This window comes from Phoenix dactylifera, unplaced genomic scaffold, assembly GCF_009389715.1.
Source record: "Phoenix dactylifera cultivar Barhee BC4 unplaced genomic scaffold, palm_55x_up_171113_PBpolish2nd_filt_p 000051F, whole genome shotgun sequence".
Classification (NCBI taxonomy): Eukaryota; Viridiplantae; Streptophyta; class Magnoliopsida; order Arecales; family Arecaceae; genus Phoenix; species Phoenix dactylifera.
Window position 1 is genome coordinate 2,042,954 of NW_024067670.1, and position 72,089 is coordinate 2,115,042.

The 72,089-nt window shown below is 39.9% G+C and overlaps 1 protein-coding gene across 1 annotated transcript; it reads left to right on the forward strand.

The window, feature by feature from the left end:
- The first annotated feature begins 26,443 nt into the window (after positions 1–26,443).
- LOC103723972 (aspartyl protease APCB1) lies at positions 26,444–54,859 on the forward strand. The gene is made up of 9 exons (XM_008815076.4): positions 26,444–27,145; positions 27,714–27,831; positions 28,040–28,269; positions 28,367–28,603; positions 53,463–53,616; positions 53,703–53,785; positions 54,078–54,192; positions 54,317–54,389; positions 54,523–54,859. The coding sequence occupies exons 1-9, from the start codon at positions 26,604–26,606 to the stop codon at positions 54,636–54,638; spliced, it is 1,668 nt and encodes a 555-aa protein (XP_008813298.2). The 5' UTR covers positions 26,444–26,603; the 3' UTR covers positions 54,639–54,859.
- Positions 54,860–72,089: the final 17,230 nt, after the last annotated feature.

Sequence of the window (72,089 nt, forward strand, 5' to 3'; positions counted from 1 at the left end):
TTTTCGGAAAAGAAGAGACGCCGCCTATTAAAGGCACCTCGAAGCGTTCGGAACCCGTAATGCCCCAACTAAAACTACTTCCCGCGCTCCAGCTGGAAGCCAACTGGAACTCGGAAGTCGGGGGGTAGTGTTGGGGGAAAAACCCCAAGTCATGCCACAACGGAGGCGCTCGGCCAAAGAGTGCCGACCGGAAAGGCGCCTGGCCAAAGAGCGCCGACCAGAGAGCTGCTCGGCCAAAGGATGCCGACCAGGAAGGCGCTCGACTAGAGGGCGCCGACCAGAGTGCGCGCCAAGAGGTGCCCAACCAAAATAAGCTGCTCGGTTAGTGCCGACCAAAGACAGCGCCGAGGCGCTCTGCTAGAAGGTGCTCGCCTAAAGGGCGCCGACAAGGAGTACTCAAAGCAGCCCCGCCACAGGGCGCCCCATTGGGCGACCAGCTCGGCTCGGCACCCTTGCCGAGCCGATGCCTTAACCAAATGTTCAACCTCCGCCTAAAGTCCAAGGGACTTGGCAACTCCTACGGCTTGCGACCTGCCACTATCCCCAAGCCATCAAGGCATAAGATCTCCGCAGGCATTCGGCACGACCTGCATTTAATGCACGAGACTCCCTCAAGTCTCCGATGCACTCAGGCATTTAATGAACACGGCCCAAGACGATCTCCGGATCACTGAACCATCAGAGCGTATGGCTCTACCTGACCGCCGGTTCATTCGGTAATAAATGCGCTTACCATCCACAGACCCCAGGCCCGCCACGGCCGGCGGTTCAACCACTCCAACAGGTTCGATCGACCGTGACAACTCCCTGGTTCTGGTCTGATTCGGTCCCGTTCTTCACTACGCCATAAATGGGCCAAACCGTGCCCAATTATTACGGACAGAGACAAATCCCCCGATCACCTCCCAGGTAACGTAATCCCCCCCTATAAGAGGGAACCTGGGAGAACCAAGGGGAGAGAGACAACAAAAAATGGAAACAGACCCCCGGGACTGAACCCTCCGGGAAGCACAGACATAATTGATGACGTCATTCCCTTCGTCTTCTTGATCTGATAAAAATACTGTGTCTTCTTCATACACTTCCTCTCCCCCGCTCTCTCCACATACTTGCCCCCTCTGACTTAGGCATCGGAGGGCCGGCGCCGGGGAGCCCGGCCACCGGTTTTCCTTGCAGGACTCGCACACCCCCCGCGGCGGAGGACGCAGCCAGCCGGCGCACCGCCGTCCGCCTCCTGTAGCAGCGGAGCTCCTCCTTCCCCGGCTTCACGGCGGCCCCCGGGTCCAATTTCCAGCAACACATACCAAGCTCTAGGTGCTTGTTTTAAACCATACAGTACCTTATGTAATTTAAACACATGATCTGAAAATTCATAGTTTTCAAAACTAGGAGGTTGCTCTACATACACCTCCTCTGCTATATAGCTATTTAGAAAGGCACTCTTTATATCCATTTGATACAATTTAGAATTCATATAGCATGCAAATGCAAGTAATAATCTAATAGCCTCAAGCCTAGCAACAAGAGCAAAAGTTTCCTCAAAATCAATCCCTTCTTTCTGATTGTAGCCTTTAGCTACTAGCCTAGCTTTATTCCTTGTTACTATTTTATTTTCATCTAGTTTGTTTCTAAAGACCCATTTAGTTCCAATAACTGAATTATTTTCAGGTCGTTTAGTTAATGTCCATACTTTATTTCTTTCAAATTGATTTAATTCTTCTTGCATAGCATTAATCCAATTTTCATCATGTTCTGGTTCTTCATAAGTTTTAGGTTCTATTTGAGATACAAAAGTAAGATAATTATTAATGTTTCTTAAGGAGGACTGAGTTCTTACCCCTTGCGACGGATCACCTATAATTAAATCTTTTAGGTGTCCATGCGTATACCTCCATTCTTTAGATAAGTCATGAAGTTGTGGTAGACTTTGATCATCTTTTTTTTCTTTCTCTTCTTCCTTCGATGTATGTTCTTGTTCTTGAGTTGGTGTATCTTGAATAGTCAGTTTTTCAAGCTCGAATGTGCCTACATCATCATCAAAAACATTCTCTTTTGCTAGAAGATTTACTGTCAGACTCATCAAAAAGAACATACACTGATTCTTCAACAACAAGAGATCTCCTGTTGAAGACTCTGTATGTCCTACTAGAAGTAGAGTATCCTAAAAAGATATCCTCATCTGACTTGGCATCAAATTTACTTAATTTCTTCTTGCCATTATTTAGAATAAAACAGTGACAACCAAAAACTCGAAAATATTTAACAATTGGTTGCTTATCTTTCCAAAGTTCATAGGAAGTTTTTTTTGTAATTGGGCGGATCAAGATACTGTTTTGTTGCCCAGAGGTGCAGCCCAAGAGGGGGGGTGAATTGGGTCTCTTTAAAAAATAATTAAAGTTAAAACGTATGAAAAGTATGAGTTACTGTTATCTTATAGATTCAGCAGCGAAAATAAGATTGCACAAAATCAGTGAATAAAGCTAGAAAAGCAGTCAGGAATATGCAGAGGAAAGGAAGAGAAGAACCACAATCACAAATACCAAGGTTTATAGTGGTTCGGTGCACTCCCAGCACCTACGTCCACTCCTCAAGCCTAGCTTGAGATTTCACTATAACCCAGCATATTACAGCCTGATTGTTTTCCGGGCTCACAATCAAAACCCAATTGGTTTTCTCAGGCAACCAACCGAAAATCTTTTGTTTTCGGGGATCACAAACAACCCAGTTGGTTTTCAGATAAACCAACCAAAAATTTTACACCGTTTGTTTTTCCGGGCTCACAAACAATCTAGTTGGTTTTCAGATGAACCAACCAAAAACTATCACCCTTGCTGAATACATCCGATTCAGCAACTTCCAATCAAGGCTTGGAAGAGCCTTTATAAGTTTCAAATCAATGAAACTGTTACAGCAGTAATTAATCCAACTAAAAGAATGCTGTAACTAGAAAACTTAAAACTTCAGAGCATATAAAAATAAATCAATGAAAGCAAAAGCTGAAGTCGATGAAGAAGTTGGCTATGGAAGGATGTTCCAATGTCCGAACAGTAGCTCTTCACATTGTAGTGAGAAACTTCGACTGATCTCCTCACAAGAGAAAGTTTCAGATTACAATGTTGGTGAGGAAGATGAATTGTTAAACTTTTCTTCTCTTTTTCTCAGTAGAAACTTTTCGTTTTCAATAGAACCTTTTTCCTTTCCTTGTTGTTTCCATTCTGAGGTTCCTTCGTATTTATAGACAAATTCTTCGATGGGATTTGAATTCCTTTCTTTTTGTTCTGATGAGAATCTTTTTCTGTTACATAAGAAGACAAAAGTTGTTCACAGCTTTCCGTTGTGGTCCCAGCAGTACAAAGGTCGACTCATGTATCTCAGAGGTCGACTCATGTTCATTCTGGATCGGCACTTCAAAATGTGGAGAGAGCTTTTGCTGTGTCATCTTCAAAGGGTCGACTCTTAATTCTTAAGGATCGGCTCATCTTCATCAGAAGTCGCCTCTTTAAACACAAGGGTCGACTCATCGTCTTCAGGAGTCGCCACTTTAAATGCAAGAGTTGACTCATACCATAATTTTCCGGTTGTCGCTTAAACTGAGCTAGGGTCGACTCTTCAAATGCAAGGGTCGACTCTTCATTTTCGGGGGTTGACTCATTTTAAACAAGGGTCGACTCTTCAAGCTTTTCTCAGGCGATAAAAACTTTTCGTTTACTTTAAACTGCACAAGGGTCGACTCATTGACTGTGTTCCTTAAATAAAACTTATCAGAATCAACTTAAACTTGTCCTTTTTGCTTAGGAGTTGACTCAAGTCTTTCAAACAGAAAACTTTAGACTTCTTCTCTGATCTCTATGGACTAGATCATTTCCTTTTAGAACATGTCCAATGAGATATTTGCGAAGAACTTAAAATTTTGCAGTGCTTCAATTTTTTTTATTTTTCTTGACTTATAAAACTTCACAATTAAGCCAATGTCATTAGTACACAACATCATCTCAAGTGTTTTGTAATCATCAAAATTCATCCTTTAGGGTTGACAATCTTCTCCTTTTTGATGATGACAAAACCATTGAGTTAAAAAGAATTTTGCAATAAATTTTACAGCAATTATCAGAATTTTATAATAAAGTTTCGAGCAAATATGATATTCAGAGATATAAGCATAATTTCACCAAATTAAGAAGAAAAGTCTCCTCCTATCAATTATAAACATTTAGTTTATGTAGAGTTCTTGTTCTTCATCTTTTCTTAAGTTTTGTTTACCATCATAATTTAAATATCCCCCTATATATTATCTTTAATGTAGAGATTGCTCAGATTAGAATTCTTTTTCATATATTTCTCCCGATTGGTATTCTGAATTCTTTTCACATTTCTTATCTCTCAGTTTAGAATTTTTTTCATATATTTCTTCCCCTTTTTGTCATCAAGAAAAGGAAGGAAATTAAAAATAATTTCTGATACCAACATTCATGATTAAGGATTGATTCAATATGTATCAGAGCAGCATACAAACCAATAAAGACATTCACTGCATTTCAAGAAGGGTAAACATTCATTACATTTGATAAATGAAGTACACTTGATAAATCAAAAAGAGTTTATAATAGAGAACAGTTTGTATCAGACAACATACAAGTGTGCCAAAAAATCATGAAACTCAGCTTAGTACAAGGTTATGTTTTAAAAACATGGGTTTCCGTCTAAGCTAAGGATAGTTTCAGTCTAAGTTCAAGATTTTGAAGATGAAGGTCCAGACTGATCTTCCTTTGGCTCTTCCATCAGCTTTTCAATTTTACTGTTCAGTGCAGTGATGGAGCTAGTGAACTGAGTGTGTTCTTCTTTTAATTATTGGATGGAGCCTTGAATAGAATTTTCTTGTGCTTGCAGCTATTTTTCAATCTCAGTAATTTTTCTCTGCTGGTTAGCTGCTAATTGTCTTAAACCTTGCAGTTCAGATTTGACTTCTTTAACCAAGTTAATGAGGTCAACAACTGAATTCCAGCAGACCCCAGAATTGAACAGTGCTGTAATAATGTGGTCCCCAATAAATTTTAATTGCCATTTCTCAAGTCTAAGTGGAGGATCTGATGGCCTTTGGATTGGAGGAGGCTGACTGATTGAAGGCTCTGTTGGAGGTGCTTGTGTAGGGATTCTTTTGCCTTTGTGTGGTGTAAGAGTGTCTTAACCACTTTCATCTTGAGATCCTTTCCCTTTATGAGTCCATTTTCCCTCAGATTTGACAAATCCCATCCTCTTCAGTGATTTGTCATTGTAAACATCAGAAGACGATAATTCTTTCTTGGTTTCTCCTTCTAGATTTACATTGAAATTATAGAGGACTTGTGTTAAGACCATACCATAAGGAAGTGAAGCTCCTTTTCTCTGTCCTGAGCTTCCATGTATCTAAGCATCAGGCAGGGTAGGTTCAGTGGGAGTCCTTGTATGATATGGTGCATTACTAGTATATCCCTTTCTGAAACATGATCAAATTTTTCTGTCTTCGGAAAGAACATCTTGTTGATCATGTGATGCAACAAACGCATCTCAGCATTCAGTTGATTGGCACTGATCTCAGTCCAATCTCCTGTTATTTCCTTATTTAGAATGGTACTAATCCCTTCGTTCCTATTTTCTAGATGATCTCTATTTTCTCCATCATTAGGAATCCGATGAGCATCTCTAAGAATTTCTTCTGTAACTAAAATAGGTACATCTTTTACCTTGGACGAGATCTATCCTTCCCATATCTGGCATTATTGTAGAATTCTCGTACCAGGTCTGGGTAGGTTGGCACATTCAGAAAGCATAGGTATTCCCAACCCATATCCTTTAGATTTTGCCCTAAGGAAAAATTTTCTTTCTCCAGAAATTCAAAATCCACTCTCCTTCCTGTCGATACATTTCTTATGGAGAGAGGTCCTTGTCTCGACACTGAGGACGGAGGTGATAGAGGAGCCATAACGGGTTGAGGTAGTGGTGTTACTTGCCTCTGCGGATTCTCTGCCCGAGCCTTTGTTCTCCTCTCAGTTTGTGGAGTGGCATTCTTCCTCTTTGGTCCGAATGTAACTTGCTTTATCCTCACCATTGGAAGATCAATCAGAACCTCAGAAAGATTTTCTAGGGTTTTTGAAGGTTTTTGTTTGAAGAAGAGTTTGAAGACAAAAAGACGCTCTAAGGGGTATGAAACATTTCAGGTTTAACGTTTCAGAGAGAGAGAGAGAGAGAGAGAAAGCCTTTTAGAATCCGTTTCGAATAGTTTCCTCTTTAGTCGACTCATCCAACTCATGAGTCATCTCCTATGAACTAAGAGTCGACTCTTGTGAGTTAGGGGTCAACTCTTTTAACTTAAGAGTCGTTCCTTACTACATGAGTCGACTCCTCATTTACATGAGTTGTCTTCTCAGACTGTTCAAGAGACAAAATCTTTTTGAATAAGATTTAAAACTTAATTGCAAACCACGGATCAAATCAACTAAAATTCAACCAATAATAGTCAATCAAAATATAAAATTTATCATTCATAATTAATCATCAAAATGGACCACAAATGCATAATTCACCTCTAAATTTACAAAATACTTCTTCATTAAGAGATTTAGTGAAAATATCTGTCATTTGTTTATCAGTATTTATAAATTTTATTTTTATATTCCCATTTTGAGCATGATCTCTTATGAAATAATGTCTGATTTCTATATGTTTAGATCTTGAGTGTTGTATGGGATTTTTAGTCAGATTTATGGCACTAGAGTTGTCACACCTTATAGGAATTTTATTTTGTTTTATGCCATAGTCCTCAAGCTGTTGCTTAATCCATAGGATTTGAACACAGCAACTTCCTACGGCAATATATTCAGCCTCAGCTGTAGATAGTGCTACGAAATTTTGTTTCTTGCTAAACCAAGAAATTAAGTTTGTTCCAAAAAATTGACAAGTTCCACTTGTACTTTTTCTGTCTAATTTACAACCAGTAAAATTAGCATCTGAATATCTAATCAAGTCAATTGTAGATGCCTTAGAATACCATAAACCTAGGTGTTGTGTTCCTTTTAAGTATCTTAATATCCTTTTAACAGCAATTAAGTATGATTCTTTAGGATTTACTTGATATCTTGCACACATACAAACACTATGCATTATATCAGGTCTACTTGCTGTAAGATAACGTAAAGATCCAATCATTTCTCTATAGAGCTTCGAATCAAAGAATTTACCATGCTCATCTTTTCTAATTTACAAGAGAAGCTCATAGGAGTACCTATTGATTTTGAATCTTCCATACCAAACTTCTTTAAGATTTTCTTTGTATACTTGCTTTGGCAGATGAAGATTCCATCTCTTGTTTGCTTGATTTGGAGTCTAAGGAAGAAGTTAAGTTCTCCCATCAAGCTCATCTCGAACTCACTTTGCATGAGCTTAGCAAATTCTTCACATAAACTTTCATTAGTAGCATCAAATATAATATCATCAACATATATTTGAACAATCAGAATATCAGAATCTTTTTTTCTAATAAACAGAGTTTTATCAACATTTTCTCTTGAGAAATTGCTCTTCATTAAAAAGTTGCTTAGTCTATCATACCAAGCTCTAGAAGCTTGCTTCAAGCCATAAAGTGCTTTGTTCAATTTAAAAACATGATTTGGAAGTTTATGATTTTCAAATCCAGGTGGTTGTTCTACATAAACTTCTTCAGTTATGAAACCATTTAGAAATACATTTTTGACATCCATTTGAAATAATTTAAAATCCATGAAGCATGCAAATGCAAGTAATAATCTGATAGCTTCAAGTCTAGCCACGGGTGCAAAAGTTTCATCAAAATCAATTTCTTTTTCTTGATTATATCCTTTAACAACTAATCTAGCCTTTTTTTCTAATTACAATTCCATCCTCATTTAATTTATTTCTGAAAACCCATTTTGTTCCAATTACAGAAATATTTTCAGGCCTTCTAACTAAATTCCAAACATTGTTTCTTTGAAATTGATTCAGTTCTTCTTGCATTGCCATTAACCAATTGTTATCTTTTTCAGCTTCTTCAAAAGATTTTGATTCTATTTGAGAAACAAATGCAAGATGATTACAAACATCTCTAATGGAGGATCTAGTCCTAATTCCTTGTGAAGGATCACCTATTATTAGTTCTCTAGGATGACTATGTGCATACCTCCATTCTTTTGGTAGATTAGTTTTATCATTAAGCATTTGATCTTCTTCTTTCTGATTTTCATTATGCTCTGAATTTTCAGATGCAGACACATCCTTTAGGGTCAATTCTTTGGCTTGCTTATTTAGTTCTTCTGCATCATCATCGAGATCTAAATTCTTTCTTAATGAAGGGTCATTAGATTCATCAAAGATAACATGTATTGACTCTTCTACAACTAGAGTTCTCTTGTTAAATATTCTATATGCTTTGCTTGATGAAGAATATCCAAGGAAAATAGCTTCATCTGATTTTGAATCAAATTTTTCCAAGTTGTCCTTACCATTATTTAGAACAAAACAGATGCAACCAAAAACATGAAAGTATGAAAGATTTGATTTCTTATTTTTCAAGAGTTCATATGGAGTTTTCTTTAGTATTGACCTAATAGTGACTCTATTAAGAACATGACAAGCTGTATTTATTGCTTCAGCCCAAAATACTTTGGTAAGTCACTCTCACATAACATTGTCCTAGCCATTTCAGTAAGTGTTCTATTCTTTCTCTCTACAACACCATTTTGTTGCGGTGTTCTTGGTGTAGAAAAATTATGATCAATACCATTTTCAGTGCAGAAATTTTCAAAATCATAATTTTCAAAATCTATTCCATGATCACTTCTAATCTTGATAGTTTTCAGTCCATATTCATTTGAAATTTTTTTATACAGTTTAGTGAAAGCTGAAAATGTTTCACTTTTGTGTGCCAAGAATAAAACCCATGTATACCTAGAAAAATTATCCACAATAACAAAGCCATAAAGTTTTTCTCCTAGACTTGCAGTTCTAGTTGGTCCAAATAAGTCGATATGCAGAAGCTCTAAAGGCCTATTAGTGGAAACAACATTTTTAGATTTGAAGGAGGTTCTGGTCTGTTTTTCTAATTGGCATGCAGAGCAGATTTTATCTTTTTCAAATGATAATTTAGACAAGCCGAAAACAAGTTCTTTTCGGATAAGTTTTGAAATTAAGTCCATGCTTGCATGAGCTAATTTTTGATGCCATAACCAGCTGGCTTCACTATTTTTGGTCTTCAATGCTAGTAGACAATCCATGTTTTTCATGAGTATTTGATCTAAATCAACTAAATATACATTACCATGTCTATGTCCAGTAAATATTATCCCACTGTCATTTCTACTAGAAACTAAGCATAATGATGATTCAATAGTCACAAGATATCCTTTATCACAAAATTGACTAATGCTTAGTAAATTATGTTTCAATCCATCTACCAATAAAACATTTTCAATAAAAGTAGTTGGAGTAATCCGAATGTTACCAATACCAATGATTTTGCCTTTTTCATTATCACCAAAGGTAACCATTCCTCCATCTTTCTTTTTGAGGGACATGAATTGAGATTCATCCCCTGTCATGTGTCTAGAGCACCCACTATCTAAGTACCATTTTCTGTTTGATGCTTAGGATGCTAGACACACCTGCAAAACAAAAATTCAATTCTTTATCTTCGGTACCCAAGCTTTCTTGGATCCTTGAATGTTAGCAATGATGGTTCCCTTCGGAACCCATATCTTTTTAATTGAAACATTGTTCATAAGATTCTGACTTATAGGATTATAAGTGGCACATTTCTATTTCAGTTTGTCTAATTTGAATGGGACAGATTTCGGTTGAACATAAACGGATTTCACAAAAATGTTTTTCAATGATTTCTGTTTCTTCCAAGGATTATATCCTAAATCAGCTTTATCATAAACAGCTTTCTAACTTTCTAGAATTAAATTTAATTTCTCAGAACTTAGGGTAAATTTATCAACTATGGGTTTCAGTTTTTCAACTTCATTAGCTAACTTCTGATTTTCTTCATGCAGTTTCTTCTTGTTATCCAGAAGCAAAGTATTTTCTTTTTCTAATGATTGGTTCTTAATCTTCAGTTCCTTGTTCTTTAAGCTAAGCTTTTTATATTCAATTATAAGCTCGGAAAAAGCATCTTGAAGCTCATCGAAAGTGAAATCATATTCAGTATTTAGATATACCTCATTTTCGTGTCCCATTAGACACAGATTTGCAGCTTCTTGTGCTGTTCTTCTTCTCCAGAGCCGGATTCATCACTGTCACTCCAAGTTGCCATCATAGCTTTCTTCCTTAACCTCTTCGGAGCTTTTTTTAACAGAGGACAGTCTGTTCTGAAGTGTCCAGGCTTTTTGCACTCATAACAAACATATTGCTCCTTATTTTCTTTGCTTTGCTCCTCCTTGATTACAGGCCTTTTCCTGAAATTTTCTCTGGTTCTACTGAAAAATTTTCTGAACTTTCTTGTAATCAGGGCCATTTCCTCACTGTTATTAGGTTCAGAATCCTCACTTTCATCCTCATGCAGAGTGGATTTAAGAGTGATGGTTCCACGCTTCTTGGGTTCATCCTCCTCAAGATTCTGTTTCATTGAGAGCTCATGAGTCATTAAGGAACCCAGCAATTCTTCCAGTGGGAGAGAGTTGAGATCTTTGGCTTCTTGAATGGCAGTGACCTTTGCTTCCCATGCTCTAGGAAGAGACCTAAGAATTTTCCAAACAAGATCACTGTTAGAGTAAGATCTACCAAGGCTTTTCAGGCTGTTTATAATATCAGTGAATTTAGTAAACATTTCGGTTATAGATTCACTGTTTTCCATTCTAAATAATTCATACTTATGCACTAGCATACTGATTTTAGATTCTTTAACCTGGTTAGTGCCTTCATGTGTAACTTCCAGCCTATTCCAGATTTCTTTAGCAGTCATGCAAATAGATATACGATTAAACTCATTTGCATCTAAAGAACAGTAAAGAATATTCATTGCTTTTGCATTCAGCTGAGCCATTCTTTTATCATGGTCATCCCATTCAATCTCAGGTTTGAATAAGGAGATGCCATCAACAATTTTAGTTGGTGTGTGAGGTCCATTAATAATAACAGTCCATAAATCATAGTCAAGTGCTTGAATAAAAATTCTCATACGAGCTTTTCAATAAGTAAAATTTGTGCTATTGAAAAGAGGTGGTCTATTGGTAGATTGTCCTTCGGCTATAGAGGATCCCATAGTGGCTGCCATGACCTTTAACTCTCGATTGTTAGATCAAAAAGTTTCTGGAAGTACCAGGCTCTGATACCACTTGTTGCCCAGAGGTGCAGCCCAAGAGGGGGGAGTGAATTGGGTCTCTTTAAAAAATAATTAAAGTTAAAATGTATGGAAAGTATGAGTTACTGTTATCTTATAGATTCAGCAGTGAAAATAAAATTGCACAAAATCAGTGAATAAAGTTAGGAAAGCAGTCAGAAATATGCAGAGAAAAGGAAGAGAAGAACCACAATCACAAACACCAAGGTTATAGTGGTTCAGTGCACTTCCAGCACCTACGTCCACTCCTCAAGTCTAGCTTGAGATTTCACTATAACTCAGCAGATTACAGCCTGATTGTTTTCCAGGCTCACAATCAAAACCCAGTTGGTTTTTTCAGGCAACTAACCGAAAATCTTTTGTTTTTCAAGATCACAAACAACCCAGTTGGTTTTCAGATAAACTAACCAAAAACTTTACACCGTTTGTTTTTCCGGGCTCACAAACAACCCAGTTGGTTTTCAGATAAACCAACCAAAAACTTTACACCGTTTGTTTTCCCGGGCTCACAAACAATCCAGTTGGTTTTCAGATGACCAACCAAAAACTATCATCCTTGCTGAATACACCCGATTCAGCAACTTCCAATCAAGGCTTGGAAGAGCCTTTACAAGTTTCAAATCAATGAAACTGTTATAGCAGTAATTAATCCAACTAAAAGAATGTTGTAACTAGAAAACTTAAAGCTTCAGAGCATATAAAAATAAATCAATGAAAGCAAAAGCTGAAGCCGATGTAGAAGTTGGCTATGGAAGGATGTTCCAATGTCCAAACAGCGGCTCTTCACAATGCAGTGAGAAACTTCGACTGATCTCCTCACAAGAGAAAGTTTCAGATTACAATGCTGGTGAGGAAGATGAACTATTAAGCTTTTCTTCTCTCTTTCTCAGTGGAAACTTTTTATTTTTAATAGAATCTTTTCCCTTTCCTTGTTGTTTCCATTCTGAGGTTCCCTCGTATTTATAGACAAATTCTTCGGCGGGATTTGAATTCCTTTCTTTCCGTTCTGATGAGAATCTTTTTCTGTTATAGAAGAAGACAAAAGTCATTCACAGCTTCCCGTTGTAGTCCCAGCAGTACAAGGGTCGACTCATGTATCTCAGGGGTCGACTCATGTTCATTCTGGATCGGCACTTCAAAATGTGGAGAGAGCTTTTGCTGTGTCATCTTCAAAGGGTCGACTCTTAATTCTTAAGGGTCGGCTCATCTTCATCAGGAGTCGCCTCTTTAAATACAAGGGTCGACTCATCATCTACAGGAGTCGCCACTTTAAATGCAAGAGTTGACTCATACCATAATTTTCCGGCTGTCGCTTAAACTGAGCTGCGGTCGACTCTTCAAACGCAAGGGTCGACTCTTCATTTTCAGGGGTCGACTTGTTTTAAACAAGGATCGACTCTTCAAGCTTTTCTCAGGCGGTAAAACTTTATGTTTACTTTAAATTGCACAAGGGTCGAATCATGTTTTGCGGGCGTCGACTCATTGACCATATTCCTTGAATAAAACTTATCAGAATCAACTTAAACTTATCAGAATCAACTTAAACTTGTCCTTTTTGCTTAGGAGTTGACTCAAGTCTTTCAAACAGAAAACTTTAGACTTCTTCTCTGATCTCCATGGACTAGATTAAGATCATTTTCTTTTAGAACATGTCCAATGAGATATTTGCGAAGAACTTAAGATTTTGCAGTGCTTCAATTCTTCTTATTTTTCTTGACTTATAAAACTTCACAATTAAGCCAATGTCATTAGTACACAACATCATCTCAAGTGTTTTGTAATCATCAAAATTCATCCTTTAGGGTTGACATGTTTAAAATATGGCAAGCAGTGTTTACAACTTTAGCCCAAAAGTACTTTGGAAGATCTGACTCACAAAGCATAGTGCGAGCCATTTTTATCAAGGTCCTATTCTTTCTTTTAACAACCTCATTTTGTTGAGGTGTTCTAGGAGCTAAAAAATTGTGAGAAATACCATTTTTATTACAAAACTCTTCAAAGTACTGATTTTCAAATTCAGTTCCATGATCACTACGAATGAAAATTAAAGTAGTATTATTTTCGATTAAAATATTTTTGTAAAACTTTAAAAATGCTAAAAATGCTTCATTTTTATGTGCAAGAAATAAAACCCATGTGTACCTTGAGAAATCATCCACAATCACAAGGCCATACTTTTTTCCTCATAAGTTTGCAGTCCTAGTAGGTCCAAATAGATCCATGTGGATGAGTTCCAAGGGCCAAGAAGTTGAAACTAAATTCTTTGATTTAAAAGATGTTCTTGTTTGCTTATCTAATTGATATGCATCACAAAATTTATCCTTTTCAAAAGTTAACTTTGGCAAATCTTTTACTAAATTCTTTTTAACTAGTTTTGAAATCAAATTCATACTTGCATGTCCTAGTCTTCGGTGTCATAACCAACTAGTCTCATTTACTTTGTCTTCCATAGCGACTAGGCATTGACCATTCTTCATGGCTAGATCATTAAAATCAATTATGTAGACATTTCCATGCCTATGTCCTATGAGTACAATACTATTGTCTTTGGGACTAGTAATTATGCATACCGATGATTCAAAAGATACTTTAAAGCCTTTATCACAAAATTGACTAATACTAAGAAAATTATATTTTAGACCATTAAGTAACAAGACATTATCTATGAAAGTAGATGGAGTGATACTGATTTTACTCTTTCCAATAATGTCACCTTTGCCATTGTCACCAAAAGTCACCACTCCACCATTTTTGAATTTCAAGGTGATGAATTGATCTTTATCGCCTGTCATATGTCTTAAACAGCCACTATCTAAGTACCATAGCCGATTCTTCTCATTGGCTGTAAGACACACCTGCAAACAAGATCAAGGATCCATTTTAGGTATCGAAGCTATGTTGGATCCTTTAGGGTTAGTATTTATGGTTCCTTATGGAACCCAGATTCTCTTGAATTTTTATTTGCCTTTTTTATTTGATTTGTTATTAAATTTTCTAAAATTACATTCATAAGTCTTATGTCCCACTTTGTTACAACAATAGCAAGTTGTGTTTTCATTCTTAGATTTTACAAACAGGTTCTTTAGGCATTTTTGTTTTCTATTTTTTTTATACCCTAATCCTGCTTTGTTATAAATAGCTCTTTGACTATCTAGAATCATATTTAATTTATTTGAGCTGAGAGTGAATCTATCTACCAAAGATTTATATTTTTTCCATTTCCTTTTTAGTTCAATATTTTCTTTGATTAAGGTTTCAGTTTCATTAGTTAATTTCTTACTTAATGTTTCAAAATCATTAGATAGTTTTAGTTTTTCTTCTATTAGGGTCTGATTTTCATTCTTCAAGTTTTTATTTTTGTAAATAAGTTTTTTATGTTCTTCCATAAGGTCTAAAAAGACATCATGCAATTCATTAACAGTAAAATCACTGTCAAGTTCAGAATTTACCTAATCATCATCATGTGCCATGAAGCAAATTTGAGCTGTATTTTGCTGCTCTTCCTCATCTGAGCTCGATTCCTCACTTTCACTCCAGTTAGCCATGAAGGCTTTCTTCTTGAATTTCTTTGACCCCCTTTCCAACAGTGGACAATCCATCTTGAAGTGTCCGGGCTTCTTACATTCATAACAGTTGGGCAGATCTTTTTCTTTTTTCTTGTCCTTCTCGTTTTCTCTGTTGAAACTACCTTTGGAAAAGGGCTTCTTCTTGTGATCCCCTTTCTTCTTCCACATAAACTTTCTGAATTTTCTTGCAAGCATTGCTACTTCTTCTTCATCGTATTCCTCTTCCTTATCAGAGTCATTAGACTCAGTATCTTCTTTAGGAATGGTAGACTTCAGAGCAATGGTCTTCCTTTTCTTGACCTCTTCTTCAGAATTTTGCTTCATTGTCAACTCATGAGTCATGAGTGACCCTAGAAGCTCTTCCAATTGAAGTATGTTGAGGTCCTTTGTCTGTTGAATTGCTGTTACTTTGGTCTCCCACATACGAGGTAGAGACTTGAGAATTTTGCGCACTAATTCAAAGTTAGAATAAGATTTACCTAAACTCTTAAGACCATTTATTATGTCCGTAAATTTAGTAAACATTTCAGTTATTGTTTCAGAGGGTTCCATTTTAAATAATTCATACTTATGTACAAGTATATTTATCTTTGATTCCTTAACTTGATTTGTGCCTTCATGAGTGACCTTTAATCTATTCCAAATTTCTTTAGCAGAAATGCATGTTGAAATTCTATTAAATTTATTCACATCAAGCGAGCAATAAAGAACATTCATGGCCTTAGCATTGAGTTGGGCCATCCTTTTGTCATTGTCATCCCAATCCTTTTTGGGCTTAGGGATGACCATTGCATCTATACTAATAGTGGGTGTGTGTGGTCCTTTGACTTGATACTCTATATATCATAATCTAGTGCTTGTATGAATATCTTCATTCGTGCTTTCCAGTAAGTATAGTTTGTGCTATTAAATAAGTGTGGTCTATTTGTTGACTGTCCCTCAGATAGAAAACTACCGACTTGAGTTGCCATGATTTTTGGCTCTCGATCGTGAGATCAATAATTAATCTTAGAGCACTCTGCTCTGATACCACTTGTTGCTTAAGGTGACAACCCAAGAGGGGGTGAATTAGATTTTCTAAATTTTATGACCCCAAATTAATTTATAAATGAGTACACAATTTAGCCTATGTGAGAGGTATAAATGCAGTGGAAGCAAAAATAATTAAGCTCTAGGCAATTACAAGTAAATTACTTTAAGAAATTAAGCTAGAGCAACTACACAATATAATGAGGAAAGTAAAGAAAGAGACACAAAGAAAACACAATGCAAACATAAGCACATATAGTGGTTCAGTGCACTCTAAGGCGCCTATGTCCGCTCCCTAAGTGTCCCCTTGAAAATTTACTATAACCTCTCGGATTATAGTTGGATTGTTTTACCGGGCTCACAATCCAAAAACCCATACAGTTGGTTTTATGGGCTCACAAATAAAAACCTAACAGTTGGTTTTACGAGCTTACCAACAAGAACCTACACAGTTGGTTTTACGGGCTCACCAACAAGAACCTTACAAGAAGAATAAGTAAATCAGAATATAAAGATCCTTAATGAGCAAAATGAAACAAATATGCACTAAGGAAAAGAAAAGAGAATTGTTATCGCTTTGAAGATGCTTTTCTTTTCTTTTCTTTGCTGAGATTGCTTCACTCTTTAATGGGTTAGTTGAGCTCTTGAAGGCACTTGAATTCTGCTCAACAACCTTCTTTTGGATTTGAACTGAAGCAATAAATTGAACTCTCTTGAATATGCTCTTTTTCTTGAATGCTCACTTAAATTCTCATGAAGATATTTTTCCTGATGAATAGTGGCTCTTAAATACTTCTCCAACCTCCAAAAATCAGTTTCTAGCCGTTGGATTGAAGAAACTAGCCGTTTATAGCCGTTGGAGCCTTAAAAAGTACTTCTGCAGAACTAGCCATTAGGCTATCAGTCGAGCTGGGGTCGATCCGAGCAGATCTAGGGTCGACTCAAGTTGGCCTGGGGTCGACTCAAACTTTAGTGGAGTCGACTCTGACAGAAGTTTCAGAGGGCAAATTTCTGCTGATTCTGGTTGGGGTCGACCCGAGTTTTCATGGGGTCGACTCGAGTTTATCTAGGGTCGACTCGAATTTTGGTGGAGTCGGCTCTAACAGAAGTTCTAGAAAGGAAATTTCTGTTGATGCTGGTTGGGGTCGACTCGAGTTTTGATGGGGTTGACTCAAGTTTTGGGTGCTGAAAAACCAAGCTTCTATCTTGACTGTTGAGGTCGACCCAAGTACTGTGCCAAATTTTCTGGGGTCGACCCGAAGCCTATGACAAATGTGCCAAGTGTGCCAAATGTGCCAGGGTCAGCTCCAAACTTTCTGGGGTCGACTCTAATCCTGATTTCTGCATCTTTAGGTTAGATTTGCACATACAACTTATAAAAGACATTGCAAGTTATTTATTTTCATTTATGACGCTCGGTACATGAAAGTTTCATCTCTTTAAATATAGAAAAGATAGAATTGCACTTCAACTAAGAAAACTTGACTCTTAAGTCTATCAAACTAAAATTTAAATTTTTCCTCAAGTTCTTCCATTAAATTGGTTTTTAGATGAGTTCTTGAGAGTTGTTTTAATTATATCAGTAAAGTATATCAAGAATGTATCATTTCTTTCTTTCTTAAACATTTATGTACTAGATCAACTGAATTACTTAATTTAAAAGCATTAGTACTACAATATGACCTCAATGGCTTTATAAACATCAAAATCACACTAGGGTCAACAACCATCACTACATTGGCCAGCTAGTCCAGGTAGTAAACCTCCTGGATAAGCTAGCCCGAAGAAGCTTGTCCACTCTTTATTAATGGCTTGCTGCCTCTTTGAGGCAAAGTTGTGCTTATTTTGCTGGACAAATTTATAGGTAGGGTCCATATTAAGCTGATGGACTATCACAAAGGTACTGATGTCAGGCATGTCTGTGGTTATCCATGAAAATACATCCAAGTTAGCTCTAAAAAAATGGACTAGTTGAGTTCATACATTGCATACCACTAGGGAACCAACTTGCATCGTCTGGGAAGGACCTTCTTCTTGTAGAGACATCGAGACTAGGCCCTCCATAGGGGCCCTCCTTTGCTCCCTTAGCTCGTCTCGGGCATCTTAAGTGAAGTCATGTAGCACTGCTAAGCAACTGCTAGATCACCTCGAACCTCCCCAATTCCCTGCTCTATTGGAAAATTCATCACCAAGTGGTAGGTGGAGGTTATGGCCTTCATTGCATTGAGGGTTGATCACCCATTGATGGCATTGTAAGCAAAGAGAACTTGGACAACCAAAGAATAGACCAATACTATTACTTTTCGAGGTAAGTGACCAGCAATCGCAAGCAGCATGATGATTCTCTCTAGCTACACCAAATTTCTTGTGAAGCCAACTAGGAGCACCATTATTGGCTTGACTCGATCCCTTGGGATCCTCATTCTCTCCCTTATCACGTAGTACAAAATATTGGTAGAGCTCTCATTATCTACAAGGATTTTTTTCACCTTAAAATTTGCAATGGACAATGAAATAACTAGCGCATCATTATGGGGGGCCTAAACTACTCGCATGTCTTGATCGGAGATGGTAATAACCTATCCTATCCTTGGCTTCTTGGGGAGAGGGTCTTCTATCATGATCTGGTGGACATAGGCCTTCCAAGCCGAGCTGCTTTCTCCTTCACCATCTAGTCCACCTACTATGACTTCAATGATCTTGGCCATAGGTTGGTTGTGGGAAGAGCACCAAGTAGGGGGGCACTCTGCAGGCGAGCATCGATCTCCTCTCCCTCCTTCTCTTGGACCGCGCACGATGAACTAATTGAGGTAGCTGCATTGCATGACCTTCTTAATTTCATCCTTCAGTTGTCGGCACTCCTTCGTGTCATGCTTGTGGTCTACGACAAAGACAAAACTTGTTCTGATCTCTCCCGGCAAGGTCTGACTTTATCTTCTCCGGCCATTGAATGTACCTCTCTTTTTGGATGCTCATAAGAATATTGCTTAATGAAGTATTCAAAGAGGTATAATTCTTGTACCTTCGAGGTTGGATCCTCAGATGCCATGGGTGTCTCTGTGCTCCACAATCCTCTTCTTTCCATAACGAGTCTTCTCATTTTCTCAACCTTTCCTCTTTTTCTTAGCTTGATTTTCACCCAACTCTCTCCGAGCACTTATGGTCTCCTTAGCATTGATATATTTCTTTGCTTGCATAAGAAGCTTGGTGAGGTCCTCGAGAGGCCTCTTGGAGAGAGAAAAATTGAACTGGAAGTTGTTGCTGCTGCTTGGTCGAGGTCGTGAACTTCCAATGCCTTGGAGTTGAAGCAATTGATGAACTCATGAAGGGTTTCATCCATCCTCTGCTTAATGCTCATCAAGGCAGTGGAGGTCTTCTATGATGCAATACAGGGTGGGTTGCTGGATTTTTTTTTTTTGATGATGGCTGAATATGTCTTTCTTTTTTTTTCCTCTGGTAATGGCAATGGAGGCTAGGGATTCACGTGGATGGAGGGGAGAAGATAATGAAGAAGATGGCTAATTAATTTGATTGGGTTCAATGGATGGAAAACTAGCTAAGGGCTCGTTTGGTTCGCGGGAAGTATTTTCCCTCCTAGGAATATGATTCTTGGAAATCAGATTCCTAGGAAGAGGATACCTAGGAAAGTATTTTTGGCATGTTTGGTTAACCATGGGAAAGTGACAAATTTTCAAAGTGCTTATGTTTGGTTGACCATCCACTTTCCTAGGAAAGTTATGTATAATTCCTATTATGCCCTTAATAAAAATTAGGTCTTTAATGCCTCTTTAATGCTTCTTTAATGCTGAAGGGTCTTTTTGGGAAAAAATAAAAAAGGAGTGATTTCCACCTCATGGGAAAGTAACTTTCTCATGTTTCTCATGGGAAAGACTTTCCCATGAAATGTGGGAATCATATTCCCATGGGAATACAACTTTCCCATCTCTCTCCTTTGAAAACTCCAACCAAACAAGAGGCATTTCATTACTTTCCCGTTGACCACACTTTCCCCCCTCCTTTTCCTGCGAACCAAACGAGCCCTAAGTGTATTGGTGTTAATTGATGGTGGTGGCTGAATCGTTTTGGGGATTTTGAGTCTAATGCGGGGGACCTAAAAATATATGGATGACGTGGCTAATTAGGATGAGCCCTAATTGGATTATGACTCAAGAAAATATGGCTAGGTGGCAGCAAATAAAGAGGAATAACTATGGAATATTGAAGAGGAGTCACACCCCTTCAACGTCCAAATTCTAGGCGGAATAGGAGAACATCTCACTCCCCTAATCTCGCCACATTTTTTTTGGCGTCTCACCAAGGAAAAGGAGTCTCTCCTTTTCGTGGTCTCTCTCTCAAAAATTTCTATTTTTTTTTCAAATAAATCTAATCTGATTTCATTCATCAAAACCTCCTCTTATAAAGAGAGAGAGGTTGGCATAATTAGAAGTTACAATCAGATTTACTTGGATTCATATTCTGATAAGGACATCTTTTAAAATTCAAATCTAATAATAAACTACCTAAACAACTTGCCAACTAAAGCTTAGACAAGTCTCACCCCTTTTTGGTGTGCGGATTGAAGTTTTGGGAGAGAAAACTCCAACCGTACACAAGTCCTACTTCATTTAGGACTTCTCCCTTGCCGCATAGAGTTAATCCTAGCGTCATTAGGACTCCATCCCATAGGACACATGGAGCAATCCCACATAACTAAAGACCCAATCAACACTTAGAAACAACCTAATTAGGCGTTGAAGACTCTAATCAATTGTGAACTAATTTTACTTTTTACAAGGACTCAATCTCACCACAACTTAGACTCAATGTCACTCACACGACTAAACCAAATGCCTCACGCCCAAGAGTCTAGACCCTAGACTCCACAACCAGATGATATCACGTGATACAAAAGCCTTCATGCTGAATTCTTTCATGTTGGAAATCCTTCTCAAAGGGGGTGCCACATCAAAAAATTAGGATCCCTAAAAATCAGCAAGATGAGGATCCCTAAAAATCAGCAAGAGTTGAGCATCATATGAAGAGTCCTTGCGCCAAGACTCCTCTTCAAAAATTCTTCACGTCTCTGATTTCTTTCCTTCCTTCATGTGGAGAAGTCCTTCTCTTCATGAACTCTTGAGCCTCCTAATCTTTAGCCAAGGATTGCCACATAGCACTCAATTACAAGGACTCAATCTTAAACACATGGACTCAATCCTCTCACATAAGGACTCAATCCTCTCTCACATGGACTCAATCTTAATCACATAGACTCAATCCTCTCACACAAGAACTCAATCACACAACTCCTAAATTAAATCAAGACCCTTCAATGCCTTGGACTCAATTAAATTTAGGCGTTGGGACAACTAAACCCAATGTGACTTGACCCAATCCTTACATAACATGGACTTTTTTGATGCCACTTGGCATTCAATTATAAGGACTCAATTGAAGACTCAATTCAGCAAACTTACAACTCATTTTAGAACTCAATCATAAACATAAATCAGCAAATTGCAAACACAAAACAAGAACTCAAATAAACCCAAAATAAAAAGACTCAATGTGACCTAATTGACCAAAATAAAATAGACTTAATCCAATATAATTAAATGCTGAAAATTCTGAACCCAATGTGTTTTTGGGCACTCCCAAGCAAGGATCCAAACTTGACGTACATCCATTATGACTTGGGCTCGTGCTCCTGCATCAATTTTCCCCTGCTGAGAAAGACTCGACTATGTCGAGTTGAGGCTGAATTGATGACTCCTAATCCAAGTGAATTTAGCCTACTGCAGGGGCGTGGGTTGCTTGGCATGGGACATGTGACACAGCTAGTCGCTGCACACTTTGATGTGGGTGCACACGCTCGGCTGGTGTGTGCGAGGCTGATGCATGGCAAGGTCTGGTCCGCAGTTGAAGAGGGCGCCCACTATGTTGTAGGGGTGAGACCAATTGCTTGCTCCTCTAAATTTTCAAAACTGGCCTCCTTGGGATCCAATGCAAACATGACCTCAGTTTCATGGATAACCTACTCGAAAATTTTAGATCCGACTTTCTTGGCAGCTAATGCGATCATGGCTCCAGTTTCATGGCTGACCTCCATGCTTGTTTCTGTTTGGAACGGAAGCTCGTCTTCATCATGGCTATAATTTGCTCCAGCATCAGAATTTTCTGCTTCAGCAACTCGTCCTTTATTGTGACCATCAAGTAAAGACACTTGGTCGCCCTCTAAATGTTCAGATTTGCTGCTGTTGTCCACTGAAGTTGCAACAACCTCTGCATCATATTTTGAAATTTCAGGACTAGCACCCTTGGCCACTGATGCGAGCAAGGCTTCATCCGCAGGGGTTTCTTCTTCATCTCCTTCATTTCCTTCATCATCAGCAGGCTGAGGAGAAGGAGGAACTTTAGAAGGCCCTATGATCTCGTCCTCTTCATCGTCTCCTTCATTTCCTTCATCATCAGCAGGTTGAGGGAAAGGAGGAACTTCAGAAGGCCCTATGATCTCGTCCTCTTCACATCCCAATGGAAAATATTGGTTTCTAGTGGGGCAAATGACAGCGAAACGGCCTCGACCGCCGCATTTGTAGCATTTACTGGGTTCCCACTTTGCGACATAGGTTGTGGCATAGGTCCATTACCCTTTTCATTGGCCCTTGTAGCACCTCTATCTAGACATGAACTTCGAATAGTAGAGGTTTCAGATCTGAAAATAGGGGCGTTACCTCGAGAAAAAGGGACTCCTCGTCTGCTGCATTCTGGAGGTCGCACGATCGGTGTTTGTGCAAGGCGTTGTTGTTGTTGCTATGACTTCATGCGAAGTGCGAGTTGGTACGCCTCCTCCTTCTGCCGTATAAGATCCATTCGATGGAGGACTTCATCCAGCTTCTTATCTTGTTGGCGACGAAGTCGTAGTCGTGCCTCCGTACGATCCATCTCTTCTTCTTCTCGTTGTTGAGACCGCCAATCGGTGTTGTAAGTACGGTGATGTTGAGATCGCCAATCAGTGTTGTAAGCATGGTGATATTGAAATCGCCAATCAGCGTTATAAGCACAGTCGGTCCACATATTCATGGTGAACAAAGGATTTGCTCTGATTGGTGAAGGATCCTTTGCTCTGATACCAAATGACATAATACGGGGTGGGTTGCTGGATTATTTTTTTTTTGATGATGGCTGAATCTTTCTTCCTTTTTTTTTCCTCTAGTAATGGCAATGGAGGCTAGGGTTTCATGTGGATAGAGGGGAGAAGATGATGAAGAAGATGGCTAATTAATTTGATTGGGTTCAATGGATGGAAAACTGGCTAAGTGTATTGGTGTTAATTGATGGTTGCAGCTGAATCGTTTTTGGGATTTTGAGTCTAATGCGGGGGACCTAAAAATATGTGGATGATGTAGCTAATTAGGATGAGCCCTAATTGGGTTAGGACCCAAGAAAATATGGCTAGGTGGAAGCAAATAAAGAGGGATAACTATGAAATATTGAAGAGGAGTCACACCCCTTCAACATCCCAATTCTAGGCAGAATAGGAGAACATCTCCCTCTCCTAATCTCGCCCCATTTTTTTTTGGCGTCTCACCAAGGAAAAAGAGTCTCTCCTTTTCGTGATCTCTCTCTCAAAAATCTCTAAAAATTCTTTTTCAGATAAATGTAATCTGATTTCATTCATCAAAATCTCCTCTTATAAGAGAGAGAGAGGTTGGCATAATTGGAAGTTACAATCAGATTTACTTGGACTCATATTCTGATAAGAATATCTTTTAAAATTCAAATCTAATAATAAACTACCTAAACAACTTGCCAACTAAAGCTTGGCCAAGTGTCACCCGTTCTTGGTGTGCAGATTGGAGTTTTGGGAGAGAAAACTCCAACCATACACAAGTCCGACTTCATTTAGGACTTCTCCCTTGCCGCATGGAGTTAATCCTAGTGTCATTAGGACTCCATCCCATGGGACATGTGGAGCAATCCCACATAACTAAAGACCCAATCAATGCTTGGAATCAACCTAATTAGGCATTGAAGATTCTAATCAATTGTAAACTAATTTTACTTTTTACAAGGACTCAATCTCACCACAACTTAGACTCAATGTCACTCACACGACTAAACCAAATGCCTCACGCCCAAAGGACTAGACCTTAGACTCCACAACCAAATGATGTCCCTTTTTCTTCATGTGATGCAAAAGCCTTCATGCTAAATTCTTTCATGTTGGAAATCCTTCTCAAAGGGGGTGCCACATCAAAAAATTAGGATCCCTAAAAATCAGCAAGATGAGGATCCCTAAAAATCTGCAAGAGTTGATCATCATATGAAGAGTTCTTCTTGGGCCAAGACTTCTCTTCAAAAATTCTTCACGCCTTTGATTTCTTTCCTTCCTTCACGTGGAGAAGTCCTTCTCTTCATGGACTCTTGAGCCTCCTAATCTTTAGCCAAGGATTGCCACATGGCACTCAATTACAAGGACTCAATCTTAAACACATGGACTCAATCATCTCACATAATGACTCAATCCTCTCTCACATGGACTCAATTCTCTCACACAAGGACTCAATCACACAACTCCTAAATTAAATCAAGATCCTTCAATGCCTTGGACTCAATTAAATTTAGGCGTTGGGACAACTAAACCCAATGTGGCTTGACCCAATCCTTACATAACATGGACTCTTTTGATGTCACTTGGCATTTAATTACAAGGATTCAATTGAAGACTCAATTCTGCAAACTTACAACTCATTTTAGGACTCAATTATAAAACATAAATCAGCAAATTGCAAACCCAAAACAAGAACTCAAATAAACCCAAAATAAAAGGACTCAATGTGGCCTAATTGACCAAAATAAAATAGACTCAATCCAATATAATTAAATGCTGGAAATTATGAACCCAATATATTTTCGGGCACTCCCAAGCAAAGATCCAAACTCAACGTACATCTATCGTGACTTGGGCTCGTGCTCTTGCATCATTCTAGTGGCTGTAATTGCTGACGAAGTAGCTCACAAATCTTTGACCCAGGTGGTTAAACAAGCTGATTGAGCACGTCTAAAAGTTGGAATACCATACTCGAGTCTCCCCCTTCAATGTGGCAACAAAAGCATGGCATATGATGCCATCAAAAGCTCCATACAGTAGCATAAGTGCCTCGAAGGACTCTAGTTGGTCGATGGGACTCGTCGTCCCATCATACGGGTCCAATTGGGGCTTCATGAACCTTAGAGGAAGGGATTCTATGATGATTTGTTCAGTGAAGGCTGCCACATTGTAGAGGATGGGCTCTTCTGAACTTCTTACTTTCTTCTCTTTCACTTTCTCCATGCCTGCGTCAGGTGCTCATTTATCTCGTCCAACCAACAGGTCAAATTAGGTTTCTGGCCTCCTTAAGACGATCGCTCTCTTCCACAAGAGAGTGAGTCTCGCCCTGGGCTAGAATTCCCCACAAGCTCCCTCGATATATTCTTCGACTAGGAGCTTTCTTGGCCATTTTTAGGGGGGTGGTAGTGATGAGGTCGATTGGCACCTTGGCTGGAACTAGTTGTCGATCTGATTGGTGTTAGGGGGCTCCACTAATTGGGGCTTTTTCTTCAGGACCAAAACCTTGATTGGATTAGCCGGAGCTTTAACCTACTGGTGGAGCTGATCGAACTGGTCCATGGTCACCAGCATCCTAAAGGATGGTTGAGGCGATGGAGTCGACAATCGTAACTAAGAAATGTGAGATCCTCTTAGGGGGTCCTCCCCAGGCGCCCCTTGTGATCTGATGGGATATGTTGTAGACTGGTTCCTCCTTCTAAATGGCATGGCTTCTTATTCAAAGGTTCCACAGACGACACCAATTTGTCGTCACCGATCCTGGGACATCGAGGTGGACGGCCTTGTGGATCTGTGAGACAAAAAAAAAAAGAGAGCTTGTAGATTGGCTCCGGCTAGATCCTCCGATGCTTAAGTTAGAATTTTTTTTTTTTTAGGAACGAAGAAGGTGAAAAAAGAACAGAAACACAAAATCTCCCTTAGTTAAGATGATTTTTTCATTACCTTTTTTCTGGAGGACCTCTAGAGCCATTTGCAGATGGGGTCTCTAATCTTCTAGGATCATATCCTAATAAACTTAGGGTTGTGCTATAATAAATTGTTGATGTGGCGTACCAACCTTAGAGATGTACTGTAATAACCTGGCATGTGTTGGAATTGCGTGCACCTTTAAGGCGAAAGGACTAAGCTGCTTCTTTTGTAAGAAGGGCTTTGCTCGATTTAGATTAATAGTCAGGATTACTAAGTTGGGCACGGCCCAGTGCCCAACTCTAGTTGTTACACCAATATTTTTACACTTATATAATTTTTAATATTTTGATGTTTAGGATAACCGTTGTGTTTACCCTTATATAATTTTTAAGATTTTAAAATGTAGCATAACGGAAGATGCACGAATGCGGCCGTTATTTAAACGTTCGCTGTGCAGGCGTTTAATTTTATTCCAGTCAACAATCAATCAAAACAAATCCGCTGGCCAAAATACTTCGAACCTTCCACCTCTGTTCAAGTCAAAAAACAGAACCAATCAAATCCTTGATGTTAGCCACTTCTCCATCCTCTTCAACGACCCCAGTTCTGACTTCCTTCACTGAGGAAGAGGAAGAGGAAGAGGAAGAGGAAGAGAGCCAGAGCGATGGAGAGGGAGAGAGATGCGGCGTCTAGGCCTGGGCCTCAGCTGCAGGGCGTGGTAATAATCTCCCTCCCTCCTCCCGACGACCCCTCCAAAGGTAAAACCATCACCGCCTTCACCCTCTCCGACTCCCCCCTCCCCCAATCCGATCCCCATCCCCATCCCCAACCACGAGGCTCTCTCCCCACCCGATCTCCCACGCCGATCCCCCGCCGCTCCCTCCTCTCCCCCAAGAAGGCCCTGGCCACCTTCCTCGGCGCCTCTCTCCTCGCCTTCTCCCTCTGGGCCTGCCTCTTCGCCGAGGAGCCTCTCCAGCTCCTCGGAGAGAACGAAGAGGACGGCCGCCGCCGCAACGAGTCCCGGTCCTTCCTGTTCCCACTCTACTCCAAGTCCCGAGGCCGGGTTCTTCGGGAGGTTATGAAGGTTAAGTTCGCTTCTCTCTGGACCCCAGATGGGGTGGAGGTACGGCGGGCAAAACAGAGCAACAAGCTGGAGGCATCTTCTTCCGCCCGGTTTCCTGTCAGAGGCAATGTTTTCCCAGATGGGTTGGTGTCGAATTTGTTCATTTGTTGAATTTTTGCACAGAAATGGTGTACTAGTTTGGTTTGATTTAAATTTAGTTATGGTATTTGGACCCATTTTTATGAACTAGAAGTTCAACCATGTGGGGAGCGAGCTTCTTTCTATATATAGGGAGATAGTTGAGATATTATTTTCAGTACAATGCTATGCCCTCTATGAGATCTGAAATTGAGGGATTAAAATCTATAGAAGAAAGGGCAGTCGTTTTAGAGAATGTAGATGGTGATGTGCTGCGGCATTTCTAACAAACTAAGTCATGAAGTTTCTTTCTATCTTACTGGGAAGTTTAAGAACTACGGATCATGTCTCCTCCTCTAAGAAATAGTGCTGGAAGAACATGTTCTCCAAATTTTACTAACAGAATTTATAAACGTAAAAGATAATATTGTTCCAGGCCATGCATTTGTAACATTCTGAGAGTAATCTTACCATTACATGACTGTTGAATAAGATGACCATATTGTTTTATTTAAGCTTTTGGATATGTAACATCATCCAAGTTCTGCTATGCTGAAAATTCGCTGTTTGCAGACAATATTATACTTCTATCCTTGTTGGAAATCCACCTAGACCTTACTTTCTTGATGTGGATACCGGGAGTGACCTGACATGGATTCAATGTGATGCTCCATGCTCCAGCTGTGCCAAGGTACATATTACTTCATACTTTAATATGATGACACAATTATCTCTACAGACATTCTGTAGCATTTCTCCAGCGAAAAAGAAAGCCTTCATAATCATTGTTTTCTTACTATTGCAAACTTGTATTCTTGCCTCTTGGATACTCCTTGAGACTTTATACATATACATGCCTAAGTTAACATTAGCATGCTCTGACGAGGATGTTTGATTAGGGACCCCATCCACTGTACAAACCTACTAAAGGAAAAATAGTTCCACCTGGAGATTCTATGTGCCTGGAAATGCAGAGTAATCAGAACCTTGGATATTGCGAGTCTTGCCCCCAATGTGACTATGAGATAGAATATGCAGATCATAGCTCCTCCATGGGTGTTCTTGCAAGGGATCAAATGTATCTTACTGTTGCAAATGGTGGCAGGACAAAATTGGATTTTGTCTTTGGGTATGCCATGTTTTCCTTTATCGATTTGGAGTTCTATAATTCAAGGGCCACTAAATTTGATTTTTTTTGATGTATTTATTTCTACTATTATATTTAGGTGTGCATATGATCAACAAGGTCAACTTTTAGCCTCTCCTGCAAAAACAGATGGAATCCTTGGACTTGGTAGAGGGAAAATTAGTCTTCCTTCTCAGTTAGCTAATCAAGGGATCCTCTCTAATGTCGTGGGTCATTGTTTTACAAGTGAAGCTGATGGAGGTGGATATATGTTCTTAGGTGATGACTTTGTACCTCGGTGGGGTATGACATGGGTTCCCATACTTGGTGATCTCACGTAAGTAGCTATCTCTTCCAAATATCTTGTTATATTTGTTTAGAAATTTTGTAATAACAAAAATGTGTTTATACTGGTATCTTTTAATGTTTCTTCATATTAAACTTTGAAAACATAAGTTTTCTAAAAATGTTACTGTTGGATGATTTCTTCTTTTATTGCATCTGTGTGTGGAAAGTGAAATGGTATATTTTAAGATTTTGGTTTTCGGGTTGTGCCATAATTGTTGTTCTCAACAAAGTTATGTTCTACCAAAAAAAAAGGAACACACACATGCATAATACAAAATCTCACAATTTATGACAATAACCAATCTTGACATTTACATGCATAGAGAATAAAACCATAAATCTGACTTCAAAATCCAAAACTTTATTGATTATTTTAGGTTTAAATTTTATCGATTTTACTTGAATTACAAAGTGTACATGATGATTTTTACACTTATTTCCTATAGTGCTAAGACTTATTTGCAATTAAAGCTGATGTATCACATGTGCTTATTGGTTGGCCTCGTCATCATATTTGAATCATGTAATACTGAGTTGGCATTTGGTATGCACTGTTACAATGTCGGCGGAATTGCTACCGGGCACTATGCCGGTTGCTCTGCAGAACGAGTCGGTACGGGCCTGCATTGTGCCATGCTGGGCCCTTACCGACATAGTAGAAGAGGCGGGGGGAAAAAAGAGTGAGAGAGAAGGGGGAGAGAGGCAGGGAGGCTGGCGGAGGGTGGCGGAGGCTGGTGGAGGGCCGGTAAAGGGCCAGCGGAGAGCCATCGAAAGCCGACAGAGGGCCATTGAAGGCCGGCGACCCAAGTAGGAGGCGGAGGAAACCTCCACGGCCGAAAATAGAGCAGGTCCCCTATTTCATTCAAAATAGAGGTTCGGCCTTTTTTTTATTTCGCGATTTTTAAGTGAAGTCGACAAAATAAAAAAGAAGCCAGACCCCCATTTCAAACGAAATAGGACCCGCCCTATTTTCAGTCCATGGAGCTACGGAGCCCGGAGGAGCATCCTCAGCGCGGCTCGCCGGCCTCCACCTCCCTCTCTTCCTCTCCCTCCCTTCCCCACTTGCTCTTTTTTCTCTTTTTCCTTCTCCTTTCCCTCTAGCAACGAATTTTGTTTCCATTGTTGGAACCGTGCTGGTCAGCCGCTGGGATGGCTCGAAACGGCCGAAAACGCCCGCTCGGCTTGGTTCGGGACGGTTCCGCCGACTCTACACTGTTACAACAAATATGCAAATTGATTCATTTATGCTCCAATAGTATGCAATGACTTGCTAGAAAAACTTACAAATATTAATCTTTTTCTTAGTACCATATTTGGATAGTTTTCAATAGTCTATAGTAACTTTTGTATTGGCAATCTGTGTAGGGTGTTAAGCAAAGCATGCATTTAAAAAAAATGTTGATGTTTAAAAATTATTGGTTGATCATATTGACATTACTAATATCCTGCATTTAAAAAAGTTAATATTATTATCCTCAGCTGTCTTGTAGACTTATAGTCTCAGGTACACCCTACCTTCTTCTTTTCTAGGTAAGTGATATTATAGTAGCAAAAATTTTTGAAGGTCAAGGCACTAGGACCCACTTTACTATTCTCTCCATGTTATCTTCTTTCTAAGTATTTGACATCGGTTGCACGCCCACGCTCATGCAAAAACCTTCTAAGGAAAGCCTGTGCCGTCCATATCCCCCTAGTAGAAGATTTTTTTGTCAATATCTTTTTTCTGACACGTCCGGTGGGATGTCGTTGCATAGGCCTGTATGGCCTATTTAAATGCTGAAGTCAGTTGTGGAACAGCACCGGATAGCTTGGGATTTAGTAATGTACCAAGTTGGGAGACTTGTTTTTGTTATTGATAGCCAACATAGAACGCCACAACATGCTCTAACACATAATATGGTGAACTTGGCCGATCACACCTTTGAGAAAACGAATCGCCCCAACAATCTTTGCATATAAATGTAGAGTTTTCAAGAAACTTGACTTTAGGATTTTGGCCTCTCAGGAGGAAGAGGCCAAAAACTATCTTACGGTATCCTCGGAATTAGCAGGTCGAGGCGAGGAGGAGACTTTGCAAGATAATGCAGAATTATAACAAAACAAACTAGGAATCAATATTTCAATCAATGCTGGACTGATATTCAAGCTTGAAACTCGCCATCTTAATTTGCAAAAGGTTGTTATTAATAAGGCCGGCGAGACTATGCCGACACAAACCTTTGATGACGGAATTAGTCACTTAATGGATGGGGGGCAGTATTACGACCTTACAGTACTAGCCATCCCAATTACAAGGGTTGGGAGGCAAACCTACCGATTGATACCATTAGGTGATTTCTAGCTGGCATTGTACTAAGTTCATATGCCAAGAGACAATGTCGCTATGGTTTCTTCTGGAAAAGGTTCCACTTGGTCTAGGACTTGGTTGTTCCATTTGTAGAACATTGATTATGGATTAAAGGGGCTTTGGTATTTCATAAATACCTGAGGAATGGATGGGAATGGAAGTTCTAAACTTAATCCAAAAGCGGGGTTACAAACAAAGTGGTATTATAAATAACAATAAATTGCACGATAGTGGTTGGATCGAAGGGATCCATTCATTGCTTTCAACCCAAAAGGCCATACATTGTTTACTTAATCAAAGTTATAATGTAAAAGGTGGTTTACAAATTCTACCTGTCTTTGATGTGCTCCTATTCATGTTGTAATTGTTTGGCCAGCTCGTTGACCTCTTTTGCATTTTAGTAAGAAGATCAGGAAGTTGAGATACGCAGTCTCGGAGCTAGGCCCATGCTTTAACTAGAGCTTGAAATTTGCCTCGTGCTTTCTCCTCTTCAGCTAAGTTCATCCCTAGTGCTTTCAGCCTGACACGAGTTTGAGTCAGCCGAGTCTCCAAGGAGGTAGTCAGATCCTCAGTCAACTTGATCTCGTCTTAGAGACTGTTGCAAGAGCTCTTGTGGGGTTTGAGTTTGTCTTCTAGGACAGCTACATTGAGCTCGAGTTCCTTTTTGTGTGGTTCTTTGTTCGACCTCCTCGATCGCTAAGGTTATAACTTAATGCATCCAAGTGAAGCTAGAGAGTCGAATCCTCAAATCAGTCAGGTTTGTTGCTTGACTGATAGGCAGATCAGAAACCTGCAACAAAGTTTTGACCACACTCCGAACCTCTACCATCCTATGAGAACTGGCTAGGTCATCGAGATGCAGGTTGATGGCACTCCAATAGCTCTCCTAGTCTTCAGGACTTCAGTTGAAGGACTCGATGGGCCGGAGACCCTAACCGAGGAAGGCGTGGCTGAGTGTGCAGCTAGCTTAGTTTTCACTTGGGCCATTGAGCTGAGGATAGAGTGGCCATGGCCACTGCTAGTTTGCAAGTGGGATGACTCGTTAGGCCGATATCAAATAATAGAGGAGAGAGTTGATTTTGTCCCTTGGCCTCTTGGCTAGCAGTTGAGGAGCATGCGGGGAGCTTGAGAATGACAATCTGGAGGTTGGCTCCAAGATTAAATCTGTGTGAGGAACAGACATTGGAGGCTCTGCTATGTCAATTTGGCCACCTTCAGCCATCGTGCCTAGGCTCTGCAAGGTTGATTGAGGCTTTGCAATGTTTACACTAGCTGATCGGGTAGGCAAATAGGGTTCTGCATTGGTTGATCGGGCTGATCAACAAGAACTTCAGCAAGGTCTGCCAACTCCTCCTAAAGTCATTCCTCCGGGGACTTGGCTAATAGGGAGGAGATGTTAACAGGGTCATCAGCTATATAAGACTTCTCTGACCCTTCAGTGTCCTTCTAGATCACTAAGGGGTTATAGGGTGCCTTGCCACTTGGGCTGCTGTTTCGTCTCCGTTTAGATGGAGTTGGGGAAGTGGTTAGCTTAGGCTTGCGGCCACAACTTTCTTCCATTTCGGGCTAACAATTCAGCCTCGGGCTACACAGGTTGAAGTGTTAGTGCCACCAGAGGAGCTGCGGAACAAAGTAAAAAGATTAAGTTGGTGAAGAAATAATATGATGTAAATCACTATGAACTCACCCTTGTAGTCGGGACCTGCAGACATTGCTCTTCGAAAAGGCTGCCATTACTAGTCCGGACAATAGTATCTAGTCGGGGTGATTGAGCTATTTGTTCAACGAGAGCTACCAAGACGATAATCCTGAATTTGGCCATTGGTCTCTTAGGCTGACTTCTAGCCAACCATGTGTAGAACTGCCTACCGCAGGCTGACAATCTATACACCGCTCTGGCCATCTTTTCTTGGCTATGTATTTAGCCTCAAACTCTTTCCTTTGTTAAAGTTTCGATCTTTCTTCTCCTATCTTCATTAACATATCTTAGAGACCCAATGTAGTTGATCCTGTAAAACTTTTTATATCTCTTAATATCATCAATGAGATTTTGGATCATACCTTTGTCGTTGGAGAAGATCGAAGCCGCTTCACCTACAGGCTAAGAGAGAGAGTCATTAGTCGGGTTAGCGATGAAAGAAGATGGTTCACCTCCCGATTCAGATTCGTTTACCTGAGCAAGAATGGTTTTGCTGACTCAGACTAGATCCATGATACATAGTTGTCCCATCAGCCTACAAAATCCTCAATCATGGCTGGCTTGGGTTGAAGGGGATGAAAGTGTAATCCGAACATGATTGGTGATAAAAATAATCAACTATGGTTATTAGTTCTTGGTCAAATCAAAAGTCGATTGTGATAGGTTTCGTTTAAACAATATAGGGCAGATATTGAATCGTCTGAGCAAGATTGAATTGGTGGGCGAAATAATTTGGGCAGCCTTTAGACTTTAGACATGGAATCGTCTGAGCAAGTACCCAAGGTGAAGTGCTTTAGACTTTGGTAAAGATAGCCCAAGACTAAAGATCCTAGGGATATAGATTGATCTTCAGCTAGGGTAGTAGCCATTTGAAGGTGAGCTTTTATAATCTTCACCGACCGATAACAAAGGAAGAATTTACAAATCCAAATAAGAAAGAAAGTGACATATTCCTGCTTAGCGACAGGTTCATCCCGATAGCAAAAGAACATGATATAGGATGTATAATTGGCCAATTTGCTAAAATTAAGGTCGAGGATGCCGTGAAGAATCTCAACCGAGATGTTTGCATTAAACACCTCACTAGCAGGTCGGTTGTTTAAAAAGAATACTAAATTGGGAAGAGTAAAGATGGGCATGTCGAAGTTGAAATGAGAAGAGTTCGTCGTGGGAGACCAGAAGCACGAAGCAGCCATTACTAAAGGACAACTGGCAATGGGAGGAAATTTCGAAAAAGAAAGAACATCAAGAAGACTATTAACCTCCCAGATGGCAGCCTTTAGGCGTGAGACTCGGTCAAACCACAAATCCCATCGGTGGGTCTTGGTTGGCCATAAGCGATGACAATTTGGGTTCTTCAAGACTAAAGCCCTAAATTGTCACCTTTCGCTCATAAAGGTCTCTAGAAGAGGGAGGAATGAAGAAAGAAAGAGAAATAGGAATCTTGAAATGGAAAACAAGACCAAAAATGAGGAATCCTAAGGAGTCCTCGATCAATACCTGCATTTTCACTCGCTTGAGAATATCGGAGCGAGTGAGGTCATATCCGTACCATTGAGCAATAGTTTGAAATTTGGTTTCTTGGTCCATGGTAGCTAGGTGGCTTGTAGGAATGATCTGCAAGAACGGTAACCGACACTTGAGAAGCTGAAGGTTGTGGTGGAAAGGATGAAGGTGGCATTCGATGTATAGCCAGATAGTGCTCCATATTGAGATGTGATTCGACGAGAATCATCTTGATTACGAGATCTTTGGAGATTAGGTTGCAGCAAGTTTTGATCGGCAACCTATGCTATGCGGGCACATGGCCACTACGTCAAGGGAGAAGAAACGCCACTACATGATTTCTTTATGATGATAGAGACAAATTTAAGAAAGGCGAAAATCCATATAGGTAGAGTTATTTGAAAAGATCCTTTCAAATGCGGCATTTTGCACAAAGTACGAGCATGCTTGGTATATTCCATCATCATTTATGATCGACGGTCAATGAGATGTGGGGGGCTCTATTTACACCACATCTTGGATCATAATGCCACTTGAGAGATGTGCATATTCAACCACGTGGCACACAAAGGTAGGATAATGATAACGGAGCTTCAAGCGAACATCCTAATGATAACTGAGTCTGAAGCATCAAATACAGTATAGGAGAGCTAACTGAGTGAGCTTGAAGGTAGCTTAGCATCACTTCATAGACCAAGTAAGGATTTTGGCCAAGGTGAACTGCTAGGGGTAGGCCAAATGAAGATCAATTATGATAAGTTTGGAGCTGATCAAGTATAATGATTTAGAAAAGCTCCATTAGCCGGGCTTCTATCACTAGAAATGGATGGTTACTGTATCATTTGTCATGTTGTATAAATAATAAGATGTAACATGAGAAGAAAGATCCTTCTACCAAACAAATAATCAGACGCTATCTTTATCTTTACCTTCAGTTTATCATTGTTTTTATTCTTTAAATTTCTCGCTTTTAGTTACCTAGTTTAACTCTAGTTTATCCTTAGCTGTAACATAGACTCGTAGCCTCGGCTACACCCTACCTACTCGTCTAGGAAAGTGACATTACAGTAGCGAAGGTCCTTGAAGGTAAAGGCACCAGGATCTGTGCTACTATTCCCTCTATGTTATTTTCGTTTTAGCCATCCGACATTGGTGGCATGCCTATGCACATGCAGAAACTTGCCAGGGAAAGCCTGCACCATCCACATCTCCCAATGGAGGATTTTCTAACCAACACTTTACCATGTGGATGTCCCATTTAATTAGGTACTCCACATATGGTTGGATGCATCGTCACTAGATGGTGCACATGTTAAGCACACTCTCCACTTCCTTCTCGAATGATGTGGTCATCAATTCATCATTGCCAGTGCTCGATGTGAAATCCCTTGTGCTGGATCCTCCTTGCCTTCATGATAAGGCTTCAAATAGCTCACATGGAAGACATGATGGTTTTTCAGGTTGGCTGGGAGTTGCACCTTGTAGGCTGCTCTGCTTTCTTTAAAATAGGGAATGGTCCTTCATACTTCTGGATCAACCGCATGTGTACCTTTCAGAATACATTGAATTGCTGGGTTGAAGCTTGACCATGACCATGTCCTCTTCCTTGAACTCCATGGGTCTTTGTCGTTGGTCGGTCCACTTCTTCATCTACTTTGTGGCCTTTTCCACCAATGCTTTTGCAAATATTTCCCTATCTTCTCTTTTAAGTTTGCCGTGAACTAGTGACTCAAAGGGCTCTTGCATGTTTCTCCCACAATAAGAGTGTGTAGGGCAAGGGTTGCCACCCCATCACCCCTTCGAATAGGCTATGGTGTGAGACTCTCTCTTCTAGAGTTCTCCCGTCCATCTAGGGATGAAAACTTGTGGAGAAGAGCAGCTCGGGCCCAAGGATCTTGAAGACCTCTATTCATAACTTGTTAGTAAATTTCGGGCCTCAATCACTTAAGATGTTTTTTGCAATATCATTTTTTAGAAAGAAAAATGCTACTTATCATTTTTTAGAATGCAATATACATTACATTGTTTGATGACAATTTAGTACACCGGATCTTCTTTATGGATGAGTCTTTCAGGTAGAAATTGGATACCATATTATTAAACAAAAAATTTACAATTCACATATTTTATAGATCAATTGCAGGACTTTCACTTAAATTTTGCAAGGAATCTGTATGCTTTGGAACAAAGTTGATGGAAGGGATTAAAAATTATTGCACACTTAAGATACTACAGAAATCTGAGTAGGGTCGCAACTGAGTTGGGTCAGGTCATATACAGGTTGGATTAGAAAATCCGAAACTCGAACTTGACCTATTTAGACCTGTTTATTAAATAAGTCAAAATTTGAAATCTGAACCTAATATGTTTAGTAAACAGGTTACTTGACTCGACTTGCTTAACCTATTTAATAAATAGGCCTATTGGATCAAGTCAAACAATTACCTATTTACTGTTATTGTAAAATCTGTTTACCTGACTACAAGGTCAACCCCTTAACCTATTTAACAGAAATCTGATCATGCAATAAATATTCTATCAAAATAACAATCAGCGTTAAAATACAAGGTTAATCGTGTTCCCGCAAAATATCAGTTAGCAAACAAAAAATTCTGAACATGGAAATCTTGAATGAAGTACATGAACATGAAAATCCTAAATGAAGGATATCCATGCTGGAGCTAAAATAGTCAACATAACTAACAGAGAAGCATAAAAGATGAAAGAACTTGTGATACTTCTATATTTCCATCTAGAAATTGCCGAATTTTTGGATGTATTGAACCGGATCGGTTGGTTACCAACACGGTTCAACTGGTTGGTTGAGTATAAAAGCCAGTTTTCTTTTGTAAGTCTCCTCGATTGATCATGACGCTCGAACTTGTGGTTTCAAAGAAGGAAATCTCTGTCCCAATGAAGTTTTTTCCTCGAAACCCTAATCAGTGAAGCCTAGGTAAGTTGACCCTCTCCCTCGCTCTCTCCCTCCCTCTCCCTCCATCGGTTCCCATCACTCAGGCTTCGAGCATCTCCCTCCTCTTACTCTTTCCCTCAACGCTTATCCCCGGATCCAAACCTCTCGAGGCTCTAACATGATGGATTGAGTCCTCAACCCCTCTCTCTCTCTCTCTCTCCCCTCTCTCCCTCTCTCTCCCTCCCTACCTCCCTCGCCCTCTCCCTCTCCCTCTCTCTCTCTCTCTCCTTCTTCCTCTCCCCCTCCCTCTCCCTACTTCTAGTATGCCTCAAAATGGCACAATATGGACCTATATTGTGCCGGTCACCAGCCGGTACGACCTTCAGTATAAATTCGGTGAATCTTGTTTCCATCTTTCAACAGTTTGCCCTTCAGGCTTATTTGAATTTGCAAAGTGAACACAATTTTGAACAAGCAAGACTCGCTGCAAGGAAGATAAAATATTTAAATCTTTCCATTCATTTAAAGAACTAATACAACTCATTTAAATATTCTAGAGGACCTTGCCCGAATAAATGTGGCTATTTTACTAGAACTTCCATATCCTTGGAAACTTAATATCGATGGTAATATGAAAAATTGATCTGTTAGATCATTCATAAGAAGTGAGTGAGTTTGCTAAAATTTTTCTTTCACAAATTTCTCCAAGCATGAAAGGGAAAATTAACGGTCAACTTAAGAAGCAAACCATCAACCTTTGAAAGAGTATGCCCCAAGACATCACCAAAGAAAGAACCAGACCACTTGACATCAGAAGTTCTTCTCCTGATATAAAACAAAAGGTTAAACTTTAAAAAATAAGGGTAGTTTCTTCTATCAACTCAGAAAAACTGGTTAAGGATGTTTTCAATAAGCAATAACACCATGATCTGCAGTAAGGAGTCTGAATTATGTTTCTCAAATAAGAATGTTATAATGATGGTGCACTGAACTGAAAAATAAAAACTATACTGGACCAGCATTTATCAAAATGAACATGGTGAATCTTTAGTGCATTATTGGCACTCTCTAGGAAAGGAAATGAACACGGGATCATCGATGTGGATCAAAACCTGGAGCATCTCTGATTCTTATCAAAGACCAAATCCTTGAAGGATGCTTCTTGAGTCACATATCAAAGAGTAAATCCTTGAAGGAAGCAAAGAGAATACCTTGCAACTATGGGAGGTGGAACCATAGACCTCTATCTTCCATGCTGCAATTTTGGCAGCCAAAGCATCAATCATTGCTTGTCAAGATCAAGTTTGGAGGAACTGGTACTGGGCACCGTACCAGTTCCTTGGCGGGATGACTCGGTACGAGCCGTGCCGGGCTGGTACCGAGAGAGGAACCGTGGGAGAGAGGAAAGAGAAAGAGAGAGCGAGCGGGGGAGGGAGGGCCGGAGGAGGGTGGCGGATGCCAGCAGAGGGACGACGGAGGCCGCGAGGGGCGACTCCGCAACCGTTCTCCTATTTCGAACGAAACAAGGGGTTCGACTGCGACTAAAAAATTTTGCGTTTTAATTTTGGTTTTTTTAAGAAATTTCGAGATTTTTTAGCTGTGACCGGACCCCTGTTTCATTCAAAACAAGGGAACCGGCCACGATCTCGGCCCCCGCGGCCTTCGCCGGCGTCCGCCACCACTCCTCCCTTCCTCCCCCGTTCTCTGTCTTTCCTTCTCCGACTCTCGCAACCGTCTCGTTTTTACAGCCGAAACCGTATCGGTGAGTCTTCGGTACTTCTCAGAATGGGTAGAACCGCCTAGTTGGGGACGGTTCTGCCGACTTTGGTCAAGATACAAAACAGTAGCAAATCAAATATCAAACAAAATGCTAGACAAAAATAAACTCACAAGAGAAAGCAGCTTGTATTGGACCCACTACTCACCAATCTACCTTGATATCATCAAAGATTGTGCATTTGGTAGTTGAGTTACAGCTATTATATTATCTACTAGTAGCAAAGTCCAAACCCAATGTTTAATTGCCAAATAAAACTTCTTACAAAAATTATCAACAAGCAAATAGCTATGAGTATCTAGTAAGAAAAACTACAAACACCATGAGTCTAAGGATAGGATTCATCATTAGAATCGTATAAACATATTGACCACATAATAACTGCCACCATAATACAGAATAGAGATCTTGTTAAGAATCCGATCATAGAAATTCATAAATGTGTCTATAAATGGGAAAGAAATTTAACGAAAAAAGTGAATATTACAAAAACCCTGATCAGCCCCTAAGCAAGGGAGAGAAGCATTGCAGAAACCACCACATAGAACCAGCGAGCTTTTAAAATAAAATGTCACAAACCCTAGTCCCAACCAAGAGTTCCCTAATTTTCAACAGCAAACTTAGAAAATTTGAGAATTTGGTTTCCCAAAACCCTACCTAGTTGCTGTTAATATAATGTCTACATCCATTAGCCTTGAAATCCTAGGAATAATTCGAGGAGCCACGAGAAGAACTCATCTGAAAAGAAATAAAAAGAACATTTTAAAACAAAAACTTGAAAAAAGAAATTAGAAAAACGAAGAAGGGAAGAGGAAAAGGAGACTCAAATTCACCATTTAATCTACAGCTAAGTCAAAACGGCTGCAATCGGTTGCTTGCAAAAGCAGAACATCCAAGATTGGTTGCCATAAAAAACAACCGATTTTTGCTTCAAGAATCAGCAAAATCTTGTCCCCGAATTCTCTCTTCATGCAAACCTAAAAACAATGTTCATGGCCGAAGCGATTACAACCCGGACCTAGGACCGGGAGGTGAGTGGAAGCTTCGCAAGCGGAATCCGGTGAGGCTATAGCTATTGCGGAGCCTCACCAGGGAGCCACTTGAAGGGCATGACGAGGCTTGAGAGATCATGAGCTAGCTTGTCCAAGCGAGGCTAGTATCTTGAAACCATATTCCAACAGTGTAGATCGGTCTCCCCATAGTCCCATGATCATGGAGTGAGAGAGAGTTAGAGAGAGAAAGAGAAAGGGGGAGGAGATTGGTGTTTGTCACCCAGATAGATGGGAGCAACAGTTCAAGAGAGCGAAATGGAGGAGAAGAAAATTTAGGGTATGAGATAAGGTTTTAAGGAAGATCGAGTTTTTTAGGGAGTTAGGGTTTTGATGGAAGATTAGATGTAGCGGAAGACTAGATCTAAGACTCAAGAACCAAGATCTTGCCGAAAGAGAAGAAGAATTAAGAACCCGACCTCGGAGGCTCAAACCATCGATGTCTCGGATGGAGCTGGAGGAAAGGGTGCTTACCACTTGATCGATGACGAATGGGAAGGGTTTGAGGTGAGGTTTTGAGGAAGATAGTGGTCTTGAGAGAGTTAGGGTTTTGAGACGGAAGATTAGATCTAGGGGAAGACTAGATATAAGACTCAAGTACCAAGATCTTGCCTAAAGAGAAGAAAGAATGAAGAAATTATCTGACCTCGGCTGCTTGGATCGTCAGCGTCTCGGAGAGACAATGGGAGGAAAGGGTGCTTGTCACTCAATTGATGAAGAATGGAAAGAGCACTCGGTCAATGCTCACCACTTAGAACTCTTTAGAAACAGAAGGCAAAGTGAACTATAAGTCTGAGGGTATACCCTAAACACGACCTTGGGAGTTGGGACTGGGTTGAGAGAAAAATTGGAAAGTGGATGCGGTTTAAGCGGGTTAACCCGACCTAACGTGATTATTAATTAAGTTAAATGGGTTAAAAGGGTTAAGAATCTGAAACATGAATGCAAACTATTTAATAAACACGTCAAGACAAGTTGACCTGTTTATGGCTCGGACCTATTTAGCCTGAGCACAAACTTGTTTATTGCAGGTCAGATACGAGTTAGGTTGATGGGTTGGATCACTTTTTTCCACCCATAAATCTGAGCCCAAATTTGCAAATCTAAACTTGAATCTTGCGAGTACTCTCTTTAGCCTCTTGTCCTCTTCTCTTTGGAAAATCTTTTTAATGCTAGATAAGTTTTTCCAACCATGAAAAAAGTAGAATATTTCTCATGAATCTTATAGAATCAAATATAAACACTTTTAGTTCTCTCAAAACTTGCAACTTGCCAGTTTAACCTTCAATAAAAATTAGAATGCTTCTTGAATCTCAACTGTACATGGCCTTATAGTTCATATACAAAGATTATTTTTGGGGATTGCTTTTAATAAAAACCATAACATCTTGGAAATTTAGAGATCTAACCAAAACATGTTACCATGGAATGAGTCTCTTTAGTTTGATGGCTAGAAAAAAATTTAGAGATTGAACTCGTAAAAGTCAGTTTTATGTAATACTGTGGTTATATTTAACACTAGAAACCGTCTTACAGAGAAATTCAAATCAGTTGTATTCATATGTTTTCATTACACCTGTTCATGTAAGTATAGAGCAAGGTCTGCTGAACCGGTCGGAACCGAACGGTTCAGCCTGTACCGTACTGGTACCGGCCAGCACCGATACAATACAGTCATAGAATTTGGTTCCGACCCCTCTTTGGGTCGGAACCGAACGGTTCCTTGCCCGTATTGGTGCGGTTCACACCGGTACAAGCTCGGTACCGGTACTCGCGGGGAAGAAGAAGAGGAAAGAAGAGAAAGAAAGAGGAAAAAAGAAGAGGAAGAAAAAGAGGAAGAAGAAGAGAAAAAGAAGAAAACTACCTATCGAAGGGAGGAAGAAGACCTCTCTTGCGGGGAAGAAGACTACCGGGCCTCTTTCTTCCTCCCAAGCACCTCGCGGGAAAGAAGACCTTCCTTGCTCGTGGGAGAAGGGGGGAAAGAGAGGAGAAGAGAGGAGGAGAGAGGAGAAGAAAAGAGAATGGCTCGGGAAGAAGAAGAGAAGGAAAAAAAAGGAAAGGAAAAAAAAGGAGGCCGGGGAAATAGCGCCTGCGCGCGGGGCAGCACGTGTAGGGTTTTAGCATGTTATAATGCGCAGCGGAAGCTAGGGATTTTAAAAATTTCTTAATAAAGTTCCTATGCATGAAACCCTTTTAAGCCTAGATCACCTTAATGATTATAATCAAATGATATAAAATAAATGCAGAATTAGTAGAATACCTCAAACGCTAATCCAAAGTGTACAATCTCCACGAGGCGTCCAAGTGTCCGCCCTCCAATGGTGATCCACACGAAAACTTGATCAAGACTTTAGCTCCAAAGACTTTTGATCCTTAATGCAGAATTCTTCTAAAGAACTCTAATGGCTTGCTTTCCTTCCTTTCTATTTTCCTTTAGCCTTCTAAAATCACTTCTAATCCTTTTGTCCTAAAGAAGACCACCTTGTCTTGGCTTAGGACACACTAGAAGCAATGCTAGAAAGAAAGAAACTAATGTAAGAAAGAAAGAAGAGAGGAGTGGGGTGGAATTGGAATGATGAACCCATGGAGTGCTAACCTATTTATAATAGGTGTAGGGATGCATCTCCAAGGGATGCATCCCATCCACACATCCTCTCATGAAAGGGCATCATCTAAAGGGCCATATCAAATAAGAGGAGGTACAGATCAAGTGAGGAGGTGTATCAAATGATATGTCCTTTCATGTGGTGCCATATTTTGACCAAGTCAACATCACATGCTAATCACATGTCCATCATGCCTCACCTCTTGATCTTTCATGATGATAATCCAAGGGCTCCAATGCAAGGCGCCATTCACTTGACCCATTATGCCTTCATCCAATGGTGGGATTAAGATCCAATGGTCAATTATGGTAGCCATCCTCTAACCCAATCCAATTGGGTTAAACCAACTCTCCATTATGTCTTCATCCAACGGTAGATCAAGATCTAACGGTCTAGATTGAATGATTTATTAAATCTAATCCAATTAGACTCAAACCAAGCCAATTAGGTGCCAACTCTTGGCTAACCCATATTAGAATATGATCTAATCAAATTAGATCAATTAAGAATCAGATTCGAATCCAATTCGAATCAGATTCGAATCCAATTCGAATCAGGAGCTAAGGTTTGCAACACCTGCTAGGATGTTTATCTTGCAAACATGATCTAATCCAATTAGACCCTTGATAAGTTTTCTTGTGTGTGACCCATTGGGTTCCATACTTAGCCAGCAATAGGTGTGAGTGCGAGTTGACCCAACTTGATTAGAACTCTTCTAATCGATTTAAGTCCAAACTGCGCGAACCCGAACTTAACAATTAGAATCCTTTCTAATTGGTGATCGAATTAAACTCTTTAATTTGATCAAACCTATAAAACAAGATTGACGTCTAGCAACGTGTCATGTCTACCCGGAAAATATGGAATTTGGTGAAAATACCAAAAATACCCTTCAGTGGCAAGTTACCATGCAATTCAATCCTTTAATCAAACTGCATCCCAAATATGTATATGAGTATGAATATATGTCAAACTCAATTTCATATTCATATTTTTTTCAATCTTTTAATGATAATTCAAATAATGAAACATTAGAAACTCTTTCTAATTTTCATTCTTCTTTGATCAAAGGCTTCCTGAATTATCATATGATTAGAATAAATAGGATGCTATCTTCTCTTACTAGAAGTGATTAATTCCTTGTTGACTTACTCATAATCTTCGTACACAATTCACCATATCCAGAAGACCTCGTACATAACTTATTGTCATGAATGAGTGTAAACCAAAATATGGGTTCATATGCACAAGATACCATGGTGATCTCAGGTCATAGGATCAGTTGCACAACTCCCACTAAGAGAATCATCTTTTGACATGTAAGTAAGACTTCATAAGATTTCTCTTTGTAGGTCAATTCAGTGAACTCATTCCTCTAATGAGCACCCACATCTTTGTATTAGTGTCTCCACACAAATGATTGTGAGATCAATCATCCTCTGCATCGAGCATACATAAGACATGCCAGTCTTTCCGGTAATCATTGATCCCCGACTCAATGTACCAATGACTGGAAATATTTAAGATTAGGATTTTAGGATTTTAAGTCTCACTAGTATGATCTCATCATAGTCTTAAAACCATTGCCCTAATCTAAGGAGTTTATCATAAATATAATCAACAGCATATGATAAAACATAACGCCTTTATTCATATTTAAATGTCATGTACATGATTTGGACAAATCAAAAGAAAAAAAACTTTTCGCAATACATATTGCGATTGGCTTGTAGGGCATCTACTCTTTCAATCTCCCACTTGCACTAAAGCCAATCGCTCTTATATTTTATCCCCATACAATCGAGGTGGCGATCGAACTGCTGTTGTGGTAGAGCTTTAGTGAACGGGTCTGCTAAATTGTTCTTTGTGTCTACTCGTTCAATGACTATGTCTTGTCTCTCGACGATCTCTCGAACGAGGTGGAAGCGTCTTAGAATGTGCTTGGATTTGTGATGAGATCTTGGTTCCTTTGCTTGAGCAACAGCTCCAGTGTTGTCACAATAAACTGAAACTGGTCCAGCAATCTCAGGAACTACTCCCAACTCAGCGATGAACTTCTTCATCCATACAGCTTCCTTAGCGGCTTCACTTACAGCGATGTATTCTGCCTCAGTAGTTGAGTCAGCTACAGTTTGCTGCTTGGAACTCTTCCAGCTCACTGCACCACCATTTAGGGTAAAGACATACCCTGAAGTGGACTTGCTATCATCTGGATCTGATTGAAAACTAGAATCAGAAAATCCTTCTAGTTTCAACTCAGATCCTCCATAAACTAGAAAAATATCTTTAGTCCTTCTTAAGTACTTAAGAATATTTTTCACAGCTATCCAATGATTTTCTCCTGGATCAGCCTGGAATCTGCTTGTTATGCCTAAGGCATAAGCAACATCAGGCCTAGTACATAGCATAGCATACATAATTGATCCTACTGCCGAAGCATAGGGAATAGAATTCATTCTATTCCTCTCTTCAGATGTCTTAGGAGACATCTTCTTAGAGAGACGTATGCCATGACTCATAGGTAAGTAACCTCTTTTACTTCCTTCCATGCTGAATCTTTTCAGCACACGATCTATGTACTTAGACTGAGACAAGCCTAGCATCCTTTTAGATCTATCCCTATAGATCTTTATACCAAGTATATAGGATGCTTCTCCCAAGTCTTTCATGGAAAAGCTTTTTGATAGCCAAGTCTTGACCGATTGTAACATTAGAATATCATTTCCAATGATTAGTATGTCATCTACATACAATATTAAGAAGACAACGGCACTCCTACTAGTCTTCTTGTACACACATGGTTCATCCACATTTTTGATAAAACCAAACTCTTTGACTGTTGTATCAAAACGGATGTTCCAACTCCTCGATGCTTGCTTTAGTCCATAAATGGATCTCTTAAGCTTGCATACTTGATTTGCTCTCCCACTTGAGACAAACCTCTTCCTCAAGATAACCATTAAGGAAGGCGGTTTTGACATCCATCTGCCAAATTTCATAATCATAGTATGCAGCTATTGCAAGCAAAATCCAAATAGATTTAAGCATGGCAACTGGTGAAAAAGTTTCATCATAGTCAATTCCTTGCTTTTGCCTGAAACCTTTTGCCACCAATCTAGCCTTGTAGGTTTCTACTTGGCCATCTGCTCCAATCTTCTTCTTATAGACCCATTTGCAACCTATAGGGTTTACACCTTCTGGTGCATCAACCAAAGTCCATACTTGGTTGGTATACATAGAGTCTATTTCGGATTTCATAGCTTCTAACCATTTGTTAGAGTCATTACTCATGATAGCTTCCGAATAGGTCAGAGGATCATCATTTTCGACGATGTGGGCTTCATCATTCTCAATGATAAACCCATACCTCTTAGGTGCATTTCGCACTCTATCTGACCTTTGGAGAGGAGATGTGTGTTGTGGTTGTACTTCATCAATGGGTACATCTGGTTGAAGAATTTCTTGTGTTTCTATTTGTAGGTCTTGAACTTCATTAAGTTCAATTCTTCTTTCACTGCCCTTTTCTAAGATAAACTCTTTTTCTAAGAAAGTGGCATGCCTACTAACAAATACCTTTTGTTCAGTAGGGTGATAGAAGAGATATCCAATACTTTCTTTGGAATAACCTATAAATGTACATTTATCTGATCTAGCACTTAGCTTATGTCCAAAATTTCTTTTGACATATGCTTGGCAGCCCCATATTTTAAAATATTTAAGATTGGGTTTTCTACCTCTCCATATCTCATATGGAGTACTAGATACAGATTTTGAAGGTATCCTGTTTAGCACATATGTAGCAGTTTCTAAGGCATAACCCCAGAAGGAAATAGAAAGATTTGTAAAGCACATCATGGATCTTACCATATCTAATAGAGTACGATTCCTCCGTTCAGCTACACCATTTAGTTGTGGCGTATACGGAGGTGTCCATTCAGAGAGAATACCCTTTTCTTTAAGATGATTTAAAAATTCACTAGAAAGGTATTCACCTCCTCGATCAGATCGAAGGATTTTAATACACTTTCCGGTTTGTTTTTCAACCATACTTTGATACTCTTTAAACTTATCAAAGGCTTCGGATTTATGTTTCATAAGATACACAAATCCGAACCTTGATAAATCATCAGTGAATGTGATGAAGTAAGAGTATCCACCTCTAGCTGGAGTTGTCATAGGACCACATACATCTGTATGTATAAGTCCTAATAACTCACTTGCCCTTTCTCCATGTCCAGTGAATGGAGACTTGGTCATTTTTCCCATAAGACAAGATTCACAAGTTCCTAATGATTCATAATCATAAGGATCAAAGAACTCTTCTTTGTATAACTTGTTGATTCTTGATTCACTTATGTGACCAAGTCGGCAATGCCAAAGGAGGGTATTATTCACTTCCTCTCTCTTTCTTTTATTGCTTTTATTAATATGAAAGACATTGTCATTAAGTAATAAAACTAGAAGACCATTTTCCATAATGCCATTGCAAAGATGCTTATTAGAAAAATAAATAGAGCAACCATTGCCCTTTTCATTAATTTCAAAACCTTTCTTTAACAACAAAGGAATGGAAATTACATTTCTAATAATTTTGGGCATATAATAACAATCTTCTAATTGTAGGAGCTTTCCCGAAGGCAATTCCAAGTTGTAGGTTCCAACAGCTTCAGCCTGGATGGACTCTTCTCCAGCGCCATATAGCTCGAAGTCACCTTTCTTCAAAATTTTAATTTTCTGTAGTCCATGCAAAGATTTGCAAATGTGAAAACCACAGCCGGTATCCAATACCCATGAATTTGAATTTGAAGAACTTAATGACAAGTTGGCATGTAACATAAACATACCTTTTGATGCAACTCTTGCATCGGTCTTCATACTTGCAAGAAAACCCTTGCAATTCCTTTTCCAGTGGCCAGCTTTGCCGCAATGAAAACAGGTACTTGATCCGGAGTTTTTCTTTGGTTTTTTCTTTTTGATGCTACTCTTGGGGTTCAATCGTTTCTTAGAACCCTTATTTTCTGATTTCCTCATAGAGGTGCTATTTATAAGAAGGAGTGGACCTTTATCCTTCTTAATATGCCCTTCAGCTGTTTTGAGCATATTTAACAGCTCGGGCAGGGAGGTGTTCAGCTTGTTCATGTGAAAGTTCACAACAAACTGAGAGAATGAATCAGGCAGTGATTGCAGGATCAAATCCTGACTGAGCTCACTATCCATAGCAAAACCTAATTGACTTAATCTGGTGATCAAGTCTATAACCATAAGAACATGGTTTTGCACTGGAGTTCCTTCATTCATTCTAGCACGGAACAACTGCTTAGATATCTCATACCTAGCAGTCCTGCTTTGTTCTCCATACAACTCTTTTAAATTGAGAAGTATGGATTGAGTGTCCATGCCTTCATGTTGCCTCTGTAATTCATTGTTCATAGAGGCAAGTATGATACATTTGACAGTCACACTGTCATTTTTCCACATCTTATGTGTGGCAACCTCCTCTTCTGTAGCATCATCCCCTAGATCTCCAAGATCAGGGGTTTCAAGTATATAGAAAATTTTCTCCTGAGTGAGTACTATCTTTAAATTCCTCAACCAGTCCACATAGTTTGGTCCGGTCAACTTGTTGGCATCTAAGATGCCTCTTAGTGAAAGTGAAGAAGTCATTTAATAATTCTACATATGCAAGAACAAAACTAATATAAGCAGACCAATCATGATGACATGTTTGCAACTAGATAAGGACTTTAATCTAATTTGTCTCCTACTATTTTTATCGAATATCATAGCCCTCTCCTATGATAAACGTGAAAATATAATTTTTCTTAGTAGGGTTGAGATCCTAATTCATCATAAAAAGCCTTGTGTTTACACAACAAACTCTTATGAGTTCAAAGGTAGGAAACTCTTTCCAATTGCATCTCATGCAATTCTCAACTTTATCTTGTCCTCTTAAAATACTTATTGCCTTGTGTTAGCACAACAAACAATAATATTTTAGTTAAGTCAAACCCTTCATTTCCATATAGTCATATTCGAATAATATTGCCCTTGTGGTTGCACAACAAGGCAATATATTAAAATATGCCATAAGCATCTTAATGCACCAAGACAGTATAACATCAGTCCCCATTGCAAGTCTTGTGTTAGCACAACAAACTAGCATGGATCTTGACATAATAATATCGAGGCATGAAGGAAGGCTATCAATAGTGTTATATCAATATTAAGCTTATCCATAATAGGCAATCAAACAATTGGCCAGGTAAGCAGGTGGGAGGCTCCCCTTACTCAGAGAGTAAGGTCCTAATTAAGTAACCACCTTTAGTGCTTTCCTTAGACACCAATTAGATTAATTGTTCTAGAATGGGTTAGCTCAAAGTTTTTCAACACTATGACTTAATATAATTTTTATTGAGGGCTTACTAGTCTCTAACACATTCTTTAATTGTAACATATATTTAACATGTCTAAAATAAACTATTATGCATCATGGCTATCTCATAGCATGTATAAATCATAAGCAATTAATTAATATGCTTCAACATATTTTCATATGGAAAATTTCATATCATGATATTTTATTACATAACATATCATATATGAATCATACATTTCAGCATTTCTCTAAGCATATGACATTACTATCTCATAGTAAATTAATAATCATACATCATACATAATTATTTGATTGAACCAATTAAGGATGGCTCTGATACCACTGTAGGGTTTTAGCATGTTATAATGCGCAGCGGAAGCTAGGGATTTTAAAAATTTCTTAATAAAGTTCCTATGCATGAAACCCTTTTAAGCCTAGATCACCTTAATGATTATAATCAAATGATATAAAATAAATGCAGAATTAGTAGAATACCTCAAACGCTAATCCAAAGTGTACAATCTCCACGAGGCGTCCAAGTGTCCGCCCTCCAATGGTGATCCACACGAAAACTTGATCAAGACTTTAGCTCTAAAGACTTTTGATCCTTAATGGAGAATTCTTCTAAAGAACTCTAATGGCTTGCTTTCCTTCCTTTCTATTTTTCTTTAGCCTTCTAAAATCACTTCTAATCCTTTTGTCCTAAAGAAGACCACCTTGTCTTGGCTTAGGACACACTAGAAGCAATGCTAGAAAGAAATAAACTAATGTAAGAAAGAAAGAAGAGAGGAGTGGGGTGGAATTGGAATGATGAAACCCATGGAGTGCTAACCTATTTATAATAGGTGTAGGGATGCATCTCCAAGGGATGCATCCCATCCACACATCCTCTCATGAAAGGGCATCATCTAAAGGGCCATATCAAATAAGAGGAGGTGCAGATCAAGTGAGGAGGTGTATCAAATGATATGTCCTTTCATGTGGTGCCATATTTTGACCAAGTCAACATCACATGCTAATCACATGTCCATCATGCCTCACCTCTTGATCTTTCATGATGATAATCCAAGGGCTCCAATGCAAGGCGCCATTCACTTGACCCATTATGTCTTCATCCAATGGTGGGATTAAGATCCAATGGTCAATTATGGTAGCCATCCTCTAACCCAATCCAATTGGGTTAAACCAACTCTCCATTATGTCTTCATCCAACGGTAGATCAAGATCTAACGGTCTAGATTGAATGATTTATTAAATCTAATCCAATTAGACTCAAACCAAGCCAATTAGGTGCCAACTCTTGGCTAACCCATATTAGAATATGATCTAATCAAATTAGATCAATTAAGAATCAGATTCGAATCCAATTCGAATCAGATTCGAATCCAATTCGAATCAGGAGCTAAGGTTTGCAACACCTGCTAGGATGTTTATCTTGCAAACATGATCTAATCCAATTAGACCCTTGATAAGTTTTCTTGTGTGTGACCCATTGGGTTCCATACTTAGCCAGCAATAGGTGTGAGTGCGAGTTGACCCAACTTGATTAGAACTCTTCTAATTGATTTAAGTCCAAACTGCGCGAACCCGAACTTAACAATTAGAATCCTTTCTAATTGGTGATCGAATTAAACTCTTTAATTTGATCAAACCTATAAAACAAGATTGACGTCTAGCAACGTGTCATGTCTACCCGGAAAATATGGAATTTGGTGGAAATACCAAAAATACCCTTCAGTGGCAAGTTACCATGCAATTCAATCCTTTAATCAAACTGCATCCCAAATATGTATATGAGTATGAATATATGTCAAACTCAATTTCATATTCATATTTTTTTCAATCTTTTAATGATAATTCAAATAATGAAATATTAGAAACTCTTTCTAATTTTCATTCTGCTTTGATCAAAGGTTTCCTGAATTATCATATGATTAGAATAAATAGGATGCTATCTTCTCTTACTAGAAGTGATTAATTCCTTGTTGACTTACTCATAATCTTCGTACACAATTCACCATATCCAGAAGACCTCGTACATAACTTATTGTCATGAATGAGTGTAAACCAAAATATGGGTTCATATGCACAAGATACCATGGTGATCTCAGGTCATAGGATCAGTTGCACAACTCCCACTAAGAGAATCATCTTTTGACATGTAAGTAAGACTTCATAAGATTTCTCTTTGTAGGTCAATTCAGTGAACTCATTCCTCTAATGAGCACCCACATCTTTGTATTAGTGTCTCCACACAAATGATTGTGAGATCAATCATCCTCTGCATCGAGCATACATAAGACATGCTAGTCTTTCCGGTAATCATTGATCCCCGACTCAATGTACCAATGACTAGGAATATTTAAGATTAGGATTTTAGGATTTTAAGTCTCACTAGTATGATCTCATCATAGTCTTAAAACCATTGCCCTAATCTAAGGAGTTTATCATAAATATAATCAACAGCATATGATAAAACATAACGCCTTTATTCATATTTAAATGTCATGTACATGATTTGGACAAATCAAAAGAAAAAAAACTTTTCGCAATACATATTGCGATTGGCTTGTAGGGCATCTACTCTTTCAGCACGCCCGTGTGCGGGGGCGCAGGCGCGAGTGGGGAAACGCGTCCCCGACTCGCGCCCGCGCGCATTCCACGCAGTGCGAACTGCTCGTCCATGCGCAGGGAACCATGCGTGCGCGGGGCAGCGAGCCCACACGAGGCAGCGAGCCCACGCGGGGCAGCCCGCGTGGGCTTTTAATGCCACTCTGTGGCATAAGCGTCCGTGCGTTTTCTTTTTTTTCTGAACCGGTTCGATACCGGTTCCAACTGGTACCGAACCGGTACCGATCTCCACCAGTATGTCGGGTCGGTCGGTACCGCGTACTATAGAGTGAAGAAACCAAGGTGGTTTCAGTCGATCTTCTGAGCAAACAAAACAGACAAGGTGAAATGTATGTGATGTTAAAGATATCTTCACTAAGAACTTTGAAAGCAAAAAATTCAGTCAATGTTTGTTGCTTCTTGATAACATATAACACAAATCAATAAAAATCAACATGGAAAAAGAAGTAAAAATCATTGTGTATACAGTTCCTAGAAATGCGTTAGTGGATCGCATAATAGAAAGTAGATTTAAAAGAGCCCTCCAGAGAATTGCTTAACATGCTTAATACAGCTAGATCTGGTAGGAACTTTGTTAGAGAATCCACACATTTTTTTCCTCCCCTTCCATTTCCCTGCATTCTTTGATATAAGTAGAAGTAGTTTAGGTGCTAACCTGAAAAATGACTTTTCTTTGTGGTTATAATCAATTTACTTTTGTTTTCATGCTGGAGATGAGTAAGAGTCGATATTTCTCAAGAAAATTGTTAATGATGTTATGAAGGTGGAAGCTGATTATGTTTATTCTTCATATTAAGATGTCTATATGACACTTCTTCAAAATAGGAGATAAAGCTGCAAAACTGCTTTTGCTTATTAAGTGAATTAGCATGGGCCAAATACTAAGAGAGTATGATTTAAAAAACTGTACCATTTGCCTTGGTTATTGAAAGTGATGCTCTCCTAACATATAGAACAGCACTTGATGAACTTGCTGATCAAAAAAGAAATTAGCATCCCATTAAATTACCTTTATGTATATCAAAAGATAATTATCCAGTCACAACTGCATGCATCTGATCATCAAAAGAAAATAACATTCACATGAAGGTGATATGTTGAATGTGGCTGCACAAAACAAATGTAAAATTGAATTGTCTTGCTTGTATGGTCTCCATAAGGTGATCTTGAACTCTCAGTGATTACTCCATCAGTCACAATCATGATGTCATCCAGTATGCACATGCTCTGCTCCTGGTCTCTATAATGATGAATGAGAAAGGTACCTCAGGTGGAAGCCTTAGTTTAGTGTCTATCAAAAGAAAAGGGGAAAAAACATGACCAGGTAAGTAAATCTTGCTCTCACATGCTATATACATTCAGGCATCCACTAGGTTCTCATACGTCATATTGCATGCCCCAAAATGAAATAAGAGACCATCACATGAGAAAGAGAGATCAACATAGTAGGTTGGGCCAAAATCTAGCTGAAAGGGGCAGCATTTAGAAGCTAATGGGTCATGAAATAAAAATTTCATGCATGGAAAGTCTAATGGACAAAGTAATATTTCATGATGGAGAAATATAAGATTTGGTTCTACGGCTTCATTTAAATAAGCATCTAACCTGATTTTTAATGCATACCCCTATAATAATGCTAGTAGATGCTGACTCGTAGAAATTGAAAAATTTAAAAACATTCATTTAGCTAGTCTGCTATGAAATGCCAGCCTGAACTGGGTTCAAAAAGCTTTTTATTCCAGTAAGTATACATTTAATGGATCTGAATTGTAGCTTTTTTGCATATTACTTAATTGGACAAACTTTTTACTTTTATTAATTCCTTTATCTTACTCTCTTTTTTTCTACATTTCACAATCTGTCTTCTAGTCCCTTGTCACAGTCTTCTCTTTTTGATGGTTTCTTAAATGGTCATAATATGAAACAAATATTTCTTATATTTTCAGAAATTATTACCGTGCTAGAGTTCTGAAAATAAGTTATGGAGGCCAGCAACTCAAGGTGGGGAGGAAGGGGGGCAATGTGATCCAAGTAGTTTTTGATAGTGGCAGCTCTTATACTTATTTCCCAAATGAAGCATATGCCAGCCTGGTTGCTTCTGTAAGTATTTGATAATAGTCATTTTGAAGTGGTGAGATCTGTTATTTCCATGTACACTTACAAATTTAATTTCATAAACTTGGCAGCTTAAATATGTATCCCGTGGTCTTGTCCGAGATGACTCCGACCCAACACTGCCAATATGCTGGCGAGCCAATTTTCCTGTCAGGTAACATCCCAAAAACTAAATGGCAGTCATTAATTTTGCTGATATTTTGAAATTTTTGCAATCTCAACTAGCAATCTATCGAACTGGTTCTAGAGTAACTCAATTCCAAGTGAAAATAAGGGACATCATTCCCTTCAGAGAAATGTCCTTGACTGGCTCTATTGCTTCAGATAATCATGACTTAAGTTAGATATATATGATGCTATCTTCTGTAATATTTTCTTGAGAAAAATACACAATCCGAATGACATGGTTGACTTTGGAGTTTCTTAGAAGATTCATGATATTGCAGGTCTCTAAAAGACGTGAAGCAGTTCTTTGAACCTGTGACCTTACAATTTGAGAAAAAATGGGGGATCATGTCCAGAACATTAACTATTCCTCCTGAAGGTTACTTAATAATAAATGTAAGATTCTTTGATCCACACAGTTCTTGTATAGTGAATTCCTTTGCCAACATCTATAGCACCATTTCCAGTTAAAAATCTCTCATTAACATAATTGTGGTCCTGCCTTACAAATTTCATGCAGAATCAAGGCAATGTATGCTTTGGTATTCTTAATGGAACTGAAGTGCATGATGGAATGACAATTATATTAGGAGGTATGAGTAGCTTCTTATAACTATGTTGAAAGAGTTAACTATGCTCCATCAGCAATGCTAGTTATGATCAGTAACTTTTATCAAGCTGCATGGCTTCATTACTCACTCACACATCATCAATTAAAATTTGCAGGTATATCTTTGCGTGGGAAGTTGGTTGTGTATGATAACATGCAGCAAAAAGTTGGATGGGTTCAGTCAGACTGCATTAAACCACAAAGACCTAGGGGATTTCCTTTCTTTATCTGAGATGCATCGGATTTCCAGCTAGAAAGGTATTTGAGATGGTACCAATCACTTGATATCAACTAGAATGCAGTTGAAGATACATGTTCATGAGTCTTCTTGGTTATGTATTTATAAATAATACTGGTTTGATTGCAACTGGCAGTCTCTGCATTGTGTTATTGTACAGAAAATTAGAACAAAACCTCATTTATTTTATAAATCTTTGTGTTCTTGTTGATGCATATTCAAGTGTAGCTATAATCTTAGTTCTTTCCATGGTAAGCACAAGAGGTTGACAACTTTGAGCGCAATAAGAGACAATCAACCTATTCTGGTTTTATGGTATACTTTTAGGTTGTTACCATAGTGACCTCCTGTATAATTCTGTAAAATTCCAAACTCGTAAAGAATCTTGGTCAATATGTGTTAACTAACCACTTGAAGCAAAAAGCTTAATAAATCCCTCACATGCAGTCCAGACTATGTTAGCTAAATCACTTGAACTCAAACACACAAGTTTTTAGGAAATCATTCACTGACATCATACTATTCTTGAAAATTCCAAACTTGTAAAAGAATTCTTGATTAATTTGTGTTAACTAGCCACTTGAACCTAGAGTCCTTTTGCATCCCTCGCATGCAGGCTGGACCATGTTAGTTAAACCAGCCGAACTCGAAAGCTTAAGTTAGGAAATGATTCAACAATGTCTATTAGGCTTAGCAATTTGCATATTTGAAGATGTGTTGGCTAGTTATATGTACCAACCATAAAAATCTAAGATTCAAAAATATCTGATATTGTTACATCTACTTCTTAAGACATTCTTCTTGAAAATTTTTACTATAATCTTTCCAAGATTACAGTCTGATTGTTTTAGTTGGACTCACAATCAATCCAGATGATTTTTACTGGCAATCAACTAAAAATACACCCGAGCCTTTTTCTAGTATCAATATAATCTAATTTAAAATTTGGATAGACCTTTTTCCAAGTTTCAAACTCTGAAACTTATCTCGATAGAATGTAAGAGAAATACAAAATAAATAAATCATAGCTCATAAAATTTAAGTACACAAAAATAAATGAAGCCTTGAATCAGTTCGTTGCTCTTGACTAGACGTGAATGCTTTTCACCAACTCTCTCAATAGTTGAGGATGTAATCTTTCAGCTCTTGATAGATTAGCACCATTTCTCTTTCATGGAGGTATCGTAGTAGCTACCTATACCCCATGTGGCATGCCAGGAAACTTATTTGTGCTTCTTTCTCTTCTTGCCCTTGTGGCAAGTTGGATAGAACATCGACCAACGAACCTGGATGGATAGATGCACGGATGTGCCATCAGTGTTCGAACCGAAAAGGAGGTGGATGATAGTGGCTCCTAGTGCCCTAACTTTCAAGAACTTTCACTATCATAGTGACACCTTTTTTGAAAAAGGAGAGATGAGTAGGACATGTGAACTATGGACTGTGACCTAAGGGTAAAAATGCTGGAGATAAATTGAAAATAAGATAGGTTGGTAAAAGTAAAACTTGATGATTTGATTAGATTAGTAGCTAAATGGCCTATTATCAGAGTTGCAATTTAATATTTATATGTATTTTTCTCAACCACTTAGCAGCTGTCTCTTCCTCATATTGATACCTATTCTCTATTGACAACAACTTGTCCATCCACCTCCTTCTAATGGTTGTTGTCAGTCGTGAACGTTTACTCTATTTTCCATGTCTAGTCATTTTAGCAACCATCCCATGGTCTACTCACACATCCCTCGTACCTGGCTGATGGTTGGAGCTATGTAAGGTACCAAACTGAATTGGCCTTGATGCTCCCATATAGGCCACATTCATAATTAGCCTGTAGTTTTGACCTTTGTTTTTTGGCTTAGTGTCCGCATTGGCCCTTTCATGTTGATAGTGCATTACTCAGTCTATTTCCATTACCAAAAGGTGCTCTAGCTTCTAGTTGCATCACGTGGCCATCACCCACATGTTTTCCAACTATGTGTTCGGATGTGGTGGAAACACTAGCCAAAGTAAATGCTGTATGTTGACAAGGGCTTGCCAAACTCCGAGTAGGGCTCTCCCAACAACTAACTTAATTGGACCAAGATTCCAATATAGCACTCTTGGTCAGACTAGGCCTCCCTACAATAGGGGTAGTTCTAAATACACCCCCCCGATTGCTCAGGACACCCCCCAAAAATTAAAAAAAAATTAAATACTCTCTACACCCTCCCATTTGCTAAGGACACCCCTAAAAAATTAAAAAATCCTAAATTACCCTTCACCCTCCCCACCCCCTCACCTAAATTGCTCTCTACACCCCCCAAACCCCCCCCCAACCCCGCTCTTCCCCTCCAAAACTCCACTCCAGCCGACTTCTCCCTTCCCCCCAAAAAACTTCGCCTCAAGAACCTCAAGCACCTCGCCGGCGGCCAAACCCCCTCCGTCTCCCCCTTCTCCCTCGCCCAAAACCCCCCGTTCCCCCTTCTCCCTCTCGTCGCCGGCATTCTCCCCTTCTCCCTCTCGTCGCCGGCATTCTCCCGGAACCACCTCCCCAGCCATCTCCCGAGCAACGAGCACCTCGCCGGCGCCTCCACGACCACGTCGAGGTAGCTCCCCGCCCCCCCGCCTCCAGTGCTCCGTTCGGCACTGGATCGCCGAACAGAAGGGTTCTGTTCGGCTGAACAGTGCCGAACAGAAGCCCTCTGTTCGGCAACACTCAACCCGAACAGAAGCCTTCTGTTCGGCTGCACGGTGCCGAACAGAAGTCTTCTGTTCGGCTGCACGGTGCCGAACAGAATGGTTCTGTCCGGCTCTGAGCAGCCGAACAGAAGCCTTCTGTTCGGCTCTGTGCAGCCGAACAGAAGCCTTCTGTTCGGCACTGTGCAGCCGAACAGAAGGGTTCTGGTGCGTGCCGTGCTGAATTTTGTGCCGAACATTTATGTATGCAATTGAATTATTTTCTTTGATATAGCCTAACATTGAATTTCTATATTTTCAGACATGGATCCCCGTCCCGCCAGAGTTAGACCTACGGCGTCAGCTAGGAGACGTCGTGCTAGGATTGCTTCTCCCGAGCCTGCTCATATGCCATCGGACTCTCCTGAGTCAGAGCATGATGATATGCCCGCTAGGGGCGAAGACGATGAGTCCGTTGGACCATGTCCAGGAGGTCCAGAGGATGAGTCCGTCCTGATCAGTTTCAGGACGCATATAGCAGCTTCCATCTGGAGGCAACAGGTATTGTTTATTTGTTATAGCATTATATTTTGTTTATTGATGTTTTATAAAGTAGTAGTAATTATACATTTATATTACAGGAACGAGCTCCACTAAAGTGCATGAACCATACTGCCAAGGTTGGTGAATGGAAGTGGTGGTCTTCAAACCAACCAAATACCAGGTTCAGAGCACTATTGAGGCAGTCGGGCCTCGTAGAGTTAGTACAGTGCTCTTATCGATTCATCGATAAGATTCTGATTTCGGGCTTCGTAGAGAGATGGCAGCCCGAGACGAACACCTTCCATATACCATTTGGCGAGATCACTATCACGTTGGATGATGTATCCGCCATTTTAGGGATTCCTGTCGCAGGTTCCTCAGTATCAGTTTCTCCTGAGAGGATGAGTGATCGGGATGCTGAGGAGCTACTTGTGGAGTTGTTGGGGGTGTCAGCTGGAGACGCGCGTCAGGAGGTACTGTCATCGCGCGGTCAGTCTGTGAGGATGGAGTGGCTGAGGACTCAGTTTCACTCTGTATCTGATAGAGACAGGCAGCAGAGGATAGAGTGTGCAGCACGAGCCTATTTGTTATTTTTGTTAGGCTGCACACTCTTTGCTGATAAGAGTGGGACCAGGGTGCCTATAGCGTATCTGTGTTTACTGCGGGATCTGGATAGGGTGAGCACATATGCCAGGGGTACAGCTGCCTTAGCATATTTGTATCGGCAGTTGGGGATTGCGTCGAGGTCATCAGTGAGACAGATCAGTGGTTATATGACGCTTCTGCAGGCATGGATTTATGAGCATTTTCCAGCACTCAGTCCTCACCCGTCGCTCGAGTATACTGATGCCAGTCCCCGCGTGCACCGCTGGATGCCCGGTACTCCATCCCGTACCACGATGGACCATTTAGTGGTTCTACGTGAGTCATTGGACCTTTTGAGCATCGATGAGGTACGTATCATATTACCATTTGCTTGTGTTTGTCAGTACATTTAATATGCGATATAGTATAAAACTGAAATGGACCTTTTGTTTTACAGGTTATTTGGGATCCCCATCATCGGCTTCGGGGAGATCGCCCATATATACCCGTCGCATTTTTTAGTGGCTCCATCAAGTGCCTTGATATCGTAGAACCCTATCATCCAGAAAGGGTTCTTAGACAGTTTGGTCGTATTCAGACCATCCCTCGAGCGCCACTAGCCCCTACGCGAGCCAACAGAGGTTCCACAGCAGGCTCGTACCGGATACATTACTCCTATATGGATCAGCTTTGGGAGCGGTGGGAGGACCACGTGCTGAGCCAGGCGAGCAGGAGCCACCCAGTTACCCGGCCATCAGACAGCGTACCGGGATACATGGAGTGGTATCTCCGTATCACGCACGTTGCAGTTCAGCCCCCTCATCTGCGCTCGAGTACTCATTCTGGAGCTAGGGGAGGTCATGATGATGCTGACATGCACCGGCGGCGTAATGCAGCTGCACTCGGTATCAGTACCGACATTGTACGGATGGGTCCCTCAGAGGCTACGTCACTAGGTGCCGGGCACCTATATGATGCTATTTCTCAGATGCATCAGGTACTTCTGGGTGATGAGCCTGGCCCGAGTACAGCACCCTCTCATTTGGATCCAGGACCCTCTCATTCGGACGTACAGCAGTACACGCGTCGACGATGGCGTCATAGGGATTGATGATGGAGCCTTTGTAATCTTTGTAAAGCCTTTGATATTAATGAAAAATATATATTTTTGGTACATTTACGTGTAATCTTTGTAAAGCCTGGCCCGTTCTATTTTACATAAATATAACAGTGCACATAACAATCAATCTAACAATGCGAAGACAGATATTTTTTGATTTATATTGATGATGGAGTTTCAAAAATTGTACATATATAAACAATCAATCTAACTCTACTGTCTTGCCTCCACCTCCCCCTGAGGAGATGGAGTCCCGTGGGGGGTTTGACCCTGAATCTGATACGACTGATGTTCTGCCTCCACCTCCCCCTGAGGTACCTCCAAATGTTGTTCCAATCAAAGCTGACCCTGGACAAAGTTCCCCTCCAAAAAAGGCAGCAAAGCCTAAGAGGGTGCCAGTGGCAAGACCTGGCCTTGCAAGGAGAGGGCAGCCGATTAACCTCTTAACCAAGAACATCACAGAGCCCTCTTTTCCAACAAATGTGTTAATCATCTGCTCAAGCTTGTCACCGTTAAGTTCTTGTACATCAGAAAGGTCTATTAGTTCCCCTGTACATATATAAATAATCAATCTAACTCTACTGTCTCGCTAATTATAACATTAGGTGAGATGCTCTCTTTGAACTGTTGAATCCGTGCTTCATATGAATTTTCCCATCCGGTAGCACAAGGAAGATGATATTTTCGCCAGTTGGTCGCTACTGGCGGAACGGGATGTCCCGGCAACAAGAACACCTTCAAAATTAGAAATAAGAAAATATTAATAGCTACAAAATTATAAATAAGCAAAATTAAATAAGCAAATTAAATATTCGCAAGTGTTGTGAACGTAGTACCTCAACAAAATGATTTCCATTTACGAATCCGATAGCGATATCTTTGCGGGATAGAAGAGGTACTGGCACAGAACGGAGAGGTAGGAAGGTCAGACATTGTTTGCAACGAGAGATGGTATAGGACAACATTATAGCAGGATGCTATAAGATGACCCATGTCCGGCATAGTCATCCATCTGTCATATGGTGGACAATCATCATAATATGATAATGCATGAGTGATCTCAGCAATCGTCCCTTCCACACCATATAATGTGCGATAGTGGTCCGAATGACATTGCAACTCTTGCAATAAATCCTTCCTAACACGCACCCAGTCATCTTCTCCAAATCCCAGTTAGTCAGCTATTGCCCTAAATCCGCAATTCCCATCAGCTTTTACATCCTTGATATGCTGGATGTATGGTCTCAAGGCAGAAGGAATAGCATCAATATAGATAATGGGCGTATGTGACTGGGCTCTAGTACGAAAAATCTGCAAATAATATCAAATGATAGAAAATATGTAACAATGGCAGAACATGTCCCGTATCGGCACATCTCGGCACGGCACATCCCGTATCGGCACATCTCGGCACGGCACATCCCGTATCGGCACATCTCGGCACGGCACGTCCCGACATGTCCCGTATCGGCACGGCACGTCCCGACATGTCCCGTATCGGCACATGACATACCGGCACGGCACGGACCGTCCTGTAGACGTTGTGATACCTATTGTAAGGAAATAAATATTTGGTACTTACCTTTTGCTTGGGCCGTCTCTTTTGAATCTGAGTAGATGGATTGCGGATGGTAACTTTCTCAACACCAGGTGAATAACTATCCTGTCCAGATAGAACCAACTCAAACGCAGACGGGTCACGTCGAGTAGACGTATCAACCTTCAGTGAAGCGCGCCCACGTGAACCGGTCTTCCGTTTTGCAGGCTCTAAAAGAGGTGTACTATCTGGACTTGCAATCTCTCGTAACTTCTTGATCATCTGCAATTGAGAAGCCCCATCTAACTTCTTGAATCGTAGCGCAATCAAATCTAACTCTGCATCACAACTCAACTGAATTGGCTGCACGGGGGGGGTAGGCAGAATATCAAGTTTCCTCCAATGAGGATCTATGCAGTCGAGAGGAATGGGCCGACCTTCCACCCTGTACCGCGCAATCTGGTGAGCACATGGTATACCATGTGTGCGTCGAATAGCGCACCCACAATTTGAATCATCAAACCCAACTGAATTGGCTCGTTTCGATTGGGCGAGGACATGATTTTAACGCACTTATAGATATGAAACCTCGCAACTCTTTGAATTCAGCTGGCTTGAAGTTGTGCTGCACTACCAATAAACTCTTCTCCAATGAGGCTTTAACAGAGCTGTGCTGCAACTCAATCAATCCATGTATTCTAGTCCAAGATGACTCGAAACTTCCTTGGCTTGATCCAAGCTGCTTTTTGAGCTTTGCATGTGCACTCTCGACCCTAGTAAACAAATGAAAGTTAGATATAAGAATTGAGGCAAATTAAATTTAAATGAGTCTTATTTGTGATACCTATTTGTCGTCACATTTCCGTAGTGCCTGCATGTATCAGTCCACGCCGCAACAAATCTTTCCTTGTATTTGCTCAGCCAAGTATCTGACACATACTGTAGTGCATCTGGATAGGTACCGAACTCTCTCTGTAGTGCACTCCAGCGATCATTATACTCGTCTTCCGTGGAGGACAGCACTAGTACATTCCAACTCATAATAAATTTATCCCATTTCTCCTTCAATTCGAAATTTTTTTTTGCACTTGGCCAAAACATTCCTACTAATATGCCATCTACATAATAAATGTCTAGCAGTAGGAAATACTCTATGAATTGCATTCATCAAAGCCAAGTCTCTATCTGTAACAATCAACTCAGGCAAAACATCATCAGCTATGACACTGCGCAATCTCTCTAATGCCCAAGTATAGCTTTCTTCCCCCTCAGAATTTAAGTATACAAAAGCAACTGAAAATGTCATGTCAGTAGATGTCACCCCCACAATCTCTAAGAGGCGGAAGACGATACCTATTCGTCTTGTACGTGCAATCCATTATCAACACACGGGGAAATGCACGGAACAAATCAATGCTGCCAGGGTGTGCCCAAATAAGTCATGCCACAACATCCGTATTAGTACAATTCCTATGCCACTCAATATATTTAGCCTCTGATAATTTACCTAATAGATGTTGCATTTCAGACCTCCCGGCTTTCTCTGCAACCTTAAACCGTTGACGTACATTGTAGATAGTCTTGATAGTCGTAACATTGAGGGCATCTCTTTCCCTTCAATGTGGATAATATGTCCTTTGGACGAACCAAATCCTTCGACATATCCACTAACAATTCCGTCTCCTGCTCAGATAATCTCCCTGCAATGAGTGCCCCTCCAGATTCTCTGCAGCGGGATGATTGTGCACTCCACATACGACCAGTAATATCCAATATCCGCAGTATCCAATTCTTTTCTCTTAATGCAAAAGGGCATCCACACTTCTTTGTCCCACAGGCAGTCTTTATTCGCTTTTCTTTTGTGGTTCGGTACGTCCCACCCCTCTCAGCAACCTAACGTAATTCTGGTTTCTTAGAAATGGTACCTGCATCGGATGATTTGATTACAACAACAAAACCATTTCGCCTCCCAGCTTCACGACACCAATTACACAAGTCCTCTCTACTCTTGAAGATCTATACATTAAACAATTTATGTAAGTACACGTTGTAAAAATAGCTCGCTAAACTAATACAAAATTGCACAATATATTATAATACCTCGTAAGTTGTAAATTCGCTTGTGTAATCCAGTACAAATTCTGATCCAATTATACTCGATTCGGTTGTAGCATAGCCCTACATATAAATAATTTATCACCAAGAATTAATGAATCAGAGGATCTGTTCGGGCACAAAATTCAGCACAGCACGCGATTTGGCACGAGAAGGCTTCTGTTCGGCTGCAGAGTGCCGAACAGAAGCCTTCTGTTCGGGCTGCAGTGTGCCGGACAGAAAGCCTTATGTTCGGCACTGTGCAGCCGATACAGAGCCTTCTGTTCGGTAGAGCGTTGCCGAACAGAAGGCTTCTGTTCGGCACTATGCAGCCGAACAGAAGCCTTTTGTTCGGCGATCCAGTGCCGAACGGAGCCACGAACCGGTGAAAAAAAAAACTTTCGAAACAAGGTGGAACACGTACCTTTGCGGCCGATTCTTCGTCCCAAATCACTAGTTGCTTGTCCATCGCTTCGAATGGGGCTTAAATCTCCTTCAAAGATCGCCTAAACGATGTAAATGGATCGAGGGGTTTAAGGGGGGTTTGAGGGGTGGGTTTTTTTTTTCCTTTTCAAAACGAAACGGAGGAGGAGACGGAGGAGGAGGAAGGGGGGGTGTACTGAGAAAATTTCAAGGGCAATATGTAATACACTAAAGGGTTATTTGGGTTATTTTTTTTTGGTTTTTGGGGGTGTCCTGAGCAATCGGGGGGGTGTATTTAGAACTACCCCTACAATAGTCCTGTGTCGGTCAGGACTTCCTTATAGTAATTCCTTTTGGACCAAGGACTTTCCAACATAGTCCCAGTCGGACCAAGACGACTCCACAACATTTCCTAGTTAGATCGGGATTCCCTGCAACAATCTCAATCAATCCAGGACTCTCTTGTAGTAGTCCAATTGGATCATGACTCCCTAATAGTGGTTCTAGATGGATCAAGGCTCCCTATAGTAGTACTAATTGTACCAGACCCCACATGGCAGTTTAGTCGCATCAAGACTACTTTATAGCGGTTCCTAATTAGATCAAGACTTCCGGAAAGTAATCCTAGTCAAACCAAATCTCCCCTACAGTGGCCCTAATCGAATTAGGGCTCTCCCGTAGTTTCCTAAATTGAAACCAGGAATCTCCTGTAGTAGTACCAGTTGAACCAAGTTTCCCGAGCAGCAGTCACCTTCTACTTACGATCACCGAAGTAGTGAAATCTCCATTCAACCAACTTGAACAACGAATTAAGAACCACTGCTGATCCAAACTTTGTTTTCTGGTCAATTAGGTGGAAATGTTTGGAGGTCAAGATTGGAAACGCCCGTCACTGGCAAACAGCCAAAAGTTCAAAGCACTAATGGCAAAAATTGAGCTATTTATATGTCTTCCGCAACAACTTGACCAATGAAGATTGTGTTGCCTCAATCAAGGGAGATGATGAGAGCACAAAAGTGCAATCGTCAGACCATCTTAATTAATATTTTAGCTAATCATTAATAATAAAATTAACTAATTAATGTTTTAGTTGTGCAAGTAGCCCAATCAGCTCGTTTCCCGCACTTCAAAACGATCAGCCCCCCATCGTATCACCTAACCCAGCCGTCAGCATCCAAGCTCCCGCTTCCAATCCAGCACCCAAAGAAGGAAACCCATCTCATCTTCTTCCGTTCACGCCATCAATCCCGGAATCCCAGCCATCAACAGCCACCGTGCCAGGCCGTCCGCATCCTCAGCGTCCCCACCGCGCGCCAGCCACCGTGCCAGTAACTTCTTCCATTTCCAGTCTCCCACGTGCAGTCCACATCCTCCGCCATCCACCCAGCCGGCTGCGTCGCTGCCAACGCGTCTCCACCGCGCCTCACAGCCACCCCAGCTCATCCCATGCGAAGAACAGGGGAGAAGAAAGGATCCCGCGCCCGAAGAAGAAAGTCCGGATCCGCGTTCTCCTCCTCGTCCCAGCAACCGCGTTCTTCACGCGGTGAAAATGCCCAAATTTCCTTCCATTTCAGCGCATCTCATCCCGCCTCTGCATCCACCTCTTCCGCGTCAGAAGGAGGAGCAACGGTCCCCATGGATCCACGTCCTCCGATCCCAGCCGCTCTTGATCCACCTCCCGGAATCCCGTGATGCAAGCCGTGATCCCAGCATGGCCCGAAGAAGGAAGTCCGCGCCTTCCTTCCGCGATCCGTCCAGCCGATCCCTGCATCCGCGCCGGATCTTCACCCATGATCAGCTCCCATCGATCTCGCATCCTCTCCACATGCTTGCTGATGGGATCTATATAAGAGAGGAGAAGAACAAGAGGGAGGGGGTGCTCGGTTTTTGGGACCAAAGAAACAGAGGAGAGGTTCTCAGCTCGGTTTTTGGAAAAGAGGGAGGTGGTCGGCTGTTTTCAATGAAGTTGAAAACAGAGCATTGTGTTTTTATTTTTTAGTTTTAGCTTTCTGTTTTATTTTTTTAGTTTTGTTTTAATTAAGAGCAATGTGTTGTTTTTAGTTTGAATTTTAATTGAGAGCAATGTGTTTTGAGTTTGAATTTTAATTGAGAGCATGTTGTTTTGGGATTTTTAGTTTTATTTTAATAGAGAGTTTTATTTATACTAAAGTTTTTAATTTCTGTTGTTTTTAATTTCCGTTCTTCAAATTCTGTAATCTTTCTTTTTTATTATTATTATACAATACATTAAATCTTCCTTTATGCAATTTGTATTCGCTTCAATCTTCTTGTTTTCATCCATTTTAATTTATGCCAAAGCTTTTCTTTGATTAGTTAAATATATAAATGCTTTTCGAATTTAAATACCTGTCTTTTTGTCAATTTCAAGTAGAAAACATTCTCTGGTAGTCCAGAGAATCATTCAAACATCCCCGACATAATGTTTTTCTTTTTTATTCTAAAATCAATTTTGAATCCGAGTGAACGTTTTGATTTTATGCAACTCCAATCGCCACCCTGTGGGTCGACCTCTTACGACCACTATTCTTCGAGTAGAAAAGGTAAGAATAAAATTAAATTAAACTTTGTTTGTCGGTTCTAACAACGATCTGTTTAGCATATTCTTAGACAAACAGGAAAAGGACAACAAAATTTTGGCGCCGTTGCCGGGGAGGCAAATCGAGAGGCAAGAACGATCACGAAGATCAAATCAAATTTTGGATGCCCGGAGTGAACGCACTCCGGTAGTAAGTTTTTTTTATTTCTATTAATTTCTCTTGTTTTGTTTATTTTTAGTTAATAATTTCGTAGTTATTAAATTCTGAAATTTGAAATTTGGAATTTAAAAAAAAAATAAAAATTTTAAAAAAAATTTGCTAGCAATTGATAGGGTGCAATCCTCCGAGGTTATCATACCTCTATTGGGGCTCCTCACGAAGTAATCTCCAGAGTTTATTCAACGGGCATTCGGAGATTGACTGACGCATAAGGATTAGTTTTTAGTTTGCATTCAAGTTATTCCTATATAAATTTTTTTAAAAAAACATAAAATTAAAAAAAAGGATTTAAAGAAAAATAAATATAAAATAAAATAAAAAGAAAAAAAATCTGCTTGCTCATTTAATCAATACAACCTAATGACATTCCATAAACTTTTAAAAAATCATTGATTATTTGCTGCATTTAGTATTAAGTATTTGCATAAAATAATTTAGGGCAAAACCCATTAAAAAGATAAGGTCGGGAAGTCATTACCTGTCTTAGCCCAAAAATCACCACCTTGCATACATATCCTAAGCCAAATTAAATTAAAATCAATTAGACGTTGGCCTTAGGGTTTTCGAGCTCAATTAGGCTTTGGAAAGAAGCGGCTGAAATCCACTCCAGTGAGAATTTAGTAATTGGTGATGTCTAGAAAAGTTTTACAACAGTGAGAACTATTACGGGTATTGTGGTATCGGTGTATCCCTCTGGCACCACCACACACCCCGGGACTTTCTTGGTCACTGGTTACTGGATCGCTTAACTGGTAAGCTCAAGCTTAATCTGAAAGGGAGATTAGGAGCTGTCTAATCTAGAGAGAATTTCAGAAACTTTTTAACCTGATAAATCTCTGTGCAACTAGATTTAAGAAGCACTAAACCTCACTTAATTCTAAGACTAATAGGGTCAAATTGTTGTGTGGTGTTGGTTGTGGTCATCTGTGTCTAGCCCTTCTCTTCTTTTAGGATTTCGTTCATTGTAGGAGTCAAATCTAATGAAGTGTTGATAATGTATGCATGGTAGAAGGTCATTAAGGGATAAGTTAACCCCATTTGATCTGAGATTGACAGAACTTTTCATCACAACCTGCGAACTGTAAACCAACCGTCAATCTCTACAATGGGTGAACATATTAGAACTTTGAATGAGTTGTTCGCACCCGCATCCGCTAGTCCCCCTACTTGCATAGTATTACCAATTAATAATGCAGCCCAATTCGAGATTGCTGCAACAATAAACATGTTACCCAATTTTATGGTTGAGAGTGAACAACCTATATTCATCTAAACAAATTTTTGACAATTGTCAAACGTTTAGAAATCAAAACTTAGATGAAGAGGGTATTAAATTAAGGTTGTTTCCCATGACTTTAGAGGATCGTGCTGCTGCATGGCTATATTCTCTTGCGTCAAATTCCATCACATCATGGGAACAACTATCTAGGAAGTTCATGGCTAAGTTTATCCCATGGTAAAGACTGAAAAAATTAAGGATGCCATAAGAACTTTTAGAGGAAAATCTAAGGAGGAATTTTCTCAACTTTGGAAAAGATTCCATGATCTTTTGGTCAAGTGCCTGCACCATGGGCTTGACAAGGCTGATCTAGTACATTTCTTTTACAAAGGACTACCTCCAGCACATAGAACATGATTGATCCATGCATAAGGGTAGGTTCATGAACCAAACCCCTGATCAAGCCTATGAATTTCTTGTGACTTAGCTGAAACCAAAATTGGAGTAGTTACAGTCAGGAGGTAATAGAGATGATTTGGGTCTAGAAACCAAGTAATACGGAATAAAACAGACCCAGAACTCAAAAACTATGTCCAATCTGGTGAATGGTGAACAACTGAGCAAAAAGTTGATGCTTTACTGTTTCCACTAATTCAAACTCACACAAAGAGTAAATCCCATCATGAAAGTGGAACACGTCACAGCTTATGTATCTTGTGTAACAGTTCTGAGCATTAGTGGAGTGTTATCCTAGTTTACCCAACATTAAGGCTGAGCAGGCAAATGCTCTAAACTCATATAGTGCCTTCAAGAAGCCCACTCCCAATTCATTCAGCCCAGTCTACCATCCTGATAATAGTTCCACCCAAATTTCTCATACAAGCAAAATGAACCTATTCAGCATCAAGGTGGTCCACCAGTTTTCAAAAAATTTTCAGGATAGGTCCATCACAAATAAACCAATCATTGGCTCCACCTATTCCTACTTATAGTGCCCCTATCCCTCAGCAAACTACATCATTGGAAGCCATGATGGCTAACATGATGAAGCAGCAACAAGACTTCATCCAACAGCAACAACAGACCAACATGGCTCAAACCCAGACTAACCAATTCATGCGCAAGCGATTGCAAAACTTGAGGTTAGTCTAAGCCAAATAGCTAACTCTCTAGGGGATAGGAAAGAGGTGAATTGTCCAGTCCAGTGCCTAACCCTACTAGGCAAAAATCAAGGGCCGAGAGGCCAGTTTCAGATTGATTCTAATGAAAATCTACCCATGAAGTCCAGGCAATTACCACTTTATGGTCTGGCAAGCAAGTGGATAACAAAGTCCAACTTCCTGTGCAAGAAAGAAGAAAAGCATGAACCAAACCCCACTCAGAAAAAGGCACAAGAACAGGGAACACAAGGAATAGAGGAGAAACCAATAAAGACGTACATACCCAAGGCTCCCTTTCCTAGTAGACTACAAGACTCAAAGAAAAAATCTCAGTAATGAAATCATGGAAGTCTTTAAAAATGTCCAAATAAATTTACCCTTCCTAGATGCCATCAGACAGATCCCTCCTATACAAAATTCTTAAAAGACCTAACCACGGTGAAAAGAAAAACCAGTATTCCTAGGCAAGCTGTGATGGCTACACAGCCTCATCTCTTATTCAACAACAGATTGCCCCAAAATACAAGACCCTGGTTGCCCCATTGAAATTAAAATAGGAGAAACATCATTCGGAGCCCTATTAGACTTAGGAGCAAGTGTAAACCTGTTACCCTATTCTGTCTACACCGAACTAGGTTTGGGAATTAAAGCCCACAAACATTACTTTGTCATTAGCAGATAGGACTGTGAAGTATCCTAAGGAAATTGTAGAGGATGTAATTGTAAAGGTAAATGAGTTTTACTACCCTGTGGATTTTGTAGTCCTAGAAACTGAACCAGTGAAAAATCAGTAGTCACATCCCGGTAATCCTAGGCAGACCATTTTTGGCCACTTCAAATGCTGTGATAAGTTGCCGAAATGGATAATGACCTTAGCATTTGGAAACTTGACTGTCCAGCTCAATGTCTTTCACAGTAGTAATCAACCATCTGAGATGGACGATTTAGAAGAAATTCACATGATTGAGAAATAATCAGCAAGTCCTTCGAGGAATCAAGTTATTCTGATCCACTAGAAAGATGTTTGGCCCAATTCAGTCAAGATTGTGAGGAAGGAGAGTCGAATCAGGAGGTTAATGCATTGTTAGATTCCATTCCTGTAATAGATACTAGCAGATGGGCTACTAAATTTGAATCATTAGCTATACCTGAATCCCAGCTAGTACCTTCAAGTGTCAAACCTCCCAGCTTGAACTTAAAGATCTGCCTGAAAACTTAAAATATGCATTTCTCGGGGACAACAACACCTTACCTGTTATTATTGCATCAAATTTAACTGAAGAACAGGAAGAGAAGTTGTTAAATATCCTTCAGAAAAATCAAGAAGCAATCGGCTGGTCTATAGCTGATATTAAGGGGATTAGCCCTTCTGTGGTCCAACATAAAATTCATCTAGAAGAGGATGCAAAAACCTCTAGAGAACCACAAAGGCGACTTAACCCAGTCATGAAGGATGTGGTTCTAGCTGAAATCATTAAACTCTTAGATGCAGGATTATATATCCTATTTCTGATAGCAGTGGGTGAGCCCAGTTCAAGTCGTACCAAGAAATCTGGAATTACTGTGATAAGAATGACCACAATGAGTTAGTCCCAACTCGAATCCAAACTGGATGGCGAGTGTGCATCGACTACAGAAAGCTGAACGCATGACTAGGAAAGACCACTTCCCACTACCCTTCATTGACCAAATGTTAGAACGTCTAGCTGGCCACTCTCATTACTGTTTCCTTGATGGTTATTCTGGATATAACCAAGTTCCAATTGCACGTGAGGATCAAGAGAAAACCACATTCACCTGTCCTTATGGCATTTTGCCTATCGTCGCATGCCTTTTGGGTTATGCAATGCACCGGCTACATTCCAGCGTGTATGATGAGCATTTTCTCCGACATGGTGGAGAAATTTTTAGAAGTTTTTATGGATGACTTTTCTGTATTCGGATATAATTTTAATGAATGTCTCCATCACTTGACCCTTGTTGTAGAACGATGTAAAGAAAAAATTAGTTCTTAACTGGAAAAATATCATTTTATGGTCCAATCAGGTATTGTTTTGGGACACATTGTGTCACAAAGGAATCGAGGTGGATAAAGCCAAAGTAGAATTAATTGCCAAGTTACCACCTCCAAAACTGTTAGGGAAGTCAGATCCTTTTTAGGGCATGCGGGTTTTTACCGCCGCTTTATCAAGGATTTCAGTAAATTGTCGAAACCCTTATGCGATCTGTTGGCGAAAGATGCTACTTTTAATTTTTCGCCAATTTGTATAACTGCTTTCGAAAGACTGAAGTCTGAACTAACCTCAGCACCCATCATAAGGTCCCCTGATTGGAATCTGCCATTTGAAATCATGTGTGATGCATCTGATTATGCAATAGGTGTCGTCCTAGGTCAGCGAGTGGGAAGCTTCCCCATGTGATTCATTATGCGAGCAAAACTCTGAATGACGCCCAACTCAACTATTCTACCACTGAAAAAGAGTTGTTGGCTGTTGTCTTTGCTCTTGACAAATTTCATCCCTATCTGATAGGATCCAAGGTCCTTATTTATTTTGATCATGCCGCCCTTAAGTACCTTCTCACAAAGAAGGATGCTAAGGCAAGACTCATTCGTTGGATCCTATTGCTTCAAAATTTGATCTTGAAATCGAGATAAAAAGGGATCTGAAAATGTTGTAGCTGACCACTTGTCCAGATTAATTGTTGAATCCTGGAGAATCCATGCCTGTGTCCGAGACCTTCCCTGATGAAAATTAATGATGATTTCCATACCAATGTTCCATGATATGCTGATGTAGTCAACTATCTAGTTACTGAACAAATACCCAGTTCATGGACCAAACAAGAGAAATTCCGCTTCCTAGCTCGTGTAAAATGGTATTTTTGGGATGAACCATACTTGTTCAAATACTGTCCTGATCAAATCATCAGACGATGCATCCCTGAACACGATCAAAGGAATGTCCTTTTCTTTTGTCATGACCATGCTTGTGGTGGTCATTTTAGTGGAAAAAACTGCTGCAAAAGTTTTGCATGCGGATTTTATGGCCCACACTTTTTCGAGATGCGCATGACTATTGTAAATCTTGCGATCGATGTCAACGATTAGAAAAACTTTCGAGAAAGAATGAGATGCCCCTAAACCCGATCTTAATTGTAGAAATCTTTGATTTGGGGTATTGATTTTATGGGTCCTTTTCCTATGTCATTTGGGCACCAGTACATACTCCTAGCTGTTGACTAGATGTCCAAGTGGATTGAGGCTATCGCATGTAAGACCAATGATCACAAAGTAGTGATCAAGTTTCTTAAGGAGTCTGTCTTCGCTC

Excerpts from the sequence above, each read along its gene's own strand:
- LOC103723972 (XM_008815076.4), top strand. The coding sequence starts at position 26,604 with ATGGAGAGGGAGAGAGATGCGGCGTCTAGGCCTGGGCCTCAGCTGCAG. Across the intron at positions 27,146-27,713 it reads GGCAATGTTTTCCCAGATGG|ACAATATTATACTTCTATCC; the intron begins GTTGGTGTCGAA and ends CGCTGTTTGCAG. Across the intron at positions 53,617-53,702 it reads ATGCCAGCCTGGTTGCTTCT|CTTAAATATGTATCCCGTGG; the intron begins GTAAGTATTTGA and ends TAAACTTGGCAG.